At 36.8% G+C, this 72,089-nt stretch overlaps 1 protein-coding gene across 3 annotated transcripts; it reads left to right on the top strand.

The window, feature by feature from the left end:
* The first annotated feature begins 32,980 nt into the window (after window positions 1-32,980).
* Window positions 32,981-67,057, top strand: NUF2 (NUF2 component of NDC80 kinetochore complex). 3 transcript variants are annotated; one of them, XM_009192732.4, is made up of 15 exons: window positions 33,016-33,284; window positions 35,792-35,865; window positions 37,213-37,355; window positions 38,677-38,751; window positions 39,415-39,491; window positions 40,029-40,090; window positions 48,291-48,388; window positions 49,557-49,630; window positions 50,937-51,033; window positions 51,921-51,983; window positions 55,301-55,438; window positions 57,222-57,362; window positions 59,325-59,500; window positions 60,494-60,629; window positions 66,620-67,057. In XM_009192732.4, exons 3-15 carry the CDS (start codon window positions 37,233-37,235, stop codon window positions 66,752-66,754), a joined length of 1,395 nt encoding a protein of 464 aa, XP_009190996.1. In that variant the 5' UTR covers window positions 33,016-33,284; window positions 35,792-35,865; window positions 37,213-37,232; the 3' UTR covers window positions 66,755-67,057. The 3 variants fall into 3 exon arrangements, with proteins under 3 accessions (XP_003893524.1, XP_009190996.1, XP_003893525.1); XM_003893475.4 differs by lacking the exon at window positions 35,792-35,865 and having other exon boundaries at window positions 32,981-33,284; XM_003893476.4 differs by lacking the exon at window positions 35,792-35,865 and having other exon boundaries at window positions 33,016-33,142.
* Window positions 67,058-72,089: the final 5,032 nt, after the last annotated feature.

Raw genomic sequence — 72,089 nt, 5'->3', positions numbered from 1 at the left:
GTTTCTACCTAGCAAAGCTCTTGCCACTTCCTGCCTCCACCCTTTTCTGCTTGTTTGTTCATATATACACAATACCGCTACACCTTTGCTCCTGCAGTTATCTTTCTCTGGAATGCCTTTCCTACCCTTCTTGGTGTGTCCAACTCATGTGCCATCTCCTCCAGAAAGGCTTTTCAGAAACAGCAAATCAGATACTTTGTATACTCTTATCATTGTACTATAATACCATACTAAGTTTTCAAATCTAGAGAACACATGTAAGGAATGGTTCTCTAATGAGACAGTAAGATCAAAGGTAGGATTCACCTTTTTAAATATATTTGTTCCCTGAATTTCTAAGAACCTGTCACATAGTAAGTGCTCAACATATTTCTGTTCCATTAAACTGAATTGTGATATTGACTATGACCCAAACTAATCTGACTTTGAAAAATTCAATCTTTCTGAATCTTATACTTTATAGTTAAAATGCTATGTTTGGGTTAATTTATCTTTTAGGTCCCTTCTTGATATAAAATTCTGATTATATAATTTCATTATCTTCTAGCTTAGTGCAAATATAAGCCATTTCACATTGATACAGGAGCTAGAAATTATTTAGGCAGATACTGAAGGTAAGAGAGTCCTCGGTAAGGTTTCCATTTTATAAAAAGCAGCCCCCAAATTATTTCTTTTCCAGCAAAAAGCAGCCTGAGAAATCAAGCTGCAAGCATAGGTAAGCAAGCTAAAAGCTTGCATAGGTAAATGCTGGCAGCTATGCCAATAGAAAAGGGATACCTGGAAGCCAGGTATATTCAACATGGAGGTCCCCTCTTCCCTTTTCTTTGTTGCCACATGTGCAGTAAAAAAAAGCAGGCAACATGAGACCCCCATCTGCACAATAAAAGATTAGGGTGGGATGGCCAGCTTCTTTGTACGCTATGCAGACAGCACACCAGGTCTGACCAATCTCTCATGCCCTATGTAAATCAGACACCACCTCCTCAAGCTTCTCAATAAAACCCCATGCATTTCACCACAGAAGTGCAAGACACACCTGGGAGCCCCTCTCTCTCTGCAGGAGAGAGAGCTTTTCTCATTTCTTTTGCCTATTAATCCTCCGCTCTTAAACTCACTCCTTGTTTGTGTCTACGTCCTCGGTATCCTTGGTGTGAGGCAACAAACCTTGGGTCTTACCCCACACAAATGACAACTCTTCAATATTTAATCTTACAAACAATATTTGGACATTATTGCTTTCTGTATAATTCTTGCCGAAACTATTGCATAACATTTCTTCATTGTTTACTAAGTCATCTCAGTGTGTTTATAGAGAAGTTTCTTTAGAATAATCAAATTATGCCTTTATTTGTTGCCAGCAGGGGTTTATTCTCTCAAAACAAACCCCACATTAATATCACATTTTCTCTCTCATGGCAACCAGTCCATATTTAGCTATCTTATCCAGAAGACACCTGCAGTTCATACAAAAAAAAAAAAAAAAAAAAAAAAAAAAAAAAAAAAAAAAAAGATGAATATTTCAAAGATCTCACACTTTAGGGCTTCCATAGTTAGAAGAAAAAAGACTGGATTTCAAATATCAGAAAACGTGCTTCTCTTGATTCCTCTTTCATATCTTCACTAAATAGAGGATACATTTGATATTATATGAGATCAACCAATCTAAAGTATTTTATTTATAACACAATCCTAAACTTGGTGGTTATAATAAGAAATATTATTTGAAGTAAATTCCTTAGATTTAGCATTAGAGAGAAAAAGGCCAACATTATTTGTAAATGCCAACCACAGGAGTTTAATAATTTAGAACAGTTCAGTCAAACTGTTCTCCTACTACATAGACTTCACTGGTTTAATTAACTGAATCAAAAGATTTTGTTTATATCATGTGAATTCCCAGTACTGCAGACAGTTTCATCATTTCAGGGCATCCATTCTGAGAAAGATAAATAAGCCCACTTATAAAAACAAAACCAAAAAAAGGTTTTCTGTAGAATCATAAAATCTCTATGCTACTTTATGTCAAATCTCTAATGAAGTTTCCTTATTTTATTTAATGTGTTGTGAATTTTTGCCTTTGCAAAATTTATAAGTGAGAAAATTATGGCCGGGGGGGGATCTAATCTAGCCAACCCCCATCATGCCTTTACCCTTCAAGCTGCCCTTAGTATTCCAGGTCTACGGCAAGCTAACTTTGGGAGACATTTAGTTTACAGTTTAAGTGGTAATAGTACTTACCCAAACTCAACCACCTTTGTGAAGTTAATGACAGACCACCAGGCTAGGAAGATAGAGGAGCCAGAATTCTGCTAATGCGTAGATATAAATGATAGCCAGCCATGATTCTAGAGGTCACAAGATATGCAACTTCCCCAATTACTTCGGCAGGTAAGATCACTATTGCATAACCTAAGATTGGTCTTTTGAGATAGCATTGCAGGTTTTTTGCATGTCTGACAACTGATAGCTCCATCTGGATGCACCAACAACTCCTGTGGCCCCACCCAGAAGTGGCTTAGTGAAAGAGGCCAGCTTAGACTCCCTATGATTTCATCTCTGACCCAACCAATCAGCACTCCCCATAGCCTAGCCACTTGCTCACCAAACTGTCTTTGAAAAACTCTCCAAGTCTTTCAGGAGATTGATTTGAGTAATAACTCCATTTCCTGAGTGGTGTGGCCAGCCTTGTGTTAATTAAATTTTTATTCACTGCAATGACATGGTCTCTGTGGCAATTGATTTTGTTTGTGCAGTGGGTAGGAAGAACCTGTTGGGATAAAAGGCATGGATGTGCCAATATAATTACTTTTAAAGCCCAAATAGAAATGATTTTTTTTTTAAATTTTCAACTTTTAAGTTCAGGGGTACATATGACGGATGTGCAACCTTGTTACATAGGTAAACATGTGCCATGGTGGTTTGCTGCACAGATCATCCCATCACCCACGTATTAAGCCAAGCATCCATTAGCTATTCTACCTTATCTTCTCTCTCTTCTACCCCCCACCCTCTGTCAGGCCCCAGTGTGTATTGTTCTTCAACATATATCCATTTGTTCTCATCATTTAGCTCCCATTTATAAGTGAGAACGTACAGTATTTGGTTTTCTGTTCCTGCGTTAGTTTGCTAAGGATAATGGCCTCCAACTCCATCCATGTCCTTGCAAAAGACATGATCTCATTCCTTTTCATGGCTGCATAGTATTCCATGGTGTATATGTACCACATTTTCTTTATCCAGTCTATCATTGATGGGCATTTAGGTTGATCCCATGTTTTTGCTATTGTGAATAGTGATGCATTGAACACACACATGCATGTGTCTTTATAATAGAATGATTTATATTCCTTTGGGTATATACCAGTAATGGGATTGCTGGGTCAAGTGGTACTTATGCCTCTAAGTCTTTAAAAAGTCACCACACTGTTTTCTACAATGGTTGAACTAATTTACATTCTCAACAACAATGTAAAAGCATTCGTTTTTCTCCACAACCTCACCAGCATCTGTTGCTTTTTGACTTTTTAGTAATAGCCATTCTGACTGGTGTGAAATGGTATCTCATTGTGCTTTTGATTGGCATTTCTCTAATGATCAGTGGTGTTGAGCTTTTCTTCATATGTTTGTCAGCTACATGTATGTCTTCTTTTGAGATGTTTTGTCATGTCCTTTGCCCACTTTTTAATGGGGTTTTTTGGTTTTCTGGTAACTTTGTTTAAGTTCCTTATGGTTGCTGGGTATTAGACCTTTGTCAAATGGATAGTTTGCAAAAATTTTCTCCCATTCTGTAGGTTGTCTGTTTACTCTGTTGATAGCTTCCTTTGCTGTGCAGAAGCTCTGTAGTTTAATTAGATACCATTTGTCAATTTTTGCTTTGTTGTAATTGCTTTTGGTGTCTTCATCAAGAAATCTCTGCCAATGTCTATGTCCTGAATGGTATTGCCTGGGTTGTCTTCTATGGTTTTCATAGTTTGCAGTTTTACATTTAAGTCTTTAATCCATCTTGATTTGAGCTTTGTATATGGTGTAAGCAAAGTGTATTTGTTCATTTTCACACTGCTATAAAGTACTACCTAAGACTGGGTAATTTATAAATAAAAGAGGCTTAATTGACTCACAGTTCCACATGACTGGGAAGTCCTCAGGAAACTTACAATCATGCCAGAAGGTGAAGGAGAAGCAAGGCACATCTGACACGGTGGCAGGAGAGAGAGCAGGGCAGGAACTGCCATACTTTTAAACCATCAGATCTTGTGAGAACTCACTATCATGAGAACAGCATAAGGGAAACTGTCCCCATGATCCAATAACCTCCCACCAGGTTCCTTCCTTGACACCTAGGGATTACAATTTGAATTACAATTCGAGATGAGATTTGGGTGGGGACACAGAGCCAAACCATGTCATTCTGCCCCGGTCCCTCCCAAATCTCATGTCCTTTTCACATTTCAAAACACAATTATGCCTTCCCAACAGTCCGCCAAAGTGTTAACTCATTCTAGCATTAACCCAAAAGTGTAAGTCCAAAGTCTCATCAGAGATAAGGCAAGTCCCTTCCACCTAACAAGTCTGTAAAATCAAAAACAAATTAGGTACTTCCAAGATACAATGGTGGTACAGACATTGGGTAAATGTTTCTGTTCCAAATGGGCAAAATTGGCCAAAACAAAGGGGTCACAGGCACTTTGTTTTCAAGTCTGAAACCTGGCAGGGCACTCACTAAAGCTTAAAGCTCCAAAATAATCACCTTTGGCTCCATGTCTCACATCCAGGACACAGTGATACAAGGAGTTGTCTCTCAAGGCCGTGGGCAGCTCTGCCCCTGTGGCTCTGCAGAGTATAGCCCCCACAGCTGCTTTCACAGGCTGGCATTGAGTGCCTGTGGTACTTTCAGGTGCACGGGGCAAAATGTCAGTGGATCTACCATTCTGGAGGCTGGAGGATGGTGGCCTTCTTCTCACAGCTCCACTAGGCAGTACCCCAGTGGGGACTCTGTGTGGGGACTCCAACCCTACATTTCCCTTCTGCATTGCCCTAGTAGAGGTTCTCCATGAGGGCTCTGCCCCTGCAGCAGACTTCTGCCAGGACATCCAGGTATTTCCATACATCCCTTGAGATCTAGGAAGAGGCTCCCAAAGCTCAGCTCTTGTCTTCTGCGTACCCACAGGCCCAACACCACATGGGAGCTGCCAAAGTTTGGGGTTGGCACCCTCTGAAACATGGTCCAAGTTGTACCTTGGCCCATTTTAGTCATGACTGGAGCTGGAGCAGCTGGGATGCAGGGCACCAAGTCCTGAGACTGCACAGAGCAGCAGGGCTCTGGGCCTGGCCCACAAAACCATTTTTCCCTCCTAGACTTCTGGGTCTGTGATGGGAGGGGCTTCCATGAAGATCTCTGACATGCCCTGGAGACATTTTCCCATTTGTCTTGGCTATTAACATTTGGCTGCTGATTACGTAGCAGGCTTGAATTTCTCCCCAGAAAATGGGGTTTTCTTTTCTACTACATGGTTGGGTTGCAAATTTTCCTAACCTTTATGCTCTGCTACTTATGCCACAGCAGGCTTGAATATCTCCCCAGAAAATGGGGTTTTCTTTTCTACTGCATGGTTGGGCTGCACATTTTCCAAACCTTTATGCTCTGCTTCCCTTTTAAACATAAGTTCCAATTCAAACCATCTCTTTGTGAGCACATATAACTGCACACTTTCAGAAAAAAAAACAGATCACGTCTTGAATGCTTTGCTGTTTAGAAATTTCTTCCTCCAGATACCCTAAATCATCTATTTCAAGTTTAAAGTTCCACAGATCTCTACGGCAGGGGCAAAACACTGCCAGACTCTTTGCTAAAGCATAGCAAGAGTCATCTTTGCTCCAGGTTCCAATAAGCTCCTAATCTTCATCTGAGACCACCTCAGCCTGGACTTTATTGCCCATATCACTATTAGCATTTTGGTCAAAGTGATTCAACAAGTCTTTAAGAAGTTCCAAACTTTGCCACATTGTCCTATCTTCTTCTGAGCTGTCCAAACTTTTCCAATCTCTGCCTTTTACCTAGTTCCAAAGTCACTTCCACATTCTCGGGTATCTTTATAGCAGCACCCCAGTCTACCAGTACCAATTAACTGTATTAGTCTGTTCGCACACTGCTAATAAAATAAATCTTTATTAGCAGGGGAGGTATTCAAACTGAAAAAGATGTTTAAGGCTTTCTTGACTGGCTGCCCTCCAAACTAAAAAACTAGGTTATAATTTATTCTAACTATTAACCTTTCCCTTTTGTTTTCATAAAAATGGCCTGGGTCATGGGATAATCCACCAACTCAGTTTCTGGATTGTGAAACTTCTTGGGAAAGTTTATACCCTTAAAATAATTATTTGATGTTATGACTATTATATTCCTTATTTAACAAGGTGGCTGATTTTAACCTTGGCCATCTGATTCCAGAGAAGCTGACATTAACCACTACACAATATTGGTTCCCAGATGAGTACATGCACATTGTTCTCTCTCCCTCTGGTCTTCCTCTCTCTTTCCAAGGTTCTTTATACTTTTTCTATCCTCTGTTTATCCCCACACCCAATGCCAAGTACTTGAATCCATCCTGAAGTGGAATCTTCAAAGGCATCAAGGTTTTAAGCAAATATCCTGGCTTCAGTCTGAGGGGTGACATCAGATTGATATTGTGAATCTTCAAGTGAGGCTTTGAACTCTTAATTTCTTTAAAACATAGTATTTATTAGACCAAAACCCCTTACTCTTGCTAATATTGACTGCCTGTTATTATGCTGAATATCAATCTTTTTTTTTTTTAATCAACTCTCTCTTTTCACAGAAATAGACAGAGTACAGAAAAAGGAGTGACAGGAAAAAAAATTTATCCTGCTACAATATCTGATGGCAAGTTCTTGGGTTGGCATCTTAGTCTTATGATGCTTTAAAAAGTCCAATCTGAGATTTCTTATTAAAGTTCCAGTGAAGCCAACTTAAAAAGAGCCTTTCTGGTTAATCACTACTCTTGCTATACTTACTTAAATAATCAGGACATGACAACAGCAGACTTATTTTGTAAACTAATTATTCTTACTGCAACTATCTTTGGCAGAAGTAGGGGTGGCTGTAGAGAGAAAAATTATGTTCCAATAGAAAACTATGGTACACCTGTTATTAGACTCTACTCCTGTTTATTGTCTCTGAGGTTTTGCTATCTACCTATAAACTTCAACTGACCCTGAATTCTTCTAATATTTGGCTAAGACTTTGCAAAACTCTTAAAACTAACATTTCAAATTTTCTTCCACGTTTCTGACATGGAATCACTAAAAATAAAGACTGCCCCTTTACTAAAGCCCTGTGAGCTAAAACTGGACTACTTGATATAAACTGCAGATAAATCATCGTAACAGCTCATGTATGGACAACCTTCATGCTTGTTGCTGTGGGCCACTCAGCCATCACTGGAGGTATTCAAACTGCAAAAGATGCTTTAAGGCAAACATTTAGAAACTTTCTTGACTGTCTGCACTCCAAACTAAAAGACTAGGTTATAGTTTATTCTAACTATTAACCTTTTCCTTTTGTTTTCATAAAAAAGCCCTAAGTCATGGGATAATCTACCAACTCAGTTTCTGGATTGTGAAACTTCTCGGGAAAGTTTTAAACAGGAATATGGCAGTGCTCAAAGTACACTACCCCAAAATATGACTGTAGAAGAACAGAGTATGTCACCCTAAATCTTTGACATATTATTTTGAATGAGTTATTTTGAGAAATACCAGACACAGAATTGGCCCTAAAAAGTTACTTTTTTAGAAAGAGAAATTTACATCTGTAAAAGGAAACTTTATTTGTAAGGGTCTTTCTCCCTGCATCAGGAAGAAAAGGACACTAAATCACTAATGACTCTTAAACAAAATGGAAAAGGTATTGACTTAAATTTGTATAATCATCCTTATCTGTTGCAGATGGTGACTATCTGGGGCCGGTGCCAGACGGGTGGTTAAAATAATTTACCAACACAGTTGGAGGTAAAGAAAGGCAGATTTACTAGAGAAAGTAGGAAAACACATTGTAAGACAGCCACGGGCAAATCAGCAAGAGAGGAGCTGACTACAAAGAGAAAAAGGCTTGTTGGTGATTTTATAGCATGGTGCTTGTGCTGTGTGCTGAAGAGGGCTTTGTGCAACACAGATAACAGGTCAAGGTTGCAGTGAGCTAACTTGCATTTTTTGATGAACAGAGTCTGGTGATAGCTGGACACAGGAAGATTGTGAGTTATTTGTGTAGGAGAGCTATGTGTTCTGGACCACGAAGAAAGGCAGAGTTATAGCTTATCTGCTTTTTCTTTTTGCTTTCCCTTGGTCCCACCAGCCTGACTCCCTTTCCCTAAGTAGGATTCCCCATTACCTTTGTTTAAGATACTTTTCCTAGTCATCTCCTCTGAGCTGGGTCTTTCCCTGCATCCTTCTGTCTTGTATCAAAAAACAATGGCATTTATCCTAAAGTTTAAACTTTGAGATTTGCTGCACAGATGTACTCATTTCTCTGGATCTTCTCCCATGTAACATGTAACATTAAGTATACATTTTAATAAACTTCTGCTTGTTGATTTGTCTTTTGTTACCAGGAATTGCAGTTAAGAACTACAGAGTACAGAGAAAATTAGTTTTTCTTCTCTACAAGAACAAGAAACAAAATGAAATATATTCCCAATGGTTTCACAAAACAATTAAATCATAACTAAATTTATAATAAACAAATTATTTTTGAAGACATTCATAACGATAAAGGTAATGTATTGTTTTATCTTTTTTTAATTTTTTGAGCTGGGAATTGTTGACTGCTAAGTCATTAGGAAATATCACCAAGACTGATTTTGTTTGAAAACTGTTGACTTGTTTCTCTGAAAGAAAAGTACAGCCACTATTGTTTACTATTGATAGGTTTGTAGAACTTTTCATTCTTTCATTTCCTTTTTGTTTAACAAATATTTATTTGAACACTAACAATACACAAGGCAAAATGCAAGGGATGGAGGGAAAACAGGACATAGAAATATGAAATATGTATTTTTTATATATATATGTGCATATCACTTCATTTGGAGTGATAGAGTGAGAGGACATATGCGTGTATATAAATAAAGATAACTAATGATATAAAACAACAAGTAAAATTCCAAATTACTCTTATAATTGTGTAGGGGAGAGAAAATTTTCTATCCTCTGAAGGTTCAATAATTGAATCTACGAAATAAACTGACAGTAGACAGTTTAGTAGGAGAAAAGCTATTTTAATTACACATAGGAGTCCCACAAAGTAGAGGACTTGAAGAGGGGCCAGATGATAGAAGTTTTTATAGAATCCCGAGCTAAAGAAAGAAGTAGGGGTTGGTGGTTTATGGGGGGTGGTGTCTCTACAAGTTGCAGGGGAGTAAGAGGAGGGAATGCATGGAGAACAAAGGTTGTCTTGTTATACAGATAACATCTCTCAGGTAATAAACATTGTCTCCAAGGATCTCATCGGAAGAAGAGGTGATGGATAGTTTGTGACAAAGTCTTTCTGGAGGGTGGTGTCTCCAGTGAATTAATCTTCCTTCACTGATGAGACTCCCAGGGAGGATACCTATGACAATTGTGTTACTTTTTGGAGGCTCTATCTTCAGGCACTTGAGGGAGTTCAGAGAGAGCCCTTTCCTGTATTTGCTGTTTCCCAAGTGCCCTCAGTTTAAATAATTAGCATACCAAAATGGTACATTTTCAGGTTTTCTGAGCCCCAACAACTGCTACTATGCAGGTTAAGTAGATAATTACCTTGAAGCTGCTGGAAGAAAAAAAAAAATCCATGCTTGCCTTTAGAGAACAATCAAATTTCTGTGATAGAAGCACATATATGAGAGGATGGCCATTTGTGTTTCTCGCAATCCTGCCTCTTAAATTCAAACACTGTTTCATGGGAATTGTTTAGCCAGTAGTATGTTGGGGGTAGGCACTGCAGAGATGAGAAAAGGAGCTGAATAGTATAGACATGTGAAACATGCAATTTAAGTAGGCAGTGCAGTTTTACAACCTTATAAGAACAAATTATATTATACAGGAGGAGTAAATTTGAGCAACAGTTCAGTGTTTAAAATGTTAGTCTTCTGTCCTTTATTGCTGTTTTTTATATATTAGGAGGAAAAGCCTGTGGAGAAGCCAGTTGAGGAATGATAATCTAAGTGCCTATCTTGTACTTGCTTGTCTTTTCCAAATTTGGAGGGCTTCAGCCATACCACAGAAGAACAACAATGAAAAACTCAGGGAGTCCGTTGAAGACAAATGGAGGTGGTCTTTGGCAAGGACTTTGGGTTTGGCCTTGGTTCTGCCACCATCAGCTAAATATATTGTGAAGGTCCCTTAATGTCTGAATCTGAGCTGCCTCATTTGTAAAATGAAGATAATAATGTCAACACAGGGTTATTATTGTAATAAACAATTGAGAAACAAGTGAAAATGCTTTGAAAAGCTGGAAACACAGTATATGTGAAGGTACTGCTGCTTTGTATTGATGACAACTCAAAAACAAACACTGGGATATTTCCTCACGGAGGGAAACTATCTTTGAGTCATGGAGATAAAACATTCTGAGAAATGATAGTTTAAATTATCTGTTTTCTAATAGCCAGTACTACAGTTTCTGAGGAGAAAAATCATTTCAATGAAGTAAATATTATTCTTTCCTGATTGAAAGATAAGAATATACAGTTTTCTTTCACCAATGGTGCCTCTAGTGTTTTGTCACAATTTTTCTCTGCAATTATTCTGAGAATATTTTGGAGAGGTAGCGCAAATTAACCTTTCTAAAATGACTCATGTGTGTTTTCTTTTAAAAAGGAGCACACATTACCACAGGGTATTAGGTCCTACTTTCAACTTTATAGCTTTCAATGTTTGCTTCATCTATCATTTATATTTATCGTTAACTTTCATGTTTCCTGAGGTAAACAGTGAAATTCTGTCTTTTCTAGAGGCAGAAAGATGAGCAGGAAAGAGGGGATCACTCTGATATATCATTCCTGACATGTGAATGATGTTAGTGAATCCCATGATGGCCTAAGGCTTGGAGAAAAGATGAGACAGAGGGCAGTGGTCTTGTGATTCTCACCTCAGTCTCACTGGGATGGGAGAGTGTCCTCTTGCAGGTGGAGGTCACCACAACAAATGAGAGCTAAGTTCTAAAGCAGCCTAATCTTCTCATTGTTCCCAGACATCAAGCCCAAGATGTTTCTGTTCTGAATATGATTGATTGTGTTTCTATCTTCTGTAATTTAGCTTCCTTCACTTTCTCCATCTTACTTTAAATTCAAAATGTCTCTCAGTGCTCAAGTACTAACCAGGTTATCAAGTCCTAAACCAAATCACTTGGTAAAAACATGTGATATGCCTGACCATTTGCTCTTCTTTCATGTTGCAGTCTTAATTTTCTAGCAGCTCTTTTAAGACTGAAGGTACTCCAATAGTTAACAAGTGATAGCTGTAATTGGCCTAAAGAGGATTCATGAGTCTCATGGGAGATTCTGCTTGGCGAAGGGGAAGGTCACCTTCATCTAATCTGAAATAAATTTGAGAGTCTCACAAACATGAATCCAGAATATTAACAAAAACAAAGAAGGAAGCACTGCCAAAAATGTTACCCAAGCAAATCACTCAAGGGCTAGTCTTCTGGGACTGATAAAATCACGTACATTTGCTTAAAGCCTGTAGGAATCCTACTGTGTCACAGCTGTGCACTTACCAAGTTTATTGACTCCGAATACAAAGTATGAGAATAAACCTAAGATACAGCTCACGTTGTGCTGTGCATAGGAATAAGTTTGAAAGCAGGCTATAGGCCTGGTATGGGAAGACAAGGGAATGAGTAGTTCTTCAGCTGCAAATCTATTTTAGATACTCAGCAACGAGGTTGAGGAGAAAATATATGAATAAAGGCAGGTACTGGTGATAATTCATTTTTGAAAGAAAAATGCCAAAATAGGGAGGTGTTATCTATAAACACATAATTTCAGCAATGGTGGTTATTTCAGCCTTTGACACGGCACAGGACACTTTGGTAACCGTTCCTCTAGGTGCTATCTCAGAGAACAAATGTATCATCAATCATTGTGGCCTATTTTAATGGACAAAGACACAACTGAGATGGAGGAAAAAATCAGAATTCTAGAGGAAAAAATCAGAAACAAGGGCAATTATTCAGAATGAGTCTTTTTTTTTTTTTTTTTTTTTTTGAGACAGGGTCTTGCTCAGTCACTGAGGCTGGAGTGCAGTGGCACCATCTTAGCTCACTGCAGCCCAGGCCTCTCGGGTTCAAGTGGTTGTGCCACTTCAGCTTCCTGAGTAGCTGGAACTACAGGTGCATGCCACCACACCCAGTTAAGTTTTGTACTTTTTGTAGTGATAGGGTTTCACCATGTTGTCCAGGCTGGTCTCAAACTCCTGAGCTCAACTGATCCTCCCACCTTGGCCTCCCAAAGTGCTGGGATTAAAGGCGTGAGACACCACGCCAGGCCCAGAATAAGTCTTTATAAAGAAAAAAAAAAATGAGCCTATTACTGCTCAATTCTCCCCTTCACTCTGGCTTTCACGGGCCATGAGCCCCCTGCTTTGTTATTCCTTTAAGTACACAGGATTCGTGAGATTCCCTGGTTCACCTGCTGACCTAAATTCTATACTATTTGGTCAGGCTGTAAATAATTAAATAGAAATTCTTGCTTTCACTTCATAATTATCGAAAGATACCCCAGCTTTTCCCAGGGTTCCTGGTTTAACCATGTGATATATCAATTAGGAAGAAAATCTTGCTTTCTCTAGTATTGAAGAAATCAATTTAAAGTAAGTATTTGGACCAAATTTTCCAAATACTGGCTTCTTAATTTTTCCTTTTTTTTTTTTTTTTAAGTTCAGATAGATATGTTGTTTTTTATTTTAAGAAAAAGATTTTTTTCATAAAAATAAAAATATTTTGAAAAAAATTTTTTTAATCCCTTGGGAGCATCTTCACCTGCTACAATAAAATAAGATACTCTGAAGACTAGAGGAGAATAAGTAATAAGTAAATAATAACTCATGTGGCAATTAGTACTTAGTGAGCTCCTAATATATGCCAGGTATACAGTGGTACTTATAACTTCCAAGCATAATGAGAGCATTTGTAGTCTTTTGTATATGCAAGGAACTGAGTTTCAGATAGGAAATAACTTACAATCATACAGAAGGAGAATGTAGATTTGAACCCAGAATCTTTTCATACCTAAGCTTGTGATTTTCCCACTTACCTATATTTCCTTTTCACCTAACATGTTTCTTAAGCTATGTGTTAAAAACTACACTTCCAAGTTTTTCTTGGAAGTGATTCATTTGGGATGATTCTTTACACCCTCCCTTGTCGCTATTGGCATGCAGTGTCACCCTGGATCAAAAACCTTCAAGCATCAAATCAAATGCCTTTGCTTATTCAGATTTCTAGCCTTCATCCCTCCTACCTCTGGCTCCCTTGGTATGCCCCTGCCTTCCCTTTCTAATATTTTCTGCTTTAATTTCCCTTTACCCAATCAAGCCACAGTCAAACCAAATGATTAGCTCTCCTCTCTTCCTCTGTGCTTTCCCATCTCCATGCTTTTACTCAAGCCATTCACTCTACTGGAAATGACCTTACCTCTTCCTCACACCACATTCAGAAGCCTTGATCCTGCCATCTTTCTCAGCCCAGCTCAAGTTCTTCTCTTGCTTTTGTAGCTGGAAGTAATTTGTCCCTCCTGCAAAACCTTTATAGCACTCTCTAAGGGTATTTCTCATGAACTCATTTTGTAATATCATTATTAATATTTGACTCTCATTTGCCCCTCTAGACTGAGTGAAGGATCTATGACTGATACACCATTTTGTCTTCCACAGAGCGTAGCTTCTATATTGAAGCTAACATAGATGTAAGAATGCTAGATTTTGAAAGAACACATAGTTAAACTTTAATTTCAAATGGAGAACAAATAAATTTTAAGTATATTTGGATATTTTTACATATTCAAATATATGAAACATACTTACATTAAAAATCTTCATTCTTTATGTGAAATTCAAATTTAACTAGGTGTCCCATATTTTATCTAGCAATCCTCCCAACAAACCCTTATCAAGTAGTTTTTAAATAAGTGAATTGCATCTCAGTGGTTCAAATCTGTGACTACGGTATCATTAGCACTGACTGAAGTAACTTCAAATAGTCGTAAATTAAGATAGCTTTGAAAAGAATCATAGTGGTAATTTAGTCCAATCTTCTAGTTTTTGGATTATTTTTTAAAAAAGAGATCTCTCAGAGACTTGCTCCAAATTACACAACTAGCACTCAATTACACACGTTGCATTAAAATTGGAACTTAAAAATACAAAGTAGAATCATCAAAACTTCAAAGAGCTACAAGGATGAAGAGAACTTCTGTATACTTGAACTGTACTTCTGTATTTGCTCATTCACTCATTTGAGGCTGGCATTAGCAGCTCTATCAGCCCTTGTTTTACTGGTATACAATCAGGGGTTCCCAACTCCCTAGCTGCAGACAGGTACTGGTCTGTGGCCTGTTAGGAACCAGGCCACACAGCAGGAAGTGAGTGGCCCTCAGTGAGCATTACCACCTGCCTGAGCTCTGCCTCCCATCAGATCAGCCGCATATTTGATTCTCATAAGAGTGTGAACCCTCTTGTGAACTGCTCATGTGAGGGATCTAGATTGCACACTACTAATGAGAATCTAATTAATGCCTGATGATCTGAGGTGGAACAGTTTCATCCTGAAACCAACCCCCCACACATCCAACGCCCCCAACAAACTCCTGCTCCACCATCCCATCCCGTGGAAAACCTGTCTTCCAAAAATGAGTCCCCGGTGCCAAAAAGGTTGGAGACCGCTGGTCTACGTGTCTCTCTATACATTTGTACACATTGTTTCAAAGCATAAAGTCTTTTTTTTTTTTTTTTTTTTTTTTGAGACGGAGTCTCGCTCTGTCGCCCAGGCTGGAGTGCAGTGACCGGATCTCAGCTCACTGCAAGCTCCGACTCCCGGGCTCACGCCATTCTCCTCCCTCAGCCTCCCGAGTAGCTGGGACTACAGGCGCGTGCCACCACGCCCGGCTAATATTTTGTATTTTTTAGTAGAGACGGGGTTTCACCGTGTTAGCCAGGATGGTCTTGATCTCCTGACCTCGTGATCCGCCCATCTCGGCCTCCCAAAGTGCTGGGATTCAGGCTTGAGCCACCGCGCCCGGCCTCAAAGCATAAGGTCTTAAGAGTCAGTGACTGTCCTATCTGGTCACTGATTAATCTTGCCTGGTTAATGAAATGTGATTATAAAAGGACACCCGAGATATATTCACAGAACCAGAGAAGACATAAGTAAAATGATCTAGGTCATAATTTTTATTTCCTGCCCTTCTGGCAGCAATTTTCTTCCCTAAATCGCTGGTACTTCTCCTTAGGATACTCAGGGGGTCCTGCCTGCCCGGCTTCTTTCCTTGCAAGGCATTCTCTCTGTGGCACTTCTTCCTTTCATCAGAACTTTCCTGTCCTGCTCTTATCTGCTCACCAGGTGGAAAAACAGGTCAAGAAACTAATCTGAGCAAAGGTGTTAAAGGTTGATATGGATTTAATAGGTTTAATATGCATCTCCTCTAAGAAGCAGGTCAAATGTCATACTTTCTGTGAAGACTACTCATTTCCAAGGATGCCAACTGCTTCCTCCTGGGAGCTACCACCACACTTCTATCAATCTTCTAGTACAGTACTTCTCTGGCTGAAGTTTAATTCGCTGTATATTAATATGCATACACAATGTCTTCTTCATATTTATACTGCCAACACCTACTATAGTATCTACTTCATAATTGGCAATCAATATATATTTGTTAAATAAGTGTTTTGTTAATTTGATTTAAACAGGGGATCCCAAGATGTTTAACAGCCAATACAATGATTCTTTAATGATTACCAGCGCCACATGTTGGGAATAGTCAGTAAAGAAGTTCTTAAGGTCTTGCTCTAACAAGTAGTCTTCAGTTATGTGTAGCATTTCAACCCTGAAGATGTCTTCCAGTAATAGCATTATTATTGGTTCGAGAGTGTTTATAAGACAGGGCGTTATATAACTTGAAGTACTTGGTTTCTTCCAATTATTGTCTCCAACCATGCTATCTTAAACTTTTCTCTCTCATTTTCTTTAATGCCATCCTGGACAGACCATATAACTTTCTGGTTACTTTTAATAATTAAAATATAGATTTGTCCGGTTTAAAATAGAAGGGGAGAAGGTAAAGTATAGCACGCTCTTTCACTCCTCCCTTCCCTCTTTCCAGGTCTGTTTCTCTGAAGTTACGGGCAGGAAGGAGGAACAGAAAAATCATAGGTCATCTTACAAAACCATCCATATACTAGACTGGGATGTAAAGCTTTTCTGGAATGATCCTGGTTTGGAATTTTGGAATGGCTGTGTGCTGTCCTGGTGGCTTCTGTTGGTTTTGTGTCCTCACTTTCAGAAGTCCTCACTTTCAGAAGTGTCTAGTTGTCCTAAAACTACTAGCCCTCCATCCCTGCTGCAATCTTTTTTTCAGTGTAGGGGTTCCCTCTCTTTGCGCTGTGGTTGTATGAGCTGCTCTAGAGATTCTGCACCCCACCCCGACCACTGTATCTTTTCACACAGAGCTTCAGAAAAGATTGGTTCTCTTCCAAGTAGTCTTTACTTTGGTGGCTTGCAGCCCTACAAATACAGCCTACACTAGTAAGCTTTCTGCCTGCAGAACATCTAAATGAGAAGTAAATACTTTTCCCCATGTTTGTAAACACACTCTTCCCCCAAATTCCTTGGTAAGCTCTCCTAAGGATTCTCTCTTCATGCTCCACTGTGCTCCAATGGGAGCTCTACAGTGAACCTGCAGGTTCTACAGATCAGAAAGGAACAAGAAGACAGACACTCCCTTTTGTAGGCATCTCTGTCTACCATGATTCTCTTGTAGCACATTCCCCTCACTTGACTATCCTCTTAGCCAACTGTTCTTAAGTAGGGTCACTAGTCCTTAGCTGGTCAGCTGGGATAACTGCCACAAAACTGTGCTCCAGGGTACACCTTCTGCTGCTGGTATACAGCTACCTTCAGACCTGCTATGGAGTGTATAGCACAGATTATTAAAAGTTGGCTATACATCTGTTTCTTTCTTTTTTAAATCTTTTTTATGGCTATACATCTTAAACATGTTCACTATTAGAAAACTATCATGTTATCTGAAAACTCAGGGCTTGGGCACATTTTAATCATTTCTAAACTGCTATTCCATTATTCTTATTTCAATTTTATCTTGTATATTCACTACATGCACAGCTTTAGAATTCACAAACATTGTCAGTCCTGGGTAAATGAGGATAATCCTCTATGTGCTGTTGACTGAAACCTTACCTTCCTCTGTGAGAGATCTGAAGTGTCACCGATTCAATTAACTTTCTCCTTTTTCCCTCTGAAGATATCCAGACAGTGCTTTTTAAGAGCTCTGTTTCTAAGAAAAATAAAATGAATCACATGTACTCAGCATGTTGCACTCAAAGAGCATTGGTAATATAAAAATAAGTAATTAGTACTCAGTTTTCAAAGGAGGTAAAAATCCAGGAATTGCATTTTGTTCTGAGGCAAGCTGGTATATTTGTCCCGGTTTGAGCCCTCAGGCTATTTATACAGATCCTGCCCAGGAAGGCCTCTGGCTCATGATGCTGTGAACCATGTTTTATGGGTTGAATTGTGCCCTCCAAAAGAGATATGTTGAAATCCTAATCCCCAACACTTCAGAATGTGATCTTATTTGTAAATAGGGTCTTTGTAGAGGAAATCAAGTTAAACTGAGGTCACTAGGGTGGGTCTTACCCTAATAAAATATGATCAATGTCCTTATTAAAAAAAAGAAATTTGGATATACAAATACACACAAGAATGCCATGTGAAGATAAGTACCACAAACTAGGTAGCTTAAACAACAGAAATTCATTGTCTCACAGTCCTGGAGCCTAGAAGTACTAGATCAAGATATTAGCAAGGTTGATGCCTTCTGAGGGCTGTGAGGATGAATCTGTTCCATGCCTCTCCCTGGCTTCTGGTGGTTTGCTGGCAAATCTTTGGCATTCCTTGGTTTGTAGATGCACCACTCCAATATCCTTTGTTATGGCAGCCCTAGCAAACCGATGCATTATACCTTACTTCGAATCTCCCAATTTCTGAATTATATATATTCTGAATATATAAAAAGAGCTCACCTCCCACTTGGGAACAACTCCTATAAGAGGTGAGGCTGAAACAGAGGGAAGAGCTACTGAGATTCTGATATGGGATAAGGTTCCTCAAAGCATGGTTTTCCTGCCCTTAGATCTCTAGCTGCTATCTCTCTCTACCACATCCCTTTTCTAAGTCAAAGAGATGACAATGTCAAGTAAAAACTGATTCTAGTAGATTCTCTGCTTATTTTCTTCTCTGAAATGAAACAATTTTCTTCCACATAAATCTAGGAGCCTCCATTGGCAAGTGGTAAAATAGTGGGATAACTTAATAATGTCTTCTCAATTTTATGTGTGACATGAAAGTGAGAACCTTTCTTTTTTTTTTTTTTTTTTTTAACAGAAAGGATATATCAAATCATGTGAAAAAGTCCCTCATTTTACTAAGTAGGAAATCAATACCCAAACGATTTCTAGTCCATTAATTCTTCCACTGGGTCCCATGCCGGTTAAGGATGGGAGAAGCAGAAGCCTGGGGATTAGGGAAGTACTGTACTTCTGCAACTTAATAGCAAGTGAGATAACTTTGGCTTCAAGAGTAATAAAAAAAAAAAAAAAAAAAAAAAAAAGAAAAAGAAAGAAAAGAAAAGGAGCTTTAGTAACACATGATTGGTTCAGTGATGAGATCTGCGGCCAAAAGCAATGTCTAGTACATGAATCAGAAACTCTTTACACTACTCACCACTGAAGTACAACGGAATTTCAAAGGAAGGAAAAGAAGTAAATTAATATTTATTGACCACCTTCATTGTAACACTAGTTTATATCCATTATCTCATTTAACCTTCACCACAGCAGCCTTATTAGTAACCATATTTTATAGAAGAATAAACTGAGACTTAAAGATGTTTAGAAACCTTATCCAGGAAACAATGACCAGTAACTGGCAGAAATGAGATAGAAACTTACATCTGTATCAGCCTGCTAGGATAGCAGTTGTTCTTAACTCCGTGAAGCATCTGCATCCTAATCACTTGCAGAACTACTTTAAAGTGTGAGTTTAAAGTTCCTAAACCCAGAGATCCTGATTCAGTTGGTCTGTGGGTGGGGTCCAAAAATTTGAGTTTCAAACAAGTTCAGCAACAGACTTAATTTTTACACAAGTCAGCAGTGTGCTACATTTTAAAAAGTTATTCTTTGAAAATGATTCTCAAGTGATTCTTAATCTTTTACATATTAGTTCAGATTAGTCACTATACCATAGAAACTGTGCCACTCTAAAATAGAATGAAAGTAACCCCTCCCCATTTCAGTGTTTACCAGGATATTGTGTGACACAACAAGTATTTAATAAGCTCCGACTATGAGATTATTTGAATGAGTACAAGGAAAAGTTAGACATTGACACAGGATTGACAATGTTGTACTTTGACAAATAGAAACATTTAAAAATTATCATCTATTATAATCATCTAGAAAAAGAGATAACTTGACACAAAAAATATAGGAAGGGTATAATATTAAACTGTTTTATAAACCAAATAAATTTAGTTTTATAAAAAAACTTACTTCACTGTCCTTATTTTTCTCATTTAAATTAACAAAACTTCATCAGGAACCAAAACGGGTCAACGTCTTGAGCCATGTCAATAGTTCACTGTCATGAGAATACACAGTCCAAAGAAGACTCAGTCTTTGACTTTAAAGGTATTGCAATTTAATTAGGACACTCAAATTTACATGCATGAAATGACTCAAAACCAATATAAAATAGTATATAATTATGTATAGGCATACCTCAGAGATATTGTAGGTTCAGTTCCACACCATTGCAATAAAGTGAGTATCACAAAAAAGGGAATGACACAAATTTTTTGGTTTCTTAGTGCACATAAACAGTTATGTCTACACTATAGTCTGTTAAATGTGCAATAATATTATGTTTAAAAATATACAAATCCTAATTTAAAAATACTTTATTGCTAAAAAATGCTAATGCTCATGAGTCTTTAGTGAGTGATAATCTTTTGCTTATAGAGGGTCTTGCCTTGGTATTGATGACTACTGACTGAATGATCAGGGTGGTGGTCGATATGCCGGGTGCAGTGGCTCATGCCTGTAATCCCAGCACTTTGGGAGGCTGAGGCAGGAGGATTGCTTGAGCTGGGGAGACAGAGGTCACAGTGAGCTATGGTGGTGCCCCTGCACTCCCACTTGGGTGACAAAAAAAAGCAGGGGCTGGTGGTTGCTGAAGGTTTAGGTGGCTGCAGCAATTTCTTAAAATAAGACAACAAATGAAGTTGGCCACATCAATTGACTTTTCCTTTCATGAAAGATTTCTCTGTAGAATGTAATGGTATTTGATAGCATTGTACCTATAGAACATCTTACAAAATTGGAGTCAGTAGTCTCAAACCCTGCCACTGCTTTATCAACAAAGTTTTGTAATATTCTAAATCCTTTGCTGTCATTTCAACAATGTAACAATGTTCAGAGAATCTTTACCAGCAATACATTCCATCTAAGGAAACTTTTTTTTTCTTGCTTATCCATAAGAAGCAACTCCTCATCCACTCAAGTTTTATTCTAATATTGCAGCAATTGAGTCATATATTCAGGTGCCACTTCTAATTATAGTTCTCTTGCTATTTCCATCACATCTTCAGGTACTTCCTCTACTAAAGTCTTGAAGTCATTCATAAGGCTTGGAATTAACTTCTTCCAAATTTCTATTATGATAAATTGACATTTTGACCTCCTTTCACAAATCACAAATGATCTTAATGGCATCTAGAATGGTGAATCCTTTCCAGAAGGTTTTCAGTTTACTTTGCCATATCTATAAGTGGAACCACTGAAGCATGTCTAGCCTTATGAAATATATTTCTCAAATAATAAGATTTGAAGTTTGAAATTATACTTTGATCCATGGGCTGCAGAATAGATGTTGTATTAGCAGGCAAGAAGCAATATTGATCTCCTTGTAAATCTCAATCAGGGCTCTTGGGTGACTAGGTACATTATTAACAAGCAGTAATATGAAATAAATCTTTTTTTCCTGCTCTCAACAGAGTCTCAATAGGGAGCTTAAAATATTCAGGAAACCATGCTTTAAATAGATGTGCTGTCATCCGGGATTTGTTGTTCCATTGACAGAGTAGAGGCAGAGTAGATTCAGCATAATTCTTAAGGGCTGTAGAATTTTCAGAATCTTCAGTGAGCACTGGCCTCAAAGTCATCAGTTGCATTTTCCCTAACAAGAGTCATTCTGTCCTTTGAAGCTTTGCAGCCTGGCACTGTCTTCTCTTCTCTAGCTATGAAAGTCCTAAATGACATCTTCTTTCAAAGGAAGGTGTTTTGTCTACATTGAAAATCTGTTGTTTAGTGTAGTCACTTTCATCATCTTAGCTAGAGTTTCTGCATAATCTGTTGCAGCTTCTACCTTAGTACTTGCTGCTTCACTTTATACTTTGTATTAGTCCATTTTCATACTGCTATAAAGAACTGCCTGAGACTGGGTAATTTTTAAAGGAAAGAGGTTTAATTGACTTACAGTTCAGCTTGGCTGAGGAGGCCTCAGGAAACCTATAATCATGGCAGAAGGCAAAGGGGAAGCAAGGCACCTTCTTCACAAGGCGGCAGGAAAGAGAAATGCCGAGCAGAGCCCCTTATAAAACCATCAGATCTCATGTGAACTCACTATCAGAACAGAAAGGGGGAAATCACCCCCATAGTCCAATGACCTCTACCTGGTCTCTCCCCTGACACGTGCCTTGCTTCCCCTTTGCCTTCCGCCGTGATTGTAAGTTTCCTGAGGCCTCCTCAGCCAACCTGAACTGTAAGTCAATTAAACTTCTTTCCTTTATAAATTACCCAGTCTCAGGCAGTTCTTTATAGCAGTATGAAGGGATTAGGGGGATTATAATTCAAGATGAGATTTGGGTGGAGACACAAAGCCTAACCATATCACACTTTTATGATAGATGGCTTCTTTCCTTAAGCCTCATAAACCAACCTCTGATAGCTTCAAACTTTTCTTCTTCCTCCTGTCTCTCAGCCTTCATATAATTAAAGAGAGCTAGTGCCTTGCTCTGGATTAGGCTTTGGTTTAAGAAAATGTTGTGGCTGATTGGATCTATCCAGACCACTCAAACTTTCTCCATATCAGCAATATGACTGTTCTGCTTTCTTATCATTTGTGTGTTCACTGGACAAGCACTTTTAATTTCCTTCAAGAACTTTTCCTTTGCATCCACAAATTGGCTGTTTGGCACAAGAGGCCTAGCTTTTGGCCTATCTTAGCTTTTGATATGCTTTCCTCACAAAGCTTAATCATTTCTGGTTTTTATTTTAAGTGAGACATTTGACTCTTTCTTTCACTTGAAGGCTTAGAGGACATTATATGGTTATTAATTGGCCTAATTCAAATATTGTTGTGTCTCAAGAAATAGGCAGGCCCAAGGAGAGGGAGAGAGATGGGAAAATGGCTGGTCAATAAAGCAGTTAGAACACACTCAACATTTACTTATTAAGTTTGTTCTCTTATATGGGTGTGGTTCTTGGTGCCCCAAAACAATTACAATAGTAACATCAAAGATTACTGATTGCAGATCACCATAATAGATACATGATTAAAAAGTCTAAAATATTGAGAGAATTACCAAAACATGACAAAGACACAAATTGAGTACATGCCACTGTTAACAATGGCACTAACAGGCTTACTCAATGCGGGGTTGCCACAAACCTTTAATTCGTCAAAAACACAGTATCTGCAAAGCATAATGAAGTGACGTGTAATAAAACAAGACTTGCTTATATATAATTGATATGGTTTGGCTTTGTGTCCCCACCCGAATCTCATTTTGAATTGTAATCCCAGGTGTTGAGGGAGGGAATTGGTGGGAGGTGACTGGGTCATGGGGGTGGTTTCCCCCATGCTGTTCTCATGATAGTGAGTGAGTTCTCATGAGATCTGATGGTTTTATAAGGAGCTCTTCCCCCTTGGCTTCCTTCACTTGCTCTCTCACCTGCTGCCATGTAAGACATGCCTGCTTCCTCTTCCACCATGACTGTAAGTTTTCAGAGGCTTCCCCAGCCATGTAGAACTGTGAGTCAACTAAACCGCTTTTCTTTAAAAATTATTCAGTCCTGGGCAGTTCTTTATAGCACTGTTTAGAACGGCTAATACAATAATTATGTGGAAGAGATAGTAGTTATATATAATGGGAGACTAAGTAAAAGAAAGATCTGTATGAAGTGAAGTGGAAACTAAAGGATTGGTGAAAGAAGTGGTAGCCGAACTAAATTTGGCTAGGTTGAAAAGAGGGCAAAGGGAATCCTAAATGGAAAAGGAGCAAGGTGCACAGAGTAGAAGTAAGCTACCAAAAACGACAGCGATATGAACCAGGATTGTGTAAGAAAGCTAGCCTGATTAAAGCAGAGAATACATTTTAAACAGTACTGGATGATTATGTCAGATAAAAAAGGTAGATTGTGATGATGTGAAAAATGGATTACTAGACAGGAATCTGGACTCAAGCAGATATAAGAGCATTATAGTTTCTCACACAGGGAAGAATCCAAAGTGAAGACATTATTTTGTACTGGTAAGTAATGTGTCTTAACTTTTGGTTGTGAAAACACAGGGTCTGACAAGTGCAAGTATTCAATGAAGTCTGGTTGATGGCGTGATGGCTACTGTATTTGTAATCCACACAAAATCTCTGCAATACCTGCCAAGTCTGATTTATCTTGAGATTAGAATCTTAGTTTAAATTTCTACTTTCTACTTAGCTAACCACCTGCATTGTTTCCCATTCTGCTTTCTGTCTTTCAACCTAAAATAAAAATATAACAGGGTGAAATAAAATGTACTAATTCCCCATACACCGTTACACCTGGGCTGTGGTAAGGGGATGAACAGTGACTTCAGATAAATAGTTCAATATCAATCAGGGTAGAAATGTCTCTTAACACAATATAGTCTGGTTTATTCTAAAGAAATAATGTCACAATTATGTTATTATAAATTCCTTATGTAGAAAAATAGTTATTTTCTTTAAAAAATTAATCATCAGGGTAGAATAAATAGTTAAATGTGTTTTGTTTTAGTTAATATTAACTCTAGGAGAAAATCTTTAGAAGAGCCCTAGTCAATGAACGGAACAAGAGGCAACTGGCAATCAACAAATCACTAAACTGTGAAATGTTTAAGACAAAGGAAGAAAACTGAGAACTTTATTCTTTCTTTGGAGTGACAGGTTCTAGGAAAGGTATGGGAGAGACCCTAGAGGCTGCCAGAAGAATGAAAGAGTCAGGAATGAGAAAATACATATGTAGGACATCTCTGAAGGCCTAGAAGGTCTGTGTGAGACTGCCAATCCACCCAAAGGCTTATCGAGGGAGAGAGACATATAATCCCTTGAACAACAAAGCATAGCAAAGACATTCAAAGTATCCAATCAACTAAATCCTTCCCCAAGGAACTGAGGAACCCTTCACAGGTCTATGTATTTTGTGTTGTACTGTAGGGAAGTGGTAGAATAGTAGGTATCCAGGCATACAATCCTTTCTAGAAGGATTCAGGGATAAAATCTGTAGAACATAAAAAGAGTCTGCTGCACAGATTACAAAAATTAACACTGCCTCCTCAGTGTAAGGGTTTGAGATTAGGAAGCACAGTAGAGGAACTAGGCACAGAGCTTCTAACATTAATTACTTGGGCTCAACTTTTGTCTTTCTGGTTTCCTAGATATATGACCTTGAGCTAGTTGTTCCAGTCTTCTTAAAGTAAATATGATATATGTGTATATGTGTGTATGTGTGTGTGTGTTTATAAATGGAATGGGAAGAGAAACTACTTCATGCAGTTGTTGTGATAATTAAATAAGGTAATACATAGAGAAGACCTGGCACCTGGTACATCTTCTGTAAATATGCACTATCATTATTATAAAATATTGTATAAAAGGTGAATAAATGTAAATTATCTTAACAGATTGTCCTAGGAACAATATTCAGGTATTCATTTTGAATATATATGGTCAACCTATGTTTGCCAGGTTGAATTTGCTGAATAAAGAGTAAAGAAAAACTGGCAGGTGATTTTTCCAAAGACTAAAGATGAAATGAGATAATATTACTTGGTACTTATATAGAAATGCATGGACTCAGACCCCTTTTTGAGAAAACAGGATTAGAAAAAGATGTAGAGAACTTAGAAGCGATTTTCTCCTAAGGGTCCATATTAGAAAATTTACTCTAGACAATATAAATCACTATCATAAAGAATTCATGAGAATGATAACATGGCACCAGAACTGTGACAAAACACCAACGAAACAAAACAAAACAACAACAACAAAGAAACCTACTTATCCCCAAACTTTTCTGATTTGTGAGTTATTATGGGTTTCATTTTTTAAAAATTCCCCTTCTGCTATGGCATGAATGTTTGTGTCTCCCCAAAATTCGTATTTTAAAATTCCAACTCCCAAGGTGGTATTAGGAGGTGGGGCCTCTGAGAAATGATTAATTCATGACGGGAGGCTTCATGAATGGGACTAGTGCCCTTAAAAAAGAGGTCCAACAAAGCTCATTCATGCCTTCCATTATGCAAGGGCACAGCTAGAAGATGTCATATATGAACCAGAAGGCAAGCCCTCACCAGATACCAAATCTGCCAGAGTCTTGATTTTTCTAGCCTCCAGAACTGTGAAAAATACATTTCTGTTGCTTATAAGGTACCCAGTTTGTGGTAGCTTGTTAAAGCAGCCTGAATGAACTAAGACATCCTTCTAAAATGTGTTATAACTGACTAATTTAAAAATTAGAGTACAATCACTGCTCGGGTGACAGGTGCAATAAAATCTCAGAAATCACTAATAAAGTCTCAATCATGTAACCAAAAACTACCTGTACTCCAAAAACTATTCAAATAAAAAAATTAGAATACATTAATATGAGTATTTTTCCTGAGAATCTCATTAACTACTTTAACTGAAAAATAACACTGGATATTGTAATACGGATATTGAAAATATCCAGAATATAAAAATTGAATTTAGGCTGGGTAAGTTGGCTCATTCCTGTAATTCCAGCACTTTGGGAGGCCAAGACAGGAGGACTGCCTGAGGTCAGAAGTTCGAGATCAGCCTGGCCAACATAGTGAGACCCCATCTCTGCAAAAGAAAACTGAATTTTAAAAAGTCACATTGAACAAAAATTTTGAAGAATATTTAATTTGTTTCAGCTGATAATTCCCAAGATTCTCTATACTAACTATATTAAAATAATAGAACTTGCTGGGAAAGTTGGGAAAATGATACTAGAGAGGTTAGAGTATAATATAGCAACTTTTTGCTTCCTCAGATCTTATTTAGAGCTCATCACAAATTAGCAAAGAATAGGTACTTTATAGTTCCAAACTAAGAATTCCATGTGAGTCCTTAACAAAGATACTGTATTACAAATGCACAGCTCAGTTCTCAAATCCACTAAAAAAGATGAACACAGCTGAGAAGTCAAGTGGATTAACAGGCTTGTAATGATTAAAGGGTAATAAAAAGCAGATAGCTATTTTGAATTCAATGCTATTTTTCTTCTTAAGCCTGGGCTCTAAACATGTATTCTAATGCCAATAAATTTAGAATCTATTTTTTTTTTATCCAGAACATTGTGTTCAATGTTTATCACTCTAATTTACTTATATAAAAGAAAATAAAACTTTCAAAATATGTAAGGTTAACATTAATGCAACAGCGCCACCTAGTGAATATGCTGTATATTCAAAAGTGTTACTAGAATTTACTGTTTTCTTTAAATACTAACGTGTACTTTCAAAATATCTATGGCCTCAACCATTTATATAAAATTATACACTACAATACTAACTCAAAAATATATAAAAGCACTATGCATTTTTACTTTTCCATTTATAACTACAGCTAAGATGTGCTTTCTGATACTTGTGATTAAAAGGTTTTGCATATTAAATGCTACCTATGTCAGCAAGCTAGAAATGTTGGCCGATAGCAGAGACGTATCATTATTTCCTCTCGTATGAAATGTTAGGCAGGTATAAAACAATGGCACTTGTTTGCTTTTGTAGATTTTGTATATATCTCATAATACAGTACATAGTTTCAAAGATTTTCTGTCTCATGCCCTTACTATAAAGTGTGTGTTCATAATTTCACTTCATCTTGCTACTACTATTCCTAATTCATATAAGTGAATTGAATGATGGCATCAATAATACAATCACAGAATTTGTAAACCAATCAATAATGTAATGTGGTGCTTCAGCACAGCAGTTTGAGGCTGCAGTAAGCCATGATGACACCAGCCTGGGCAACAGACTGAGACCCTGTCTCAAAAAAAAAAGCTAATATGATATAATATCAGATAGCATTTTAATATTCTACTCTATAGTGACTAGAACATAGTTGGAGTATTGCTTTTTGTATTAAGTCCATATAAATCTACTAGAACACTTTTTATGTCATCTTTTTATTTCTCATGAAATAGAAATACATTGGAGGAAAAGGCAAAAGGAACTAAAATATATTCAACAAAATGAACATTTCTTTTTCACTCTGACCTGCTAGTTTCCCTCCTCAGAGGCTACTACTATTACTTTGTTAGATGCATCATGTCTCAAAAGGAGTTCAGTTCAACAACAAACACTGATTGGGTGTGCAGTTTGTACCAGGCATGGTGTTGGGCATTAGAACATCAAAGGTCATTAAGAACCAGACCTGTGTGATAGTGGAGACAGGCACAAAACAGATCATTTCAATATAACATAAACTTTTATTTTTTTAAGTATGCAAAGAATCCATCTCAGGCCTCTCTTCTTGAGTTTCAGAATCATTCATCCAATTGCCGTGTATCTGGACATGGTATGTTTCACAGGCATGTTAAGTTAGACATGTTCAAAACTGAATCACCAGTTACCGCCCAACTGAGTCTGCCTCTATGTTACCTAAATCAGAGACTGGCATCCCATTTATCTGGGTACTCAAGCCAGAAAATTTCATTTGTACTTATCAAGCATCTCTAGCGTATAAAGATTCGTGCTAAGCTGTGAATACATGACAGCAAATGGGGTAGTCCCTGTCTTCACTAAAGCTTGTTGAAACTCTGTCCTTGATTTATCCCATTTCTGCCCTCACAATTCAGCCAGTCACCAAGTTTTGCCATTTCTACTTCCTAAAATTCTTCTGAGATCTATTTCTACCCACACTGGCAATGCCCCAGTATAAACTGCCATCTTTCTTTCCCTGGTTTACTACAATTATCTCCTAACTGGTTTCCTTCTTGCTGGTATTGCCACCCTTTGAGTTCTTTTTCTCAGAGTAGCGATTCATCATTTACATACTAACCTAATCATGTTGATACCACTCAAAGGTACTATTAGCCTTAAGAAGGAGTCCAAAGTTTGTTACATCATCACTAATGCTCTTCATGATCTGGTCCCTATTTACCTCTCCACCCCTGTCTAGAATCTCTGTTCCTAGACTGTGTTCTTCTTCATAAACATTGTTAGCCTCTATCTAGAACACTTGTCTTTTACCCTTTCAATTCCTAGCTATTTTCAAGCATGGAGCCAGTAAGACTGAACTGCCTTTTTAAAATTTTTTTTATTTTTTTCCCTATGAGAATGTAAACTCTGTCAGGAAATTATTAGATTGGTTATTGCCATATTTGCTTTTTCATTATTACATTTCCATCCAGTATCTAGCTTAGTATCTAGCATAAAATAAGGGTTCAATGAATATTTTCTGAATGAATCCATGAATGTCAAGAAAGCAGAGAAAAATCAACTAACTCAGACTATGGAATAAGGAAAGGCTTCTTAGAAGAACCCTAAAAAATTAGTAAGGATAAAGAAGAGTCAGCCAAAGAAAATATAGACAGTCCAGACAAAGTCAACAAGAATGTGAAAGGTCTCAGGTGTAAAGCAGCCTCATGAATGCGAAGTGGGTAGGATGGGAGATGGTACTGGGGAAACAAGACTGGGAAGGAAAAGAGTGGCAAGATGATGAAGACCCTAACATACCAGGCCATGGAGGTGGACTATCTTGAAGGTGACCGTGGAGGGAGATCAGAAATTTAAGGAGGCAAGTGAAATAGATTTACATTTGAGACTGGTCATTCTGGCTGCTACTTACAAGATGGATTTGGTGGTGCAGGTGGGGGTGGTAGTAGTTACAGCTGGAGGCAGTGAGATGAGATAGAATTGGGAGTACAAATGAAAGCAAAGGACAAATTAGAGTTTGAAGGGCTCATGAGCCTCCCAAATGTCTGAACTTCAAGGAAGAGGTTAGGAATAGCAGTAGTTTTAGAATCCATGAGCAAATAGGTTAAAACAATGAGTGGATAGTCCTCACAGGGAAGACACAGACAGAAAACAACTCAAGGTTGGAACTTTGGGAAATACTATTTAATGGGTAGGCAGAGAAAAAAAAGACCCCCAAGAAGCATGAGACAGGTAGAAAAAGATGGGAAAAATGCAAAAGGAGTTTCAAGGAGGGTTTGATCAATGACACCAAATGCAGAAAAGAGGTCTAGAACAAGAAACAGTGGTCATACATTAGTGGAGGAAGTACGTTACATTTTCTGAGACAGACAAATAAGACAGGTGGCTATACGTGGCATTGACAGACGTGGAGAGGCAGGAAGTTATATATTGTATGATGGCTTTAATTTTCTAATTAACTGGGAAAAAAGTATTGGGATTGTCTGTGGCCCCTACGGAATCTCTATTCATAAGAATAGAGATTCTGATGGCAAGTAGAGTGTAGGACCCAATCAGTATTTCACCTATTTCTACATTAGACCAAGTGAATCAACTTTTTGTCCCTATTGATCTGTTAAACAAAGTAGATATAACAATTTGGAAACCCTGTCACTTAAAAAAAGAGATTTGTTTAAAGCACTAGATATCACAGCATCACCACTTGCATTAAAGATAAAGTCCTAGCTGCAGGCTGCCATGGTCTCTTTGGAACACCCCCCATCTTGTCACTCAAAGGTCCACTCAGTCCTGATAGGTCTGTCATCCAGAATTTAAAGTGCAGTCTAGAAAAGGAACATGAAATTAAAATTAGAAAGGCAATAGACACAACAAATTGCAGATGCATACGAATGTGTTATGTGCTTGAAACATACCTTTAAGACTACTCTGGTCACTTTCTATTAAAGAGAGGAATTTAGGCTGGGAAGAGGAATGAGGAAAGGGTAAAGTTTGTGAGAAATCACTGAAAGTTACAGGAAAGGGAAATTACTGATGATAAATTAAGGGCTTGTCAGGAATCAGGGAAAGAGCTGAAGATAGAGACTGACAATCTGTCATATGTCACTTTGTGTCATTTTCTCCAGTGTTTCCAGTTAAGGATTTATAGACAAGATTCAGGGACAAGTTTTGACAGGCACCTGGGTCAGAGGCATCAGACACAGGAAGTTTGGATGCTGATAAACCATGCAGACTAGGCTGTGAAGGGAGGTATTAGCAGGAGGGCTGACAGGGAAAATGAAATAGAAGGGCAAATGTAGCACATGTGAGGGTATAAAATTATGATGCTACAATCAGAAAGAACACTGAAGTTTTCTGCAATTGTCAGTGTTTTTATGGGTGATAACAAAACTCTTAGACTAATGTCTAGGGTGAGAATTCTGATGTTCCACCTTCTACCTTACACTGACCAGTATCAGGCAACGAAAAGTTTTTAAAAGTCAGATTTAACCTTCTAATTAAATTAATTTGAATAAACACTCATTTTTCAAACAAATAATGTACTTCTAATATAACTATTTATCACATCAATAGTAATATTAACCCCCAAATAAACAATATTTATTGGCGATACAACAAAATGGTCATCTTGCTCTTTTCTTCCTTTGCCTCATTTTTCTCTTTCTCCAAGTTCCATTCTAATCTTGGCTTTCACATAAATCGCTTTTTTTTTTGTCTCGATTCTCAACAACAACTTAGACATTTGTTAAGCACTTGCCACTTGCAAGATACTTTACTAGGGACCATGTATAAATAATAACAGTCAAAATAACAGCTAATATTTATCAAGTACTCATAATTTTGCCAAGTACTTAATTAAGCACTCTATGAGAACTAATTCACTTAATCTTCATGATACCCTATAATGTAGAACTGTTATCCCTATTTTAAAGATGCAGAAACCAGCTCAGTTAGGTTAAATAGCTCGCCTAAGTCCACCTAGGTAGTAAATGGTGTAATCAGGGATTTCAATCCAACTCCCTCTGACTGTAGAGATGTGCTCTCAGTCACTACACTATGGTTCCCTTCCCTGCCTCTAAGGACATATGATTTGGTGGAAGTTATGCACGTATAAGTAATCAATTTGATTTGGCAAGTGTCAACGAGACAGGTCTCTTTTTTCTGCTTTCCCCATTGACTCTAATATTTTTTAAAAATCTATTTTCTTAACCTCCTTTTGAGTCTTACTAGATTCCGACTTTGAGACTTACATCAGTAAATAGACATTGAAAGGAAAGACAAAAGCCCTGAACTAATGAATATGAAATGTATTTTTATTTTTATTTACTGACTTCACTATCAGTAGGTTTAGTCCTTCAACCCACAGGACAAAGCACCGGTATTTGTGTCTACATTCAACACAACCTTTCTAGCACTTTTTTCACATAATTCAGTTCAGGTTCCCCATCCAACACACGACTGTCACCAGATGATGCTCTACCCTGTGACCAGATATAAGTTCTATTATGTCCTCTTGTGTCCCAAACCTCAATAAAACTTAATGGCTTTCTCCCCTGACAACTAGGCCTGCCGTGGTTTCCTAACTTGTATTAAGTGCAGTGTTTCCACTCTTGCCAAAACAAACAAAATACCATGTTAAAAAATACAGATTTCAGGGCCCCTTATCTGAAGAATGCAACTCACTCAGGAATGTGCAAGTTTGGGGAACAGTTCAGTGGTGGAAAGCACCTCATGTTCCTGGCTCCTCCTGAGGGCTGATCGAAGAGGGAGAAGCTAAAATCAGGAGACCTGGTTTCTACTTTAGACAGTACCACCTACTGTATAACTTCTAACAAATCACTTCTCACTGAGTCTAGTTTTCTTGTCTGTAAAAGCGAGAGGATTTGACCAGATGAATGTTACGTTCCTTCCACCTCTTGAAGTCGTGCTTATGAGCACAGAGTCAGAGGATGTGTGTTCATATCCAAGCTATGCTACTTGTGTGCAGATAACTGCATTCTCTGATTCAGAGCCCTCACCTGAGGGGATGATAGTATCTTTCCACTCTCCCTTTTCTCCCCTTTAATGAAATCTAAATGAGATGATGCTGATAAACATCTAACAGAACCCGGCACATAATCAGTGTTCAACAAATTATTATTACTCTGGAATTCTATAAATTACCTCTGCACTTCCTCCCTTGTCACCCTGAACTTAGTGAAGTTTCCTCCACTTGGTTTTGCTCTTCAACTCGGACCCCGAAAAAGCGCTCAACGCCGGCGGAAGTCACGCTGAGCTGGGCTATATGCTCAACCCCGGTCTCTTCCCTGAAACCGCGGCGCTCCCACTTCCGGCAGTCCGAGGTTCCGACTCGCGCCAGCTCCGCGAGCAATGGTTCCGCCCTGCGCCCTGCCCCTTCCATGACAACTCCAGCCCCAACTGCCTGGAGTCTCTTGAGCCCAACCGGCATCCGTCGCGGTTGGACGTGGGCTTCCCGGAACGGGGCGGGACTTCCAGTAGGAGGCGGCAAGTTTGAAAAGTAACAACGGTTGACGTTTGCTGATTTTTTACTTTGCTTGTAGCTGCTCCTCGAACTCGCCGCCTTCCTGTCGGCGGCCGGCACTGTAGGTGAGCGCGAGAGGACGGAGGAAGGAAGCCTGCGGACACCTTCGCCATCCCAAGGCGCGGGCAGGTGTCGGGACGCAGGGCCTGGCGGTGTTTTTGTTGTGCTCAGCGGTGGGAGGAGGCGGAAGAAACCAGCGCCTGGGAGGTGAGGGGCGGGCCCATCGTTACTTTTTATTTGATTTTAGTCCCAGAAACAACCAGAGTTCAGTTCCTACGAAACTAATGGGTGTTTTCTGGTGCAGCATAGACCGAAGAAGACGAGCTTGAGCTGAAATTGTTCAACTTAGGCATACATTTATGTGTGATTTTTGGAAAGGTGGTGATGTGGCTTATTTGGCCGCAGATGCTTGTTAGCTTTTTACACATCTCCGTTGCCAAACGTTTCTTAACCAAATCCAAAACCATGAATGAAAGGACAAAAATATCACTCTCAATGCAACTTTCAAAATTCAAAGGAAGAGAGCAGCGTATATATAGCACTACGCATGCGTAACGCGATCATTTTTCCCTTTAAAAGTTCAAGGAACGTTTTACTTAATTCATTGAAGTTGGGAGTCATTTCTGTTTATTTTTGTTTAATCTCTGCCTCCTGGAACTGTGATGTCCGCAAATAGTTTATTTTTACAAAATAAAATGTGTAAAATTTAACAGATAATACTTTTAGTACCTACTCTGCTCAGCATCGTGGTGCTGCAAATAAATGAGAAACCAGAGGAATAATTAGCAGTTAATCTCTGCTACTCATTAGACAGAGTATTACTGCGTATATATTAAGTCATTTATATACTTTATCCCACCCAGGAGCTCAAACTGTGTAGTTGGAAAGTGTCTTTCTTCATCTCTCGTTAATGAATAAATTGTAACTGAAATGGTACTCCGAAAGAATGATAGAATTTGGATATTGGAGGAGGTTCCAAAAGGAAATACTGGAAGTTTGGGAAAGTTAGGAGACTAACTTGGAGCACAAATTTCATTCAATTATTAAAGGTTTTGGAAGCCTAGCAGAAAAATTTGAATTTGATGTGGGTAAGGTAATTGAAGTATTTTCGTACAAATATTATATGATGCATTAAGTGTTTTTATAAGGATTAATCTGATAGTAGAGTGCCAAATATTAGAGAAGAGAGGAACGAGTGATAATAATTTTGAAGATACTTTACACCTATGCTTTCTATTGCAATATTCTGTAATTCAGATGCAGGTTCTTTGGAAAAGTGACTTTTTCTGAAGTCTTTCTTTGGTCCAGTCCTTTTATAAACAACCTCTAAGTCTATGACTTACATGAAAATGTAGAATGCATATTTATGCCAAAGGGGACATCTGATATGTGATGCATCAGAATCTGGATTCCAAAAGATCCCAGCTCTATGGCCTGGCAAGGTAGCTCATGCTTGTATCCCAGCACTTTGGGAGGTTGAGGTGGGAGGATCACTTGAGCCCAGGAGTTCAAGACTAGACTGGGCGACATAGACCCCATCTCCACACACACGCAAATTAACAGGGCGTGGTGGTGTGTGCCTGCTGTAGTCCTGGCTACTTGGGAGGCTGAGGCAGGAGGATAGCTTGAACCTGGGAGGTCGAGGCTGCAGTGAGCTGTCATTGTGCCACACTGCACTCCAGCTTGGGTGACAAACTGAGACCCTGCCTCAAAGAAAAAAAAATTAGACAAAAGGTCCTAGCTCTAACAGGAAAGCTTGCAATCATGAAATTTAATGGTAGAAAGTACAAATTCTTGCTTAAGGTTCAAATGATCAGTTTATACAACAAGAACACAAGTGACCCAGCAGATGTGACCAAAAAAGAGGAAAAGGGGGGAAAAAAAGAACAGGGAGAAGCCGTCTTGATACAAGACGGTCATGGTGAAGTTCTTGGAGTTTCAGTTGATCAACAAGTGCTACAGCAGAGGCCATTAATACTGTGCCCTAGACAGACCATGTCGTGTTCAGTTTGGGCACTACATTTTAAGAAGACATTTACAAAATAGTGTGTGTTACAGGAAGATGAATAAGATGGTAGTTTCTAAAACAATGTCGTTATAAGGAGTATTTTAAAGTTACATATAGCCAAACATAAACAAATTATACTTACTTTAAAGAAGGGAGGGCTTAGCAGAGGTGTAATAGCTTTCTTCACATTTTTGAAAATGGTGTCATGTAAACGGAGATTAATATATTCTATTTAGTTGCAGTGACTGGACCGGGAGGTAAAATTACAACAAAACATATTTCCACACACTGTAAGGAAGAGTTATTTAATTTGGAATCATAATAAAGTGGGAAAAAGTTGCATTGAGAGTGAATTCTGTGATGATGTCACATGTTCAAGCTGAATTGGGAAGTTATTTGTTAATCGTTGTTTAGAATGGCTTCCATTTATTAGAGGTTAGTCAAGTTGCCAAAGCTCCCCTTTTTAACCCTAAAATTCTGAAAAACATTAGGAGCCTAAAGAAATAGATTCTCAGAATTGTGGGCCATTTCAATGTGTTTGCAAAATTGAATATATTCACATTGGGTCTCTAAGATCATTTTGCTTCACTGGAGAGTAGGGGATCTGAAGGTAACACAACAGGTATTTAAGGGAGTGGCTGAGCAGTGGCTGCTATTGCTGCTCATTTCCCTCTTGCTGTTACTACTGCTATTTTTGTGGTTACAGGGAGAGATACGAAGAAAATGAAAAGATCCTGGAATCTCACAATGTAGTGTCAGAGTTCTTTAAACATAGTTTTGGTACGTTGCAACTAGTGTCATAACAGGGTTAAATGCAAGGCTCTAGGACAAGGGTTTCTTTCTTTCTTTCTTTCTTTCTCTCTTTCTTTCTTTCTTCCTCCCTTCACTTCCCTCCCCTTCCCTCTCCTTCCCTCCCCTCCCCTTCCCTTCCCTTTCCTCCCCTTCCCTCTCCTCCCCTCCCCTCCCATCCCCCCTCCCCTCCCCTCCCCTTTCCTTCCCTTCCCTTTTCGACACATGGTCTCTATCACCTGGGCTGGAGTGCAGTGGTGCAATCTCTGCTCACTGCAACCTCTACTTCCCAGTCTCAAGTGATCCTCCCACCTCAGCCTCCCAAGTAGCTGGGACTATAGGCATAGGCCACCATGCCTGACTAATTTTTAGGTTTTTTGTAGAGATAGGGTTTCATCATGTTGCCCAGCCTGGTCTTAAACTCCTGGGCTCAAGCGATCCACCTGCTTTGGTCCCCCTCAAAGTGCTGAGATTACAGGTACAAGGTTTTTTAACATCAGCATTTATTGACCTTTTGAACTGGATAATTCTTTGCTGTGGGGGGCCACCCTATACATCACAGGACGTTTGGCAGCATCTCTGGTCGTTACCCACTAGATTCTAGTGGCACCCACACTCCTGTGCTGACAACCAAAAATGTCTCCAGCTGTTGCCAGATGTGCTCTTGAGGATAAAGTTAGAGAACTACTACTCTAGGGGGACACAGATAGGAATAACTCACTACGTGAAGACATTAGGAGATATGGTTTTTCGTTTTCTTGAAGTTCTCACTCTGGTGATAGGAATTGCTACCAATTGTATAATCTATTCTTATTCAGTTGTTTTTCTCTCTTCTGTTTGCATCTACAACCTGATTAGCCATCTCACTATATATGTATTGAATAGGATGTCAAAACTGAATACAATTTTTTATGTCCTATATTACTGTTGTTTATATATGGCTTCTGCTGATAATGTTGCCTATATGCCTTGCTTTGAGAATTAATTATTAGGATTGGTCTTGTTAAGCTCCTTGGCCCTCATATGTAAAAGAAAAGCACATGGTTCCCATCTATGTATTCAACCAAAGTCCTCCTTCCCAAATGTGTTTTTCTCTTCCTACAAAAGAGAACAACACTGGGAAAATTAGTAGAAAATAACTGTGTCACCTTAGAATAAAAGTAATTTTAGGATACATATATAAATACTTGTCTTTATTTTACTAAGATATTTGATGATAGTTAACATACTATGAATAGTTCAACTTTGGCTCGTTCATTTTGTCCTTATATTTATTAGTTTCCAGATAATGAGAGCTACTGATTATGTGATATTTCTAATATTTTTTTCTTCCTTCAGATTAACAGGAAACTTCCAAGATGGAAACTTTGTCTTTCCCCAGATACAATGTAGCTGAGATTGTGATTCATATTCGCAATAAGATCTTAACAGGAGCTGATGGTAAAAACCTCACCAAGAATGATCTTTATCCAAATCCAAAGGTAAAAGGTGGTTATGTTTGCATGTGGATAATGGTATTTAAGAAAAAAGTAAGCTACTAGGTCTATAGTGTGGCAAGAAAGGGATATGCCCTCCTATTTGATGGAGACCATTTTCATCGAGATAGAATCTCTCACCTAGCGTAATTTAAAAATAACACCAAGTTTATATGTGTGGTGACTTCTACATTCCCATTAGGATTCAACTCTTTAATATAGTCGTTTTCTTTTTTTTTTTTTTTAAAAAAAAAAAACAGCTTCTAAAACATATTAAAGTATATTCAATTTTTTATTATTATTGGAATGGTGGTCTGAGAGTATCATTTATTGGTACGGGTTGAAGGAACTTATTCCAAGTGGTTTTCAACCACCAAAAAATGCTTAGAAATAATCCTCTTTGGAAGCTTACAGATTAATTTTCATGCATTATGCCCCAGGGGGAATTGACTTGTTTTGACAGGTACTGTTTTTTCTATCTTTAGTTATTAAATACAAAATGAACTATTTATGTGTCACAGAAAATCCCAAAATCTCCTTCCAGTTTCTTGTGTTGGACTTGAAGTGATAACATAGTAAAACCTGGTTTAATGATGTAGAACTCAAACTTTCTGACATCGCTACCCTCTTTGATTCTTGAAAATGGAAGAAATACTTTTAGAATAACTGATGTCTTCAAACTGAGTAAATTCAACTTTCTTAAAAGATTACCACGTTTTCCCTATATTTCTCGTCTTTCTGCTAACCCAATACAGTCGTATTACTACATGGATCAAAACAGATTCACACGCCTGCATTTAGGAACTGCTGTTTTAGAAGATCCAATTTTTAAAATCATATATAACCCTATTACATTTATACCTCCCGATCAAGGGTTCCCTTAAACTTCACATCTAAGGAAACCTTAATATCTGGGCAGCAAACAAGGTTTCCTGTGTTCTTTAAAACACACACACACACACACACACATTTTCAATGTGCCATTATTTCTGCCACATGCCTGACAGCCTGTTCTGAAAGACTAACTCTTCTTCTTCCATTTCCTAAGGTGGATTGGGTTGCTTGGATTGGATTTGGATATACTTGCCCTCTCATTCTTAAACAGCTGATCCCTTGACCACTTATGTATGAGCAAACTAAGCATCTTGTGTTAAATTTGGAGAAATTAAGGAGTATTTCAAGGGAAATGGAGTAATTTTGTTGCCTTTTTCTTCTTTGCTTTCATTGACTATAATATTGTATGGTAATGATGATAGTATGAGTTTATCATCATTATGATAAACTTTAGAGTTATGCATCAGAATATTCAAAGTTGTTTTTGCTGTAGCCTGAAGTCTTGCACATGATCTACATGAGAGCCTTACAAATAGTATATGGAATTCGACTGGAGCATTTTTACATGGTGAGTTTAAGATGAGGAAAAATTATGGGGTTTTGTTTGTTTGTTTGTTTTTTTGTTTGGCTGCAGTTCTGCTTACAATGCATACTGGCTTTTATGATGGGAAGTTATTGACTTTATTTTTAACAAATTAAAAGACATAGAAAATTAGTGTCAGTTACATTGGGATCTTATGCATAATAATGGTTTATATCCATAGCTTTAGTAAGATGAAAACCATAGTAAAAGACTTAAATGACACAGATTATTGATGCTATGCAGTTGTTACAAATTTATAGGTTTGTCTTCAGAGACTATAATAAACAATAGCTAAGTCTTCATATTGTTCTCTTCTCAGGAAGAACTCCCAAATTAGAGTAGAAGATATGCAGTAAGATTGAAACAATTGAAATGAGGCAACTGAGCTTTTAGCAAATTAAGTATTTGCATAGTACCTGATATTTAGTAAATGCTAACCTTATTCCATTTTAAAAATTCATTTAAAAATCTTTATTAAGCACCTACTATGAACCTAGCATTAATAATAATGAAAACTCTGTATTTATACTAGAATATGTATTAAGGTCTTTAATGGTAATAAGTTAATATATTTTGATCTTAGCTGAAGATTTTTCTCATTTTGTCTAATCAATGTGTATGGTTGATTTTATGGTTTATTGCATTTAGATGCCAGTGAACTCTGAAGTCATGTATCCACATTTAATGGAAGGCTTCTTACCATTCAGCAATTTAGTTACTCATCTGTGAGTAAAGAGTGATTTTATTGTCTTAGTCTACATTCATATTTATATTGCATTATGTTTTCTTAAAGACATAATTTTCTTTGGGAAGGAATACCTACTATGTTCCTCTTCATTTCATCCCATATACATTCAAAATTTCAAAATTGTAGACTGCCACCAAACAGAACTGCCTCCAACTGTGCCACTTTCTCAGCATGTTTTCAGTTGAACTTGTAAGATATTGTAAGTCTAAAATTGTTTACCATCTTTGTGAAGAGGTTTGAGTTCTTAAAAGAGTCTTAGTGTCACCAAGTTTATGTACTGTTTATTAGAATCAATAACTATACTTTAGTATTGCATGACTATGTGATTAATATACAGAAAAAATAGATTTCAGTGCTGTAGGGTTATACATTATAGTAGACTTCTGGTTTCATCCCCTGACCTTAAGAAGTATATCCAGAAATCTCTTTCTGAGAATAAGATGTTTATATCCTATGGCTTAGTATTTAATGTGCAAAATACTTTTCAATAGTCTTTTTGTACTTCATCTTCAAGGGACTCATTTTTGCCCATCTGTCGGGTGAATGACTTTGAGACTGCTGATATTCTATGTCCAAGTAAGTGAGAATTCAAAACAATTTTAATGTCTGGCTTCAATCTACCATTTCACCTTCACCTTTCCATCAGTAAATGTAAAAAAAAAAAAAAAAGAAAAACAACTTCAAGGAAATTGCCTTTAAAAAGTATATCCCATTTTTAAGTTTGAATTTTTAATATCATGTTGGATTTTTTTTTTCCTTTTAAGAGCCACAGAAAAGCTATTTTTCTGATTTTTTAGAAACTTTCCATTTAAAAAGTGTTCTATAAATTTGGGAATATGAGTACCAACAATATGTAAGTATGATGTTGCATAGTGGATTCATCATACCAATTTTATGAAATGTAGCAATTACTATTTACTATAAAGAAATTGTCTTTTATCATTAAAAGAATAGTCATGTTATATCAGAATGTAAAATTCTAGCTTTAATTGTCCCTTAATTTGACTTTGATATTTATCCATCAAGTTATTGTAAGTTAAGAGATTTGGTGTATGTATTAGGCTATTCTTGCATTGCTATAAAGAAATACCTGAGATTGGGTAATTTATAAAGAAAAGAGATTTAATTGGCTCACAGTTGTGCAGGCTATACAGGAAGCATGATACTGGCATCTGCTTGCTTCTGGGGAGGCCTCTGGAAGCTTAGTCATGACAGAAGGCAAAGGGGGAGCAGACATGTCACATAGCCAGAGCAGAGCAAAAGCACAAGGGGGAAGGTGCCACACACTTTTAAGTGACCAGATTTTGTGAGAACTCACTCACTATAGAGAGGACAGCATCAATCATACTCTTACTTTACAATCCAGCAGTCATGCTCCTTGGTATTTACCCAAGTGAATTGAAAGCTTATATTCACACAAAAACTTACACATAGATGTTCAGAGCAACTTGAAAGTAGCCTAGGTGAATGAATAAACTGTAGTACATCTAGAGAATAGAAATTATTCAACATTGCAAGGAAATTAGCTAGCAAGCTATGAGAAGACATAGAGGAACATTAAATGCATATTATTAAGTGAAAGAAACCAGTCTGCAAAGCCTACACAACTATATATCATTCTGGAAAGGGTAATATTGTGGAGACAGTAAAAAGATCAGTGGTTTCCAGGGGTTAGGGGTGAGGGAGGGATGAATAGGACCCCTTTAGCACTAAGGATTTTTAGGGCAGTGACAGTACTCTGTATGCTACTCTAATGGTAGATATATGTCATTATGCATGTGTCAAAACTCAGAATGTACAGTACCAGGAGTGAATTCTAATGTGTACTGTGGATTTGGGGTGATAATGATGTGTCAGTGCAAGTTCATCAGTTGTAACAAATATACCACTCAGGTGAAGGAAGTTGGTGGAGAGGAGTTTGTACATGTGTGGGGACCCAAGGTATATGGGAACTATCTACTTCTTGTTCAGATTTACTTTGAACTTAAAACTCCTTTAAAAAAGGAAGTCTATTAAAAATTAATTGACTATATATTTATATGTGTCTATTTTTGAGCTTGCTATTCTACTGCATTGATCTGTATGTCTATCGTTATGTCAAGCAGTACTTTGATTACTTTAGCTTTATAGTAAGTCTTGAAATCAGTGTTATTTCTCTTTCTTCATGTTTTTCAAGATTATTTTGGCTATTCTGGTCCTTTGCATCTCTGTATGTATTTTAGTATTTTCAGCTTGTCACTTTCTACTGTTCTTCCACCTGAAAAAGCCATTTTGATTGAGATTACTTTGAATGTATTGTTCATTTGGGGGATATTTGACAATTTAATAATATTGGGTCTTCTGATCCATATGCATGCTGTATATCTGCATTTATTAAGGCTGTTAAATTTCTCATAATGATGTTCTATAAATTTAAGAGTGCAGGCCTTGTATAATAAATTTTGTTAAATTTATGCCTAAATCAAATTTTTAGTGGTTCTGTAAATTTAATTAAAATTTTCTGATTATTGTTAGTGTAGACAAATACAATTGATTTTTATATATTGACTGTGCTAAAATCACTTACTATTTGAGATTTTTTCTTTTTTGTAGATTCCTTAGGATTTTCCTTATTGACAATTCTCAATCTTTGAGAACAAAGTTTTTTCCTAATCAAGATGCCTTTATTTTTTTTACTTTTTAAAATTTTTTTACTGGCTTGGACTTTTAGTATAATGTTGAATTGAAATGATGACAGCAGTCATCATTACCTTGTTCCTGATCATAGGGGGAAACCATTTAGTCTTTCATTATTAAGTATTAGTTGTAGGATTTTTCTTAGTTTTTTTTTTTTATCAGAACGTGCAACTTTTACTTTATTTCACGGAGAGTTTTTATCATGAAGGGTATTAAATGCCTTTGTGGCCTCTAGTGAGATAATCATGGGTTTTCTCTTTTTTAATCTACCAAATTACATTATTTGATTTTTGAATATCAAGCCAACCTTGCATTCAGGATGTTCCCTGATTGGTTATGATATATTTTTAATATATTGCTAGATTTGATTTGCTAATATTTTATTAAGTGTTTTTGTCTGTGTTAATGATGGATATTGTTCTGCAGTTTTCTTTTTTTTTTTGAGACGGAGTCTCGCTCTGTCGCCCAGGCTGGAGTGCAGTGGCCAGATCTCAGCTCACTGCAAGCTCCGCCTCCCGGGTTCCCGCTATTCTCCTGCCTCAGCCTCCCGAGTAGCTGGGACCACAGGCGCCGCCACCTCGCCCGGCTAATTTTTTGTGTTTTTAGTAGAGACGGGGTTTCGCCGTGTTAGCCAGGATTGTCTCGATCTCCTGACCTTGTGATCCGCCCGTCTCGGCCTCCCAAAGTGCTGGGATTACAGGCTTGAGCCACCGCGCCCGGCCTGTTCTGCAGTTTTCTTGCAATGTCACTGCAGTGACTGATCTGAATATCAGGATATACCAGTCTCATAGAATACATTTGGAAAGATTCCCTCTTCCGTTTTTGGGAATTGTTTTGTAAAATTTGTATTATTTATTTCTTTTTTGAGTATTTGGCAGAATTTACTGGTGGATCCATCTTGGATTGGAGTTTTCTCTCTGGGATAAATTAAGAATTCAATTTCTTTAATAGGTTAAGGGCTGTTCTGGTTGTTTATTGTCAAAACTCCTGAGTTAGCTTTGGTGATTTATATTTTTAAAGGAATTTTTAGGTTGGCAAATTTGTTAACATAAAAGTGTTCATTATATTCCCATATTATTTTAATGTCATTGTGATAGGTAATAACATCTTCCCTCTCATTTTTGTCATTAATAATTTGTTTCTTTATTCTTTTTTTTTTTCCTAACCAGTCTGGTTTTCAGCTTATCACTTTTCAAAGAACCACCTTTTGACTTAATTGACTTTTCTATATTATACGTCTTTTTATTATTATTGAATTTTGAACTTATTGTTATTCTTTCTTTATGGTTATTTTGGGTTTCATTTACTCTTTTTTTCTAGTTTTTTTTTTTTAAGGCAGTAAGTCGAGTCCATTAATTAGATACCTTTCTTCTTTCCTAATGAGTATGTATTGCTGTAAATTTACCTCTAGCGCTGCTTTAGCTGCATCCCCCAAACCTTGATATGTTGTATTTTCATTTTTATTAGGTTCAAGATATTTTCTAATTTCCCTTTTGATTTCTTTTTTTCATGTATGGGTTATTTATAAGTCTGTTGTCTACTTTCCAAATATTTGGGGATTTTCCCACAATTTTTTCTGTTACTGATTTTTAAGTTATTTCTTTTGTGATCAGAGAATATACTTTGTATCATTTGAATCCATTTAGATGTATTCAGACTTATTTTATGACCCAGAATATGGTCTGTATTTGTTCACTATGGTGGTTGTAATAAATTACCACAAACTTGGTGACTTAAGATAACATACATTTATTCTCCTATAGTTCTAGTGGTCAGAAGTTCAAAACTGGTTTCACTGGGCCAAAACCAAGGTGTTACTAAGGTTGCACTCCTTCAGATGGCTCTAGGAGAGAGTCAGTTTCTTTGCCTTTTCTAGCTTCTAGGGTTGCATTTCTCAGCTCATGACTTCTTTCTGTCTTTGAAGCCAGCAGTATAGCATATTTAAATCTCTTTCCACTTTCATGATCACTTTGCTTTCTACTTTCTGTGTATAGTCCAATCTTTCTCTACTTTCCTCTTATAAGGACACTATGATTGCATTTAGGGCCCACCTAGTTATTCTATAATAATTTTCTCATTTCAAGATCTTTAATTATACTTATAAAGCCACTTTGCAAATAAGGTAACATGCACAAATTCCAAGGAGTAGGACCTGAACATCTTTGGTTGCTATTATTCAGCCCACCACATGGTCTACCCTTGTAAAAGTTCCATGAGCACTGTTGTTGATGAGTGGAGTGTTTTAAACATGTTAATTGGATCCAGTTGGTTAATAGCGTTGTTCAAGCCTACTGGGTCCTTACAGACTTTTTTTTGCTGGTTGTTCTATTGAACTGTTGATAGATGTTAAAATCTTAGCTATGATTGTGAGTTTGTCTGTTTTGTCTATTCTTTAAACTTTTGTTTTATGTACCCTGAAGCTCTAGTTTTAGAAGCATACACATTTAGAATTGCTATATCCTCTTGATGACATAGTCTTTGCTCTGAAATATACTTGATTTGATATTACCATAGCTACTTCAGGTTTTCTTTTCATTAGTGTAACCATGCCATATCATCCTTGTAACTTGTGTCTTTATATTTAAAATGGGTTTCTTGTAGACAGCATATGGTTGGGTCTTGCTTTTTAAATTCAACATCACTATCGCTGTCTTTTAATCAGTCTTAGACCATTTACATTTAATGTTATTGATATGATTGGGCTTAAATCCACCTTTATACTATTTGTTTTCTCTTTGTCCTGTTCTTTAGTCCTGTTTTCTTCATTTCGTGCCTTATTTTGGTCTATTAAAATAAATTTTATTATATATAATACTATATATGAAAAAGATATTCTACCTTGTCTGTTATTGGCTTATCAGCTATATGTCTTTTTCAAATGGTATTTGCTCCAAGTTTTAGTATATATGTATATATCTTTAACATACCATTATCTATCTTCAAATATAGTATACCTTACAATAATATACTTTTATTTTCTCCACTACTGGTCTTTGTGCTATTGTGTCATAAATTTTACTTTTAAAGATATCATAAACCCCTTAATCAATATTAGATTTGTGTGAAACAGTTATCTTTTAAAGGATTTTCTATTTTGACATTTAAAAAATACACATAGAGGGTACAAGTGCAGATTTCTTGCATACATATATTGTGTAGTGATGAAATCTCAGCTTTTAGTGCACCCATCACTCAAGTTGTGAACATTGTACCAAATCAGTAGTTTTCCAACCCTCATCCCTCTCCTGTCCTCCCACATTTTGGAGTCTCCAATGTCTGTTCTACTTTGTATGTCCATGTGTACCCATTGTTTAGTTCTCGCTTATAAGTGACAATGTGCAGTATTTGACTTTCTGTTTCTGAGTTATTTCACTTAGGATAGCCTCAAGTTCCAACCATATTGCTGCAAAAGACATTATCTCTTTAGTGGTTGAGTAGTATTTTGTGGTATATGCACACCACATTTTAAAAATCTAATCCTCCAATGATTGACACAGGTTCATTTTATATGTTTGCTATTGTGAATAGTGCTACAATAAACATACAAGTGCATTCATTTTTTTGATATGATTTCTTTCTTAAAGAGATTTTTTTATATGAGGAAAAATGTCTTTTATGTTAACTCACATTCTTTTAAGTACACCAAATTTCCATCTGGTATGATTTTTCTTACACATGAAGCATTTTATTTAACACTTCTTGTAGTGCTGTTAAAAAGCCTTTATTTCACTTTAATTTTTGAAAGGTATTTTTCTTGAGGCCAGGTGTAGTGACTCTCACCTGTAATCTTATCATTTTGAGAGGCCAAGGTGGGAGAATTGCTTGAGTCCAGGAGTTTGAGACCAGCCTGGGCAATATAGCAAAATCCTTTTTCTACAAAACAAACTTTAAAAATGAGCCAGGTGTGATGATGGATACCTGTAATCCTAGCTATTCCAGCAGCTTAGATGGGAGAATAACTTGAGTCCAGGAATTTGAGACTGCAGGGAGCTATGCTGTGATCATGCCACTGCATCCCAGCCTGAGCAATACAGTGAGAGCCGCTTCTTTTTGAGAAGGAAAGAAAGAAAAATGGATAAATAAAAGGTATTTTTCTTAAGCACTCAGTGGATATGAAAAGTCAAGTTTTTAATCCATAGTTGGTTGTATCTGCAGATGCACAATGCACAGATATGGAGGGCTGACTGTACTATGCCGTTTTTTGTGTGTTTTGTTTGTTTTTTCAGGTTTTTTTGTTTTTGTTTTTGAGACGGAGTCTCACTCTCTCACCAGGCTGGTGTGCAGTGGCACAGTCTCGGCTCACTGCAACCTCCACCTCCCAGGTTCAAGTGATCCTTCTGCCTCAGCCTCTCGAGTAGCTGGGACTACAGGTGCACATAACCACACCCAGCTAATTTTTGTAGTTTTAGTAGAGAAGGGGTTTCATCATGTTGGCCAGGATGGTCTCGATCTCTTGACCTCATGATCCGCTGGCCTCAGCCTCCCAAAGTACTAGGATTACAGGTGTGAGCCACCGCACCCAGCCACTGTGCCTGGTGTAAGGGACTGGTGCATTCACAGACTTGGGTTCTGTAGGCATCCTGGAACCAATATCCAGCAGATACTGAGGGACTACAATATAGAATTCTTAGTTGACAGTTTTTTCAGTGCTTTAAATATATTGCTCCATTGTCTTCTGACTCTCATTGTTTCTGATAAGTCTGTTGCTTTTCTTATCTTTGTTTCTCTCTCTATAATGTGTTTTGGTTTCCTCTGGCTGCTGCTAAGATTTTTTTTTTTTGCCTTCTAAGTTAGTTATTAGCAGTTTGAATGTAATGTGACTTTTGGGTGTTTTTTGTTTGTTTGTTTCTTTTTCTGTTCTTTCTTCCCTCCCCCTCCACCCCTGCCCCCCATTTAGATTTGTTCACTTCCTTGGATATGGTTATTGTTTTTATACAATTTGGAAAACATTCAACTATTCTGTAAAAGTTTTTTTGTCCCTTCTTTTTGTAGGATTCCAATTACACATTAGTTATGCTGCTTGATACTGTGTCTCAGCTCAGATATTGTATTCATTTTTTTCTCTCTGGCCTTTATTTTAGATGACTTCTATTATGTCTTCAATTTCATGAATCCTTTTATTTTAGGTCTAATCTGTTATTCCTATCAGTGTAATTTTTATTTCAGGTATTTTTCAACTCTTAATTCAGATCTTTTTAAAAAAATCTTTCCTTTTATTTCTTCATATGGCTGATTATTTTCTCTGCCCCCTTTATTTATTTATAAAGACTGTTTTCACATTCTTATCTACTAAATCTATCATCTATTTATTTGTGTTATTTTTTAATATGTTTCTGTTGATTGATTATATTTTCTTATGGATCATGTTGTCCTTTTTGTTGGCATGTCTGGTTATTTTTAGCCCATGCCAGACATTGTGAATTTTCCATTGTTAGTTGCTGGATTTTTTTTATTCCTTTAAATATTTTTGATTGTTTTCCTGGCCTCAGTAGTTTCTTCCTATTCATGAACTTATTAGTACTTAACTGAGAACTTGAGGGGATTCCTCTACAGATTTCCAGAACTCTTTCTATTTACAGCTTCCTCGTCTCAATACTCAGTTCCATAAATCCTAGTTGCTTTGGTTTCTACTAACTCTAAACTCTGTCTTCTTGATCCAGCAAGATTCACAAGTTTTACTTGTGTTCTCTTTCTCTGGAGTACAGCCTGAAAACTTTTCAGTCATAGGCTGGTGCAGTAATAGAGTTCACCTCATTTGTTTCTCTTGGAGATTGCTATACTGTATTGCCTGTTGTCCAGCATCTAAAATTTGTTGCTTCATGTATTTTTATTTGTTTTTCTAGTTTTTTAATATGGGAGGGTAATTCTGGTTTCTGTTATTTCTTCATGACCAAAAGTGGTTTGCCTTTTTTTTTTTAAGTTATTAATACAAAGATAATTCTTACCTTTAAGTTTGAGCAGATTTTCTACACTTTATTATAACCTATACAGTTTTATTTTATATATTATGAGCAGAATATATAGTAGAAGAGGATGAATTTTCATTTTCATGTTATGTTAGTTCAAAGGTTTATTTAAAGAGTGTTGCTTTCTATTTTAGAAGCAAAACGGACAAGTCGGTTTTTAAGTGGCATTATCAACTTTATTCACTTCAGAGAAGCATGCCGTGAGACGTATATGGAATTTCTTTGGCAATATGTAAGATTTAAATATGTTTTGGGGTTACATGCCAGATCAGTAACATTATTTATGAACTTATAATCTGTTTTGAAATGATTGCCATAGATAGCAAATTGCTGTATTGCCTTTAGAATTGAATTCATTTTTATATTTATGTAAACTTGCAGATTTTAGTTGCTGGAAAGCATATCTCAGAATCGGATTTTCTTTGAAATTTGGTAACATTATGGAGAGGCTGAGTTCTGCTTGTTTTAAAATCTTGTAGCTGAGGCTTGTTTTCCTTTATGAGGAAATGTTAGGGAATATTGATATGTTTACATTTTTTTCTTTGAAGTTTGCATAATGTAGCTTTTATTAAATAATGGACATATTTGAGGTTTCTATTGCCTTTTAAATAATGGCATAATTGGACTGTTTGTGGTGGTGTTTATCATGGTTGCTCAGATTCAGTCCAAGGCAATCTCTTTAACAGACAGAAACTCATTTTCCTTTCATCAACAATTTAGAGAATTTGGGAAGATTATGAGTCATCTGTGTGATTTTTCCCATTTGTCTTCAGTAATGGGGTACCATACTCTTAGAAAAGCACCAGAGTAACTCCAAACACTTAGACCCTACGCTCCAGCTTCACTGAGCTATAGATCCATACTTCTTTGCACAAATCATGCTAAGCTTATACCTCCTAAACATCATATAATCTTCAAAGCTTACCACATTCATGTGCCAACATACACACACTCTCATAATTTTGCTTGGTTAAGTATCCACTATCTTTAAGACACACCTCAGACATCTATCACCTCTATGATGTCCTATCACCCTTCTTCCCAGCCATTACCCAAGTTGGGTTAGATGTCACTCTTGTTGGTTCCCATTATATTAAAAACAACAAGCTATTTTGTGGGTTTTTGTTCTTGTATCTGGCTCCTCAAGGAGACTTAGCTACTTAAGTTCAAGACCTATAAGTTAGTCTTCTTGAGAATTCTCAGTACCGAGCTCAGTGCCTATGATGAGAGCCCGACATTTGTGTTGAGTAAAGAAATTCCTAATTCATTTGTCATGAAGGCCTAACTCTATCTTAAATTTCTTATTTCTGATGGTTCAAACTATAGTATGAGTAAGCATTTTGGACACTCTGATTGTGTTGAAATGCACTAATATGAGATGATTAAAATTACTTTAATAGAAATCCTCTGCGGACAAAATGCAACAGTTAAACGCTGCACACCAGGAGGCATTAATGAAACTGGAGAGACTTGAGTAAGTGGGAGATTTACAAGTAAAATAAATGCAATTTCAAAATGCAAAATGAATTGTAAGTAGTATTTTACAACCCTATAGTCCACCTTAAGTCTCTTTTATCTCCCTTAATAAATAGCAGGGTATTTGAGTTTGCCTTTTCTAAGAAAAAAGAAAAACTAGTTTTTCTTCTAACTCTTAATTATGTAATACATCCTTTGGCTTTTTCTGTTGTTGATGTGTTAGCCTGATTTGTTTAAAGCCTTTAGCTTACTCTTCTAATTTGTGTCTGGAATATCGTCTTATGTAAGTGAGCAGTAACTGCCTGGACTATGTTCCTTCAGATCAGTTGATTCCATCAAATGTTTACTCCTACAACAGAGTTTTTTGTCTATTTGTTTTGTTTTTGACTTATAGGTAATGTAGGGAAAAGAATCACTCAACAATTGTGATTTCTTGGCCTTCCTCATATATATATTGATTTTGAGCAGGATTTTTGAAATCTCTTCTAATTTATAGAGATGTCTTTGAGGTTATCTATTTTAGGTGAGAGATTTTCTAACCTGCCCCTGGTTAAAATTGCCTTTACAGGCAGCAGTAAGCTGAAAAGACTGGGGACAGGCAGACATTAGACTATAACAGGGTAAAAGATACCACAAACTAAATCAAAAGAAGAATGACAAAGTGGAGAGAATATTTGCAGCACATGCCACAAAGCCTTACAACTCTAATAACAAAACCCATGTAATATTCCTAATATACAAATATAATATACAAAACTATAAAGCAGCCCTATAAACTGATAGGAAAAAGTATAACTTAAAAAAAAAATAGACAAAGGCTTTAAACAGGGAGTTTATATAAAAACAGCTAATATATCAGATAGGCAAAAACTAAATTTGAAAACATTCATATAGAAGAGACTTGAACACGTGTAAGTGTTGTAAGGAAGGACTAGTAGTGGAAGAATGGATGATACGGGAGTAAGAGATGTGAGGCGATGATAGCCAGTACAGAGGTAGAGAAATCAGCATTACCAGAAAGAATACAATATGCATTTTATTAGGAGTGAAGTTAGAAAAGGTAGGTATGTATGTGGATGGATCCATAGATTTGATAGTAGAAAACTGAAGGAGCTCATTTGATTTTTATTTTTTGCCTGTAGTAGAGGCCAGATCATTCATTTTAAATGGTTGCCACATGAAAGGGTGTAATTCAGAAACATAAAAGTAGAGGATTTCTTCATCTAAGTTATTTGAGGACAGGTATTTCGTTTTAGCCTTTCAAAACTGAAGAGCGGTATTTTAATCTATTTTGCTGTGTTAAGTTCTGTTCCAGTTGAAGAGCAAGAAGAGTTCAAGCAACTTTCAGATGGTATTCAGGAGCTACAACAATCACTAAATCAGGATTTTCATCAGAAAACGGTATCTGTTGTGGGGCACCTTAAACTTTAAAAAATAAAATTTGTTTGTAGATGTGGTGGGACATATAGTGGAGGTAACAGCACATTGCTTTCTCCATTACCAAAGAAATAGAATATATTTCTGTGCCTATTTGTGCCCCTTATAATGGATATATACTTCTCTCAACCATCTAGAACCATGATGGGTTTTGTTGGCAAAGTTTTTTGTTGTCTTACTGAATATAATTTTTTAGGGTTTTCCTAGGTCTAGTTTTGCTGCTTCCAAACCATGTACTGTGGCGCCCTGGATACTGCAGTAAACTCTCAAGAATGCCTCAAAGTATCTTGAATTTTCAAGGGAACCACTGTAGTACTCAGCATCTGTCATATCCTTCTTGAATTCAAGGAAGTTCACAGTTTCAATTTTTGGTCACATTCCTTTCATATCCTTGTGAAGCTGGGGTTTGGCATTTACTGTGGTAAAAGCAAGTACAATGTAAAAATCACTGTGACACAGGAAATGAGAATTCTGTATCTAATCTGAAATATACGCTCCAAGGTACATGAATGTATGCAGTGCCCAGTAGGTACATACATCTAACTAGGAAGTACTCGAGGTTATTTAAAAACAAAATAAAAAATTTTTATTTCAACTTATGTGTATTATTTTTCAAAGGGCTACAATGTTAGGACATAAATACTTAGGCCGTTATTTGGACTTAACTACTTAGTAAAGGAGCTCTTAGATATTTCTTTTGCCTTAGGAGCATCATGAACAGAGAAAGTTTAAAGAATATCTGATCTAACACATTTAACTCCTTTCTTACCTTAATTTTATGAGACAGCAGTGAGTGGCTAAATCTAAATGTTTTGAGTCATTATAAAACATGTGTTTGCTTTTTCCCTTAGATAGTGCTGCAAGAGGGAAATTCCCAAAAGAAGTCAAATATTTCAGAGAAAACCAAGCGTTTGGTAAACATCTTTTCTTTTCACTAGCATTTAAAGTTTGAATATATTGTGTAGAGGAGTATTTTAGCTGTGTGTGTTATTATTGTCAAATGTTTCTCTCTTTTTTCCCTCAAAATGAAGCAATCTTTTTCAACTTAAATATAATAGATGACTATTGTTTTAAAAAATACCAAAACACAGAAATGTATGAAGAAAGTAAAAATCACCTGAAAGCTCACTATACAATCTGATGTATATCAAAGATTGTATTTGCTATGTATATGTAAATATACGTGTGTAATTTTACATAAATGATATTAGGCTCAATACGTCTTACCTGCTTTTTTCCCCATTTAGCAATATAACACAGGTATGAGTTTTAAATAGATCCTCATTATATTAATGCTTGCTTCTAGTTGTGCATTATATGTATGTGCTGTCTTGTAGATCTTTTTAATCCTCTACTGATAGACTTTCACATTGCTTCTAATTTTTTGCTATTAAACAGAAATATATGTATGTGTGTATCATATGCATACATATGTACATACATACATTTCTGCAACACGCTGCTTTTATTTAAAATAATTTTTTTTGTTTAGGATTTTTGGGTCATAGGAAATACACATGTAAAATTGACCAATGCAGCCAAACTGATTTCTAGAAAGATACCAATTTATATTACTACCAGTAGAACAAGAGACTGTCCCTTTCCCTACACCCTTGCCAAATTTGGATGTTTTCAGGCTTTTAAAATCTTTGTTACTGTTATATTGAAAAAAAAAAATTCTCATTTTGTTTTTATTTATTTTATTTATTTATATATTTGAGACAGAGTCTCACTCTGTCACCCAGGCTGGAGTGCAGTGGTGCGATCTTGACTCACCACAACCTCCACCTCCTGGGTTCAAGCAATTCTGCCTCAGTCTTCTGACCAGCTGGGACTACAGGCGCGTGCCACCATGCCCAGCTAATTTTTGTATTTTTAGTATAGGCGGGGTTTCACCATATTATGCAGACTGCTCTCGAACTCTTGACCTTGTGATCTACCCTCCTTGGCCTCGCAAAGTGCTGGGATTACAGGCATGAGCCACCACGCCAGGCCAAAATAATCTCATTTTAATTTAATTCCTTTAATTCTAGTGATTTCGGCCATCTTGCTTAGTGATTTCTTGTAATTTCTTATTTTGTATGTTACTTGTTTGGGTACCTTGCTTATTTATTTATTTTATTTATTTATTTATTTATTTTTTGAGATGGAGTCTCACTGTTTTGCCTAGGTTGGAGTGCAATGGCATGATCTCAGCTCACTGCAACCTCTGTCTCCCAGGTTCAAGGGATTCTCTTGCCTCAGCCTCCCAAGTAACTGGGATTACAGACATCCGCCACCACTCCCGACTAATTTTTTTGTATTTTTAGTAGAGACAGGGTTTTACCATGTTGGCCAGAGTGGTTTTGAACTCCTGACCTCAAGTGATCCACCCACCTCAGCCTCCGAAAGTGCTAGGATTACAGGTGTGAGCCACCGCACCTGGCCACTTACTTATTTTTCAATAAACTCCATGAATTAGGGATTTTAGCTCTCCATTTATTTGTCTGTCAAATTTATATATTTTTTGCCCATTAAAAGGTTTATGTTTTTATGTAATAAAATTTATAGATAAGGCCTTTATGGTTTTTGGCTTTAATTATGTACATAGAAAGGACTGCCCTATTCATCAGATTATTTTTTAATACTATATTTTCTCATTGTACTTTTATAGTTTCCTTATTATTTTAACATGTATTCTTTAGATCCTTGAGAAACTTACTGTGGTATTATATTTCCCTTATTTTTCTATCATTTTTTTAATTGGGAAATGCTTTCATCTGAGTAGTACTTACTATGGCTCAATTTTGTTATTTACTTCTTTCTGTCCCATTTAAATCCAAGTTAAAACAAACACTTTGTACTTATCAAGTTTAGACCTTTTATAAAGAGGAGAAAAGTGATGAAAGTTAACACTATTGTAAGGAAAATAACCTCTAATCTTGTAGAGCATTAAAAGAGAGTAGATAATGTGATTTGCAGAACTCTAAGAATAAAATAACAAAATATACAGAAATTACAGGAATACATTATATCGAACATGCAGTTTTGGCCTCTGAGTTAGCTGATCAAAAAGTAAGAATCTTTTAAGTTAAAAATATTTAGACAAATTACACAACACAGTAATACATTCTTGTTATGAAATATTCTCTCTTTACATACACACACACACACACACACACACGTATATATATGTATATATAGAGAGAGGAGTATACATATATATATATAGAGAGAGAGAGAGAAGGGTACGAAATGTGAAAGGCCTCCTCTCAGCCCATTTTACCTTGAGGTAATACTATTCCCTTCCTTTTTCCGACACCATATGTATACACATATAGAGGCACATAATCATGTGTCACTATTTTGTTCTGTTTTTATAGAAATGTATTTATGTCTTATATGTTGATCTGTGAATTGGTTCTTTCACTTAATATATCTGGAAAATCTTTCCTGTTAGTATATAGAGTCATCGAGGGTCCCCAGACAATGTAAATACAACTTATCAACAAATATCTGAGAAGAAAATTCATAGGAATTTTTTTGACATAATTTCAGACTTAAAACAACAAACTTTCAAGATAATTTCCAGCCACCCTTCACTTCGATTCTTTGAATAGTTACATTCATTTTTGAAATTCAGGAGAAGGGAATTTGTTTTCATTCAGCAAGCATGTAGTGAGCACCTTCTCAGTGCTATAACTTTATTTGGGTACTTGGAAAACCAAGGTACATTTTCACAACTCCAATTTGCTCAGTCTTATGAAACACATATTAAGTACATAATTATAGAGTTGCACGTACAAAAATTGTACTATTTAAAGAAGAAACGTAGAGAATATGGGAGCAGGATTTTCAGGGATCAGTACAAATTTAGCAGGTAGACAGGAGTGGGATAATGATATTCTAGGAGGACCCTACTGGTCAAAGAAAGATCACTTATACTTGTCTAAACATAAGATCAGAATTACCAGATTGTAGGGTGCAGTAGGGAACTGGTGGGAGATGAGACTAGACAGGATGAGAGTAAGAGCCATGTAATGAAAGGCTTTGAATGTCCTGCTAAGGAGGAGCTTGATCTTTGGCCTACAGACAAATGTGAGCAATTAAGTAGGTAAGTGATGTGTTCAGAATTTAATTTTACCCCCATTACAGAGAACATGGACCTAATTTCTTTGTTCTTTCCCATTATACTAGAATGGTAAATCACCAAGTTTATTATATCTAATATATAAAAATGTTTTCTCAACAGAATGAACTAAAATTGTCAGTGGTTTCTTTGAAAGAAATACAAGAGAGTTTGAAAACAAAAATTGTGGATTCTCCAGAGAAGCTAAAAAATTATAAAGAAAAAATGAAAGATACGGTCCAGAAGCTTAAAAACGCCAGAGTGAGTTTTCTTTTTATTTTAATGCTTTTGTATCCAAAAAAAAAAAAGCAAATTCTTGTTTAATTATGTGTTATTTTTTGGATTTCTGAATTATCTATACTTCCTCTTAAACTTTTTTTGACCTTATTTCTTTGTAGCTTTTCTCTAGAGTGGATATGGGGAAAATAAATATAATTTCAAGACATATGTTCAATCATGCAACAAGGCTTTGCTCTGGGAGATCAAAACAGAAATGCTGGGTTGTGAGATTTAATTACTTTATTACAAGGGAGAAAAGTATTAAGTAATTTTACAAACAATTGTAATTATAAATTATAATATATACTATGACAAAGTATAAGGTATGCATGTGTGTGGATAGGGGTATATGAGAAATCTCTGTACCTTTTGATTAATTTTGCTATGAATGTCTAACTGCTTGAAAAATTAAAATCTATTAATAGTATCAGAAAGAGGAAAGGAAGTATAGAGTGCTTTGAAATAATGTAATAAGGGGAGCCCAGTTTAGTATTGGGCTGGAAGTACAGGTGGAAGAGGGAAGGAAGAATGCTACCGTTCTTCAGATGCTAGCATTAAAAAAAGATACTTTTCATTTTAAACATAGCAGTACCAAGGCCCAATTCATTGTGTATGGAAGAACATGAAAGGCAGAGGGAACAGCATATGTGAATTCTGTGAGGTAGTAGGGAGTAAGGTATGTTCAAGATTATGGGTTATGTAGGAGATGGATTGACGTGGTGCAATACAAACTTAGAAGTGGGCAGACAATTTACCATCTTTTGTGAAGCATTGTTTTTAAACTATTAATTTAAAAAACATATGTGGTTTGTCTTTGAATTTGTTATCCAATTCTTTCTTGAAAATTAAGATTATCACACAAGAATAGACAAAGATCACCAGAACAGAAATGAGAATCCAGAAATAGATTTGAGTATTAATGAGAAAAGGATGATTTATTTAAGAAACAGTTCTGGCTCAATTAGCGATTCATCTAGAAGAAAAGGGTGTTGGGCCTACACTTTGCTCTTTTACAAAAATAAATTTTATATGTATTAAAAATTTACCTTAAAAAATTTAAGTTTTACTGATTTTAGGAGAACATTTATATAATCTTGGACTAGGATAGATTTTTTAAATTAAGATTGGCAACAGAAAATCTTTAGAGAAAATTAGACATATTAGAACATAATTACAGTACATATGACAGAGGGATTATATCCATGATTTGCAAAGATTACAAATTAGTAAGAAAAATAAAAAAATAAGGTAGATCGAGGGGTAGGCTAGTGAGAATAAGGGAAGGAGTCTTTGTATTGTTACCATGGTTGTAGGAAATATATGTTCATTTTGTAATTTTAGATGAGGAGTTAATCTTTTTAAAAGAATTAACTGTAGTAGTCGTTATTATACAAATGAATAGGAAGATTATAAATGAGTAATACGATTGATAGCCCAGGAGTAATCAGAAATAGTTTGAATATTAGCAAAATAAACTATTTTAATATCATCATTAATAACTTTTGGAAAGTATTTCATCGAGTAATTTAGTAAAATTATGGCAATTTTCCTTTGTTTGAAGATACTTGGCGATTAAAAAACAATTATTTGTGCTTAAACACATGTCAATAATAGTGCTGTATTACTGACCTAGAAATTTAATTATTCCCTGCTCTTAAGTTTCAGTATTAAATGCAGAAATTATTTAAGAGCAAACAAATTGATATTACTGCAGCTTCATTAAGAAGAATATCAAACTGTGGTCTTTGTTTTTCGTCTTTCAAAGCAAGAAGTGGTGGAGAAATATGAAATCTATGGAGATTCAGTTGACTGCCTGCCTTCATGTCAGTTGGAAGTGCAGTTATATCAAAAGAAAATACAGGACCTTTCAGATAATAGGGAAAAATTAGCCAGTATCTTAAAGGAGGTTTGTATTGTATGGAATTTTTATGTCTTTGTTATATACAATTTACTATAGTTCCTTGGATTTTGCTTTCACTTTTTGTTACTGTTTTCCTAAAGAAAAGCAGGGTCATTCTACAATATAATAGATGTGGCAGTGTATGCTGTGAAAATGACACTTTTCTTTTTAAATATAGCAGTAGCAAGACCCAATTTTTAACCTTCAGATGAAATTAATAATAACTAACCCAATACATTGCTGTGTATATTTTGGAAAATAGTACAGTAGCTCCCCCTTATCCTCGGGATTCATTTTAAGACCCCCAGGGCATGCCTGAAACTGTGGATAGTAACAAACCCTATATATATGTTTTTTCCTATACATACATACCTATGATAAAGTTTAATTTAAAACTTAGGCACAGTAAGAGATTAATAATAATTACTAATAAAAGAGCATTTATAGCAATATACTGTAATAAAAGTTACGTGAATGTGGTCTCTCTCTCAAAATATCTTATTGTACTAAACTCACCCTTCTTGTGATGATGTGAGATGATAAAATGCCTAGATAAATAATTAAAGTGAGATATTGCTAGGCTACTGTTAACCTTCTGACCATACATCAGAGTAAGGATCATCTGCTTCATGTGATCCTAGATCCTCAAGGCACTATGATGTTGACAGTTGGATGTTGATGACTAGAGAGCCAGTAGTGTATACAGCATGAATCTGCTGTGCAAAGGGATGATTCACTTCCAGGGTCAGGGCTGGGCATGGTGGCTCAAGCCTATAATCCCAGAACTTTGGAAGGCTGAGGAGGGAGGACCATTGAGACCAAGAGTTGGAGACCAGCTTGAACAACATAGCAAGATGCTATCCCTACAGAAAATTTAAAAAGTTAGCTAGCTATGATGGTGTATGTCTGTAGTCCCAGCCACTTGGGAGTCTGAGGTGGGAGGATCACTTGAGCCCAGGAAGTCAAGACTACAGTGAGCTATGATCGTTCCGCTGTACTCCAGTCTGAGTGACAGAGTGAAGCCCCATCTCAAAAGCACACACACCCAGACATCCAGGGTGGGATGGAGTAGGATGGTGCAAGATTTAGTCACAGTACTGAGAACAGCACACAGTTTAAAACTGATGAATTGTTTATTTCTAATACTTTCCATTTAATATTTTTAGACCACAGTTGACCAGGGGTGACTGTAACCATGGAAAGTGAAGCCATGGATAAGGGGAATGAACTACTGTCATGGGATTTTAAATTTGTTCTACCAGTTGGAAATGATGTTAACATCAGAAAGAAAGTTCCAACTTAGTGCCCAACACTGTATCTAGGACCTATGGAGACATTTAAAGTTTATGACATAGTCCTCTGCCCTGAAGAAATGAGAGCTAATGGCAGTTTCTCAGGCTACAAGCTTGAAAATCCTTTTTTACTTCTTAACTTGATCATCTTCATCCAGACTGCGCCTCCAGGATAACTATCATTACATTTGATAAACAATTTCCTTTTTGAGATAAGTAGGGATTAGAAGGTGAGATTGCCCCAGGTATTCTTTCCCAACTACATAGTCCCCTCATCTGCCATCGAGTCACCCAAAAGAGATGTGTATCTACTGCTTTGAATTGTTTCTCACACCTACCCTTTTCCCTTTATTTTTACTACTTTAGTTCAGATCCTAACCCCCTCAACTCTAGTCTCTTAGCTAATCTTCTTAACATGTCTCCCTTTCAGTCTATGCTGATAGAATAATGTGATGAAAATACCTCTCTAATTGTCATGTCCTTTCTCAGTATCTCTGGTGCCTCCCTGTTGTCTCTTCTGGTTCGTCTGCATTTTTCTGCCAGGCTTTCAGGCTTTAGAGTTTTATCTCTTTTAAAAATTGTGTTTAATTATAGTTCATCCTAGAAAATACTGTTTCATTTTATTTATAAATCCTCATTGGTTATGTTGACTTTAAATACTTCTTATAAAATACAGAGCCTGAACCTAGAGGACCAAATTGAGAGTGATGAGTCAGAACTGAAGAAATTGAAGACTGAAGAAAATTCGTTCAAAAGACTGATGATTGTGAAGAAGGAAAAACTTGCCACAGCACAATTCAAAATAAATAAGAAACATGAAGACGTTAAGCAATACAAACGCACAGTAATTGAGTATGAAGTTGTTTTCAATTTTAGTGTATTAGAAAGCGATTATGAAAAGCAAATACATTTTTCCCCCAGGATTTCAAAACCTCTATTTTCAAAAAGAGTTTAAACAGTTTTATCTTTATTTCACCTTTAGTTGACTAAAACAGATGAGTTAATTATAAAACTTATACTGCTAGGTCTAGATATAGAGATGGCTTAGCTACTCTTTTCCTAGATATACAGTTCCAATTCCTTCGCATCATTCTTCAGAAGGGTTCTGATGTTACTGATTATTTCAGTGCACTTTAGAGATAGTGGTTTAGCTTGCATCAGAATGAACTAACTGGCCTATCTTATAGTCCAGCTGGTCTGTAGAGTTACAGCATTTGTGTTTTGAGAAAAAGTCTTATATTCAGGTAAGAAGTAATACTTTCCTAAGTATGCAAGTATGTTTTTAGCCAGTATGTTAGGGTCCTTTATTGGTGAAGTACCCATCAGTTGTAAGAACGTGTTTTTAAAATACCTGCCCCAGATATGTCTATGATGTCATTCTTTCAGTTCCTAAAAGGTATGTTAGCGATCATTGAGTGTTTCCTTCATACTGCCTCATGCAGATGAAAAAGGGCAGAACCTAAGGATTTTATATTTGTTGCCAAACTGCCTTGTAGAAAAGTTAAACTGATTCACACCTAAGTGTGTACAACTGGGGAAATGTAACTTTAAAAATCTTCATTTAAAAAATGTGTTTATTTATTTACTTACTCATTCACTGACCCACCAATGAGGAAAAAAAAAATCTCATTAATATATTGAGAGAAATAGTTCATGCTATGCTATGATGTGATTATAGCACCACTTTTTGGGGTTTTCGTGCCTTTGCTTTTATATCTTGAGAAGAGTTTTAGGTTTGTCAAACAAATACTGACACATGGTCACTTTGGAATCAAAACTAGAATTGTGTTTGCCTTTTTAGTTACTGAAGAGGATTAAATATTAGCTGTGTTGATTTTCTTTTAGGGATTGCAATAAAGTTCAAGAAAAAAGAGGTGCTGTCTATGAACGAGTAACCACAATTAATCAAGAAATCCAAAAAATTAAACTTGGAATTCAACAACTAAAAGATGCTGCTGAAAGGGAGAAACTGAAGTCCCAGGTGAATATGTGTTCATAAGAAGTTAATTGCAGATAATCTCATATGTATTTGAGTTGTTAACTGAAACAAAACAGCTTACTTGGTCTCTGTGTGTAATGAGACTTTTAATGATACCTAAAATTATTTACTCTTTATTCTTGTTTTGAATATATTTACTGTAAAGCTTCATAAACAGTCCTCAGTTTAATGAGAACAGGCGTCTTGTCTCCTACATTTTTATCTTTAAAAATGCTAGTACAATGCTAAACATAAAAGGTTTACCTGTTTCTATCCTTTTAACTGCCAGTGTCTCTAACAAGTAGTCTATTTCTGATATATTTATTATATATTTATTCTCTCCTTATCTTTTGAGTTTGATTTATATCTTCAAGAGTGTTCTACCAGAACAATAATTCAAACTGCTCTGCCAAAAACCACAAAAAATTGCTATTTATTATGCAAAATCCCTTAGCCTCTTTTTTTTTTCATTCTTTACCTTGTCTACATTGACAACTTACATCCAGATTTCTAAAACCGCTGATACCCTGATAAATATTTAAACATCTGCTGCCATTATTTTCTGCTATCCACACCCAATTTGTAAAAATTCTTAATACTAACAGAGCCACAATAGACAATTCCCTTATCTGTTCTCAGTACCTTATCCCCCAGAAAAATTGTGTTGTTAGCACTTGCACATATGAGCATTATCTTAAGGCTATGTTAAAAGGAAGGAAAGAAAAGGGAATAGAGCAAGGAAAGGAAGAGGGAAACTGGATGTAAAAGAAATAAAATGGTTGGGATTTCACTTCCATGGTCTTCCCAATACACTGGCCTGCTTTTTTCTGGGTTTTTTTTTTTTTTTTTTTTTTTTTTTTTTGTATACCTCAACTACTTTTCTTTTTCCTGCCTCTTAACTTGATATTCACCAAGAGTCAGTCTGTCTAGTATGGCGATTAGAAAGACTTAGCACATATTTAATCCTGCTTCTTAACCAAATCTAATCAACAAATATTTATATGTTATAACGTGGTCTAGGAACAGTTAGTGAACCAGTTACTAACAAGTTAGTAACTAGTTACTAACTCAGATTCGAGGCATCTTTGTCTGTCAGTTATGAGATACCCATGCCTACCTTATATTACTTTGAGTTTTATGCCTGTATGTCTTGCCAGTTACATTTTCCATTTCTTAACAGTAGCAACTGTCTAACGTTAACCTTAGCATATCATGTCAAACCATTCCTAGAATGCTGCCTTATGTGTAGTATGCTTTCCATAAATATTTATAGAATTGAAAGGTCATCTAGCATGGTGTTTCTTAAAACTAGCTGTGTATTCGAATTCAGTGAGGAATTTTATTTTATTTTATTTTATTTTATTTTATTTTTTTTTTGAGACGGAGTCTCGCTCTGTCGCCCAGGCTGAAGTGCAGTGGCCGGATCTCAGCTCACTGCAAGCTCCGCCTCCCGGGTTCACGCCATTCTCCTGCCTCAGCCTCCCGAGTAGCTAGGACTACAGGCGCCCGCCACCTCGCCCGGCTAGTTTTTTTTTGTATTTTTAGTAGAGACGAGGTTTCACCGTGTTAGCCAGGATGGTCTCGATCTCCTGACCTCGTGATCCACCCGCCTCGGCCTCCCAAAGTGCTGGGATTACAGGCTTGAGCCACCGCGCCCGGCCAGTGAGGAATTTTAAAATGAATAAATCCTCACCCAAACACATTGATTAGCATCTCCAGCAATGGGGCCCATGAAATTGTGTTTTTTAATGTGGCATTTGAGAACCACTGATAGGCTTGGCTTAATTGTTTTCAGTGGTATAGAGTTTTCAATGGGTATGGTCACCCAAGCTGTTCTACTAGGGCAGCTTTAATTGTTAAAATTCTGTCTCTTATTTTGAGTTTAAAATATTTATTTCTGTACTCTGTAGTCAGCCCAGATCTTCTCTGTGGAGCAAATGTGTACCCTTTTCTGCTTAATAACCCTTCAGACATTTGAGGATTATGATCATGGTTTCTTTCAGCCTTCTCATATTCAGGATAATTAGTCCCAGTTTTCCACCATTCTTTATATAGCTTCATTTTCAGATTGATTACTGTCCTATTTATTGTCATCTCTATTTCCTATTTGTCATTATTCTGCTTAAGATTTAGAATCCAGTGCTAAACACAATCTTCCAAAATAATGATGTGACCAACAAGACCCAAAGCACATTTTTAATAAAGCATAATATTGGGGTGGATTTTTAGCAGCAATATCTTGCCTTTGACTCATATTGACCCTGTGATCAACTAAAGGACTCCTGTCTTTTCCACATACAGTTCTGCCATGTTAAGAGTTTTTCACCATACTTTAGTGCAACTGTTACTTTTAATTCAGAATTTTACTATTTTAGGTTTTATTTTATTTATTTCAACCTAGATTTCAAAATGTCAAGGTTAGTTTAAATCTATCATTCTATCTTCCACCGTAACTATTTCTTGCTTAGTGTCACCTCAGATTTGATCTGCATGCCTTTTTCTTCAAAATAAAAATGTTTACTAGAACAAGGTCCTTTGCTGCATTGCAATTTTTTCATTCTAGAGGAATAGAACTATTGATCAAAACTTTGGGTACAATTGTTCAACTTGCTAAGTTGTTCTTACCTACCTTGATTCAGGCTACATTGTGATATCTATTTGTTACACAAATGAGAAGGTCTCTAAATACTTTGGCAAAATCAAATACTTTGTGTCAAAGAACTCTCCTTAGCTTACTTTATAATCATCCTTGAAAAGAAAAAAGGATATATTATGATTGCCAAATTGTTCTTTGTGCAGTTCTGTTGCATTTTGTGATCATCATAGTCTTTTTTCATTAAATGTTCTTTCCCATAGATAATTTATCTCTTCTAGTTTTAATTATTATCTTCATTTGGATAGCTTTCAAAAATCTATGTTTCTTGTTCTGGCCACTCACAACAAAAATAATATTTTAAAATTACATTCAACATTTTCCCACATCTGACCTCTTCTTCACTTTGTGTCTTTCCCTTTTCTTTTTCTCTCTTTTGCTCAACTTCTTCATAAATTTCTTTGTATTTCTCAATGGCATCATTTTCTATCACAAAACATTGAAATTTTGGACTTGCTTTAGATAATCCTGACATCCAGATAATCACCAAGTTAATTTCATGATTGCTTTTACATGGTGGTACTCTTCATACATGTACATAGCCCTTCATACATACAGCGCTCTTACTATTATACATGTATCACATAATTTTGTGGTAGTCATGGATTACAGCAACATTTGCCAAGTTTCTTTGATTTTAGATTCTTCTGCATCAAATATGCCTTGAATACTAAGTACTACCACATTTATCCTGCTAAAATATTATTCTCAATACTACATTTTCTTGTTTAAAACAAGGGCCATTTTCCTTCAGTTCATTCATTCACCCAGTCAGTATTTCAACAAATGGCCAATGTATCTGCTAGGTGTTAGGCTTCACACTTGATTCAGAGAGTAAGTTGTGAACAAGGCAGGAATGATTTCCACCTTAGGACTTTAAAAATTTTCTATCTAAGCTAATCATTTCCATTATTTAAGGCCCAGTAGAAATTATGTCTTCCACATAACTTTCTTTTACTTCTTTGAAGTATCTTTCTCTCCTCTTTCAAATACTATAGCACTCTCAGTCTATTTCAAATAATCTGGATCTGTGCTGTCCAGTGGACAGCTATTAGTAATATGTGGCTATTTACATTTATATTTAATTACAATGAAATAAAATAAAAAATTTTTGTTCTTTATTTGCACTAGCTCTATTTCAGGTGCTCAATATCCAGTCTGTTCTGGTTATATGTTCATTTAGGAAAGAAAGCATAACTGGCGTCTTTCATTGTACTATTGTACTATTTACAGTGCTACTTATACAAAGTACCCAATAATATATTGGGTTGATTAATTTATATGTATGTGATAAATGGCCACACTGGCTATAAGACTCCATGGATAGTATATAGTCTTAAATATTTCTGATTTGAAAAGTGAGATAGTTATCTAGACTGACACTGTCCAACAGAACTTTCTGCTATAATGAGAATGTTCTTCTGTATTGCTCAATACCGTAGCCAGTGGGCACATGTGGCTGTTGAGTCCTTGACGTGTGGCTGGTGCAACTGAGGAACTGAATTTTTAATTTCATTTGATTAAATTAAATTTGATTAAATTTAAGAAGCCACATATGTCTACTGGTTGCTATATTCGACAGCACAGAACTAGCCTTTGAGTTTAAAAATGTTTAGCTTCAACGAGGCCATCACAGTAAGACTTACTTATTATATGTGAATTAGGGTGGATTAATATAAAATTCCACTTGGATATAGAATATAATTGAAAATGCTAAAATACATAGTATTTGTCAGGGATACGATCTGTCACCATTAAACATCTTGTGAGGGTTGGCTTAGAACTTCAAATGTTTTTGTCTCTGCGCCTGTGCCACTGGAATTGGGCCTTAATATTTCATTCACTTGTGGCTCTACCGGCAGGATTTTGCTCCTCCTTGAGAGTGTTATTTGTTCTCAGAAGGAAAGTATTCCTTTGGGTGTTTTGAAATGGTTGGTTCAGATACGTACAGATTGTATATCTTAATTTAGTCACACTTAGTTTTGATAGTTTCTCATAAGTAATATCTTTCTACCAAATTTATTCAGCTTTCTTTTTTGGAATGAATAAACATATACTCATATAGAACTAGAAAATTAAATTGATTTATAGCTGCTGAATGTGCTGTTTTTTTTTTTTTATAATGGCATTCACACAAGCTAGCAACTAATTCACCTTATTTTTCCTACAAGATTTAAGAAATAAAGCCTTCAAAAATTTTGATTTATTTTCCTATTGGTTCATATTCTATCATAGTTGTAGTAATTTGATACCTGCTTAGATCTCAGAAATATAAACACACTCTTCTATTTTTGTGTTAGGATTTAATAACTATGTTTGGATTTCTGGAGAATGTTTAGTCTTAAGCATATATTTACATTCACTTAATCTGTAGTAATAGCTCTCAAACTTGCATAGGTGGCAGAGTTGCTGGAAATAGTGTTCTTTTTTGGAACACTGAATTTATACTATATCAAATTATAATCTATGTAATTTATTCAGATAGTATCTCTGCTAGAATTTAAACTAAGATAAATAGTAGCGAAAATTATAGGCTTAAGAAAAATTTAGTGGGAGAGACACTTAAAATTGAGAACATTGTATTCATATACTGCTTTTCTTCCCCCATTGGAAAAAGATGGCTATTTTATTTCAGTGGCAAAACACATCCTATAACCTTGTAAAATACCAATTTCTTGTGGTATTATGTATATTATAGTTTGAGAATTGTTTTGTCTAAGAAATAAATAATGAAAGGAGGATCAATATTATATTTGACAAGTATGAAATGGAAGAAAATGTGTACAGGCTAATTTGCTTCTTATTTAATCTATAAAAATTGTTTTTTTATTTTTTAAAATTCTTAGCACATCCATATAGGCTTGAACTATCTGATCAGTTTATTCAAACAACTCTAAAAGGTATTAATATATTTTTCAGTCTTATAGATTGCTTATTAAATCTGTTTGCATACCTTTTAAATGATAATCAGGGTCAAATGCAGAGAGTATAGTTATCTACAGTAATGTAGTTATTTTCCATGTTTAACATGGAAAGCTCTAAAGTAAATTTTTCCTTGATAATTATAAATATGTTTGTTCTTAATATATTATAATCCTAGCCATTTGTCTCACATCTCTCCTTTGTTCTTTAAGTAGCAAACTTTTTTGATGTGTTTGTACAGCTTATAGAATGAATTTTTAATAAAAGCAGACATGGACATGCACATTTGTATATGTGTGCATAAGAGTTTAGGCTTTAAAATATTAATAAATATGAATAAACTTGGAATTCCTATAACTCATTTGTAGTTTAGGTTGTTGCATGGAATAATTTATATTCTGTTTCATTTTCTACCTAGGAAATATTTTTAAACTTGAAAACTGCTTTGGAGAAATACCACGACGGTATTGAAAAGGCAGCAGAGGACTCTTATGCTAAGATAGATGAGAAGACAGCTGAACTGAAGAGGAAGATGTTCAAAATGTCAACCTGATTAACAAAATTACATGTCTTTTTACCAATGGCTTGCCATCTTTTAATTTTCTATTTAGAAAGAATAGTTAAGTTGAAGCGAACGGAAGTAACAGAAGTACCAAAAAATGTTGGTTTCATCAGTTTTTATACACTCTCATAAGTAGTTAATAAGATGAATTTAATGTAGGCTTTTATTAATTTATAATTAAAATAACTTGTGCAGCCATTCATGTCTCTACTCTGCCCTTTGTTGTAAATAGTTTGAGTAAAACAAAACTAGTTACCTTTGAAATATATATATATATGTTTTCTGTTACTGTAATGGCTGTTGTTTTGTTTATTGACATAGAGAGTTGTGGCATTATTGAGTCCAGACTGCCCTCAGCATTGTGGTTGAGATATCATTTGATTCTTACTTAAGCAATTTTTTTGCTTAAGTAGATATTTTTATTACTACATAGATAAAGCAATTATAAAGGTCCTAAAAGATCAGATAGCTGAAGCAAAATTTGAACTCTACTCTGTATGATATTGAAGTCTAGATTGTTTCAATGTACCACACTTTCCAATGTAGTTAATTGAAAGAGAAAGTTTGAGTTTAGTAGTCAATTTCTTCATTGATGCGACTGGCATTTTTTTCAAGAAAAATGAGTTAATATTTGTAAAGTGACTAAAACAGTGCCTGGCACATGGTAAACACTCGATAGCTCTTATCTATTAGTATTTAAGGTCATGGAAGCTCTAGGTACTTTCCTTTGTCAGAGATAATAAAATGTTATTTTAGGGAGTGACCAGGCTTTCAATGAAAGGGAAAGCCCTGGAATGGAAGGAGCAGCAAAAACTGGGTGTGCGGGGAAGAACAGATGGGGATACAAAATTGAGCTATTGCCTTTTCCCTTCCTAGCTTCTCTTTAAATATTCATGAGTTTTCCTTCAGAGAAAGGGCTGCCTCTAATGCAAGGTAACAGGTATAAACATCACCAAATATCTCTTGTATTTTAAAAAGTTCGACCCCTTGGACCTATCTCCACCTTTAACTACTGCACCTTTTTTCACAACCAGATTTCTAGAAAACCTAATCTATACTTGTGAATTAGTTTCATTCCTTGTTCATCACAGAAATGTTATTTCTATCCATGCTAATCTTCTGAACTTTCTAAGGTCACCAAAAAATTCCTAGTTACCAAAATTTCATGCATACTTTTTAAGCTTTCCTCAAATTCTACCTATCCAGTGCTTTTTTCATTTTGTCTCAGTAACACCTCTCTGTTGGTTCTCTTAATTCCCTGTTAATTTTTCCACCCTAGAGCCTCATTCTGTTTTCACCTCTTGTGTTTCTGTTCTGTGTGCTTCCACCCTTGCCTCTCCTTATTGTAACCTCTATATTCCTCCTTGAAAATTTGTATCTATACCCACAGCTTCCAGCACAAGTTAAACACCTGTAAACTTAACTACATTTATGTTTCTTTTATCATATCTCCTGATTTTCAGACTTGCATATCCAGTGGCCAGTAGGTGTATTTAACTTATTGGCATTCTGATGAAGCTTAATAATGGACCCTTTCAGAATAATGGGTTTAATACATGATATAAAATACAGGATAAAAAGGGAAACCAATTAGATTCAAATATGATTATCAAATACTTAAAAACATATTATGGTTACTAGTATCACTAGCTACACTTGTGCCATGTTGGGAAAGGGACTCATCCACTTTCTTATGCTACTACACCACACTCCCTTATATCCATGTATTTAGCAAGAACTACAAATTAATGTACCCAAATCTCCCTTTCACATCTCCTTTGCTTATGTTGCAAGTTGCATCCTCGTCATTACTGTACTGGCAATAATCTTACCAGGCTCCCAGTCTCCAACCCATTTCTATAAAGGCATTCGAGTATTCTATCATGCAAATTATATAGTGTCTGTGATCTGTGCAGTTTTTTAGCTTTTCAAATTGTCCTGCCAGGGTATATTAGTGAACTCACAGGGGAATCATGGAATATTTTAAATTTCCAAAGGAAACAACATATTTGGTATTTGTGGGACGCCGTCACAAACTACTAGTTCAAGGTCATTCAGAATTACAATGTTAAAGCATGCTACATTTCTTTCAATGACATCATATTGAGAGGTGACAATGTGCTAGCAGCCCTCTCAGCGCCTCCTCGGCCTCCGCGTCCACTCTGGCGGTGCTTGAGGAGCCCTTCAGCCTGCCATGGCACCCTGGGAGCCCCTCTCTGGGCTGGCTGAAGGCGAAGCTGCCTTCCTCTGCTTGTGGGGAAGTGTGGAGGGAGAGGCCTGCGTCTGAACCAGGGCTGCACACAGCGCTCGCGGGCCCGTGCGAGTTCCGGCGTGTGCGGGCGCTGGCTCGGCGGGCCCGGCACATGGAGCGGCCGGCTGGCGCCGCCGGCCCGGGGCAGTGAGGGGCTTAGCACCCTGGCCAGCAGCTGCGGAGGTTGCACCGGGTCCCCCAGCAGTGCCGCCCGCTGGCGCCGCACTCAAATTACTCAAATTCTCGCTGGGCCTTAGCTGCCTCCGGGCGGGGCAGGGCTCGGGACCTGCAGCCCACCATGTCTGAGCTCCTCCCCCTGCGGTGGGGTCCCACGCGGCCTGAGCCTCCCCGAGAAGGGCGCGGCTCCCTGCTCTGTGGCGCCCGGTCCCATCCACAGCCCAAGGGCTGAGGAGTGCAGGTGCAGCTCCGGACTGGCGGGAAGCTCCACCTGCAGCCCTGGCGCAGGATCCACTGGGTCAAGCCAGCTGGGCTCCTGAACCGACTGGGGACTTGGAGAACTTTTATATCTAGCCGGAGGATTGTATGTGCACCAATCAGCACTCTGTGTCTAGCTCAGGGTTTGTAAATACACCAATCAGCACTCTGTGTCTGGCTCAGGGGTTTGTGAATACACCAATTGGTACTCTGTATCTAGCTAACTCTGTGTCTAACTAACCTAGTGAGGACTTGGAGAACTTTTCCCTCTAGCACTCTGTATCTAGCTCAAGGATTGTAAAGGCACCAATCAGCACGCTGTCAAAATGGACCAATCAGCGCTCTGTAAAATAGACCAATCAGCAGGATGTGGGTGGAGTCAGATAAGGGAATAAAAGCAGGCTGCCCAAGCCTCGCAGCAGCAACCTGCTTGGGTCTCTTTCGGCTCTGTGGAAGCTTTGTTTTTTTGCTGTTTGCAATAACTCTTGTTGCCGCTCACTCTTTGGGTCCACGCTGCTTTTATGAGCTGTAACACTTATCAGGAAGGTCTGCAACTTCACTCCTGAAGCCGGCGAGACCACAAACCCACCGGGAAGAACGAACAACTCCAGACGCGCGCTGCCTTTTACAGCTGTAACACTCACCACGAAGGTCTGCAGCTTCACTCCTGACAGCGAGACCACGAACCCACCAGAAGGAAGAAGCTCCAGACACATCTGAACGTCTGAAGGAACAAACTCCGGACACAGCATCTTTAAGAACTATAACACTTACCGCGAGGGTCCGTGGCTTCATTCTTGAAGTCAGTGAGACCAAGAACCCACCAATTCTGGACACAATATCTTTGTGGAGCTGGGTTTGGAATTTGAGGAGGTAAGCAAGTATCACATGAAAATCATAGAATAGGAAATGAAGATAACGATGTTCAGTCTGATTCCAAGGTTTGAGTAGTAGTAAGGTGCCCAATAGGCACAGATACCCAATTAGTAACTGGTTAAGAGTAAAAATAATAAAAATATTCTTTCAGTTTGTGTTTTATTTTAAAACATTGTTAGGACATAAATGCTGATTAAGTTTTCTGGACCTAACTGCTTAATAAACAGAACGATAATTATTTTGCTTAGGAGCATTCCCTTATAGGATAAAGTAAACCTGCAGGAATTTGAAAACTCTTCATAATCTAGACTTTCTCACCTTTTCTCTTGTCACGTCTCACTTGAACTTTGTCCTTGAGCAATACTGAGCTATTTGGCATTCACAGTACTTCACCCTTAATGTGTTTACACGTGGTTTTTTTTTTTTTTTCCATAGTTTATAATGTCTTTCCTTTGTTCAACTGGAAAATACTTGTTTTTCAAGTCTAAGACTTGTGTGTGAGAGAGAGAGAGAGATAGGGTCTTGCTCTGTCGCCCAGGCTGGAGTGCAGTGGCACAATCTCGGCTCACTGCAACCTTTGCCTCCTAGGTTCAAATGATTTTCGTGCCTCAGCCTCCCGAGTAGCTGGGACTACAGGCACACGCCATCCCACCCAGCTTATTTTTGTATTTCTCGTAGAGACAGAGTTTTGCCATGTTGGCCAGGCTGGACTTGAACTCCTGACTTCAAGTGATTCACCTGCCTTGGCCTCCCAAAGTGCTGGGATTACAGGCATGAGCCACCGTGCCTGGCCAAATCTAATACTTTTTAAACTGTCAGCTTTTCCTTTTTACTTTTATTTTTACTGTAATTTGTATCATTGTATTGTATTCTTTTTACACATGTTACACCTTGCTGGACTTCAGGGTTTTTTGAGGTCAGTGACTCATCTGTTTTAGTATTTCTTCTCTAGCATGGAACCAAGCACCTGGTAGTCACTTAAATGTTTACTTAAGGAATAGCCATCTCTCTCCTATGACCGAAGCATATAACCTTGAGGCCAGGTGTATCTTATCCCAGCAAGAAACGTTATCTTTTAGGCATATTTTTATGTCGAGTAACGACATATGTTTCAGCAGTTTGATATTTTCACTTTCTATTTTTGCCCCCAAAGAGGTAAAAAGCCTTATTTAAGAGGTCTTCAGTATAATCCACATTTTGCTGTTTTGACTAAAGAATAACTGAGTAAATTTAGGATTTTCCCCAGCACCTTCTTGAAAATGACTACTTGGACCATGTAATCTTTTAAAGTTTATTAATGTGGGAAAATCAATACTCTGCGGAAGCAAGTGGCCTCATGGTATGTGGCATGTGGTGAAGCCTGATCTTAAAGGAAATACTGTGCAGACACAGACTTTAGTTATCATTTATGAGTTCAGGTACTTAGCTATATGTAGAGCAAATATTTAATTTCAAGTTCAACTGACATATTTCAAGGAGCTAATCCATTTTATGACAAAGCAAGGGAAATTGAAATATGCACCTTGCAGGCTGAAGTTAATACATCTGATTTTAGTTCAACGGGATGTTTCCTATTTTTAGTAAGACCAGAAAAGTTTTATATGAAATTCCATTTCAAATTCTGGGCCTGCCACTTACTTGAATTAAGTTGGCACTCTCTCTCCCTTTGATTGAAATATGCTTCTCATCTTCCTCTCCATATTGCCACCAGGGGGCATAACATAACTTGCATAACCAATGCTTAAAATAGCTGTGGATTTTAAG

Source organism: Papio anubis, chromosome 1 (assembly GCF_008728515.1).
Source record: "Papio anubis isolate 15944 chromosome 1, Panubis1.0, whole genome shotgun sequence".
NCBI classification, from domain to species: Eukaryota; Metazoa; Chordata; class Mammalia; order Primates; family Cercopithecidae; genus Papio; species Papio anubis.
The sequence above is the reverse complement of the archived record's forward strand: the minus strand, read 5'-3'. Positions and strand labels throughout refer to the sequence as shown.

Coding starts and splice junctions, on each gene's coding strand:
- NUF2 (XM_003893475.4), top strand. CDS start 37,233: ATGGAAACTTTGTCTTTCCCCAGATACAATGTAGCTGAGATTGTGATT. Junction 38,752..39,414: donor GACTGGAGCATTTTTACATG/GTGAGTTTAAGA, acceptor TATTGCATTTAG/ATGCCAGTGAACTCTGAAGT. Junction 40,091..48,290: donor TGCTGATATTCTATGTCCAA/GTAAGTGAGAAT, acceptor TTTCTATTTTAG/AAGCAAAACGGACAAGTCGG.